Source organism: Lontra canadensis, unplaced genomic scaffold (assembly GCF_010015895.1).
Source record: "Lontra canadensis isolate GAN:19392208 unplaced genomic scaffold, GSC_riverotter_1.0 scaffold20, whole genome shotgun sequence".
NCBI lineage: Eukaryota > Metazoa > Chordata > Mammalia > Carnivora > Mustelidae > Lontra > Lontra canadensis.
The window spans coordinates 10,212,366-10,284,454 of NW_022631014.1; the positions used below are offsets into that span (position 1 = coordinate 10,212,366).

The window sequence follows — 72,089 nt, forward strand, 5'->3', positions numbered from 1 at the left end:
GTGGTTCATAAAAACAACTAAAACTCTGCTTTACCCCGGCCTCTCTCAGACTTCTGACCAGAGGAGGCGCTGTGGTCCGCTTTAGATGAGATGTGCATCTTCTCCCTTTTGTAAGCTCCTACAAAATAAAAACCACCAGATTCCCAGAAGATAAAAAAATCCATTCTCTCCCTTCCGTTCACATAAGTGCATCCTCACGTATTCACGGGCTTCTGCAGATTTTAATAAGGTCCCCTGTGTGGGTCTCTTCAAATATGGGCAAAATACTCAGAGTGAGAAAATGTCACATCTAATCAAGGGTGCTGTAAAGGCAGCGCCCGTGGCAGGCAGACGGCTCACAAGTGGCTGGAACCAAATCACAGTCTTGGCCTGTTAGTAACCAAAATTGAAAACTCTCATTTCAGGGCTTCATTTTGACAATTTCAATTAAATATTTATGATTTTTTTTTAATATAAGGGAAAACTATATTTGAATCGGGCAAACAGCATAGCCTACTAATGGTTATAGACCCTCAGAACTTTTATTTTCTGGAGAGAAAGTGCTAGAGAGACCAACATTCTCCCCACATCCCCCCCCCTTTTATTTATCCAATGTTTCTTTTAAGCATATACCCTAGACAACACAAAGAGGGCTGCCCCTATCTTCCCCTGCAGCTCAAACCCTGTCAGACTCTATGTCTCTGCCTACATGACTGTAACCTAGATCTGCAGCCTGGATTTCTGTAGTCCTATGGCTGACGTCAACATTCCATGCTTTGCGGGTGTCTGAGCCACTTCCGCTATACCTGGCGGGTAGGTATAGGAGGGTAGGATAACTCATCTTAGGGAGATTTTGCCCTTAGAGGATATCTGGAAATGTCCAGAACTTTTTTTTTTTTTTTTTTTTTTTTTTTTTTTTAATGTCACAACCGGAGAGAGAAGGGTCCTATTGGCATTTAGTTAGTAGTAGCCAGAGATGCTGCTCTACACCCGAAAATGCGCAATATGGCACTCCACACCCAAGAATGATCAGGCCCCAGACGTCATTAGTGCCAGGTCTGAGAAACCCCATGGCAGGGACTTGGGTTTCCCCGGTTGCCTCAGGCTGCTTGTTCTCTCAGTCGATCCCTCAGCAGGGCTCACCTTGGACCCTCACTTGTACGGGTTCACTGCAGCTCTGGGTTTTGCTCTTTCTCTGTGTGATGTTGCTGCCGCCATACTGGTATCCGCAGTGTTGGGAGGGAAATACTGCATTCCTCTTTACTGTCCCTTTGTCCCCTCTTACTGAAAGCCTTAAGATCAAGGATGAAGAGAACAGCAGAGCTTAGTAAAGGGAAGAGATTAATATGTTGATATTCAACTGTCCTTTCAATAAATCGTTCTTCAAAGACATTTCCCTGCTAGGACTTTGCCATGGTTTGTCTTCTCTCCTGAGGTTCTGACCTGCCATGTTACTCATCCTCATCTTGTCCTCAACCTGCAGCTGCCAGTCTGCACCCTCCTTCCCCCCAATCTTCTTTGCTTATTATGCTTTGCTCCCTCCACCCAAACTAAATTTTTTATCTATTTCTGCATTTTAAAAACCTGAGAAATGGGGCACCTGGGTGGCTCAGTGGGTTAAAGCCTCCTTCGGCTCAGGTCATGATCCCAGGGTCCTGGGATGGAGCCCTGCATAGGGCTCTCTGCTCAGCAGGGAGCCTGCTTCCCCTCTCTCTGACTGCTCCGCCTACTTGTGATCTCTGTCTGTCAAATAAATAAATAAAATCTAAAAAAAAAAAAAAAACAAACCTGAGAAAGGCTTTCACTAAGCCAAAAGCCTCTGAGTTTAGCATCAAAACAAACAAACAAACATTAAAAAAAAAAAAAAACCCCTCTCAGAAACTTGTAAACTATAGTTTTTTTCTTGAACATATTCTGGTTCAAAATTTTAGACATGGGCCCCCTCAAACAAGTCTTTGAGAGAGGAACAAAAGAAAAATATATTTCCTCCCTAGTCGAGCAAGGGGTGGAGCACATGTATATTTTCTTTTATGTTATATTCTCAGTTTTGTCAAGACAGAAGGGCTGAATAGAAAACTGATCAAGAGTATTAGAAAGTTCTAGATTTGAACCATGAAACTCCAATATATAAGCAATGTGATCATGGCCACATTGTTTGTTCTCCTTGAGGTTTGGTTTCCAAACAAGGAGATGACAGCAGTATCTACTGATTAGGGGTTATAGGAGTTAAATCAAGTAATTCATGTAAATACGTACAAGTGTATGGCAGGTAGCAAATTTTCAATGAATACTAACTGTTACTATTATACACCTCAAATTTCTGACATCATTACCATTAATGATGGTCCATTATGGACCCAATCCTTTGAGAAATGTGACCAACCGATGACTAAAAAACAAAGAGAAGACAGGCCCAGCTTTCCCACAGCTCTGAGGATAAGAGCAATTTCCTTAGTATATAATTTTCACCCTAAGTGTGACCCTCAGACTGTGGTGTGAGTCTCCTCTGGGAATTTGTTGGAAATGCTCTATCTCAGGACTCACCATAGAACTACTGAATCAGAATCTGCTCTTTACCAAGATCCCCAGGAGGAAGAGCAGGTTGTATTAAGATGTAAGAAACACCAGGGAACTTGGTATGAAAGATGTGGATGTGGCAGCAGAAGACTAGCTGTTTCTGTTGGTTGGTTCTGTTGGTTCTGTTCTAGTTGGTTCTGTTTCCATGGGTCTGTGGCTGATCCAGATGACCTACAGGTATCTGTATTCTATTGCTGTGTAACAAATTACCATAAGCTTAGGAGCTTAAAATAATACCCATTTATTATCTCACAGTTCTGAAGGTCAAAAGTCCCACAGAACATGGCTAGGTTCTCCACTCAGGGCACTGCAAAGCTGAAACCAAGATGCTGGCCAAGCTGAGTCTTCATCCGGACGTTCTGGGAAGAATCCAATTCCAATATCACTCAGGTTGTTGGTAGAGTTAATTCCTTGGATTAGGGCTGAGCTCCCTGTCATCTTGCCAACTGTCAGTCAGGGACTCCTTTCAGCTTCTACTTGTCACTCTGTAGCCCTTGCCATGTGACTCCCTCATCTCAGCCACAGAGAACCTCCTTGCATCAACTTTCCTTCATATAAAATCTCTTTGATTTTTCCCTTCTGCTACTTATCAAAACTCTCTGCTTTTTTTTCAAGGGCTTTAAGATTAAGTTAGGACAGTCTCATATCGAAAGGGCAAATCTGCACTACAACTTAGCCTAATCACAGGTGTAAAGTCCGCCATCTTCATAGTCCTGGGGCAATTGTACCAGGGGGAGGAAATCTAGGGGACATCTTAGAATCCAACCTACCATACCAGATGTTATTTTCTGTATGCGTACCTCCCCAAATCCATATGTTGAAGCTCTAAGCCCCAATATGACTATATTTGGAAATGGGGTGATTAAAGTTAAATGATGTTATAATGGTGGCCCCAATCCAATAGTCCTTATATGAAGAAGAGACCCTGGGAGTGTGTGTCCACAGAGGAAAGGGGATGTAAGAACATAAAGAGAAGGTGTCCATCTCCAGATCTCTGGAGAAACCAAACCTGTTGACACCTTGGTCTCAGACTTCCAGCCTCCAGACCTGTGAAAATAAATTTCTGTTGTTTAAGGCACCCAGTCTGTGGCTTTTTTTTTTTTTTAATGGCAACCCTGCCAGAGTAATACACCCCATTATAATACCAATGAAAAAAAATTTTTTTAAATCTGAAATTGGGATGGCAAGATCCTTTGATGAAGTTGGAAACACACACATCTATGAGCCAACTTAAACATTTGTGATTCAGCCAGGAGACCAGGATGTGAGGTGAGATGAGATAAAAATCTATTTATGTGATGGTCTATGCCAGAAAATCACATATGCACACAACTTAGTATAAATCAGTGTTCTAAGGTATATAGTAAGTGCGATGGAAACACAGAGAATGAAAGATTATCTGCCATGATACTTAGATATTTTGTAGATGGAGCACCACCCGTCTGATGGGCTAAGAAGATCTAATATGGCTTAGAAGGATGAGTAGCCTTTGTGTTCGTATAATTCCTGGTGGATATTTGTAATTGCTTGTTTGCTGACAGATAGTGAAAAATACCAGTCCAAAAGGAATCCTTTGTGGAAAAAAAAGAAAAAGTATCTGAAGGAGTATTACTAAGAGCCAGAGGGAGAGAAAACTGCATTTTTTCTCATCTGAAATTTTACAATAATTCCAAGTAGCTTAATAGTACAGTTTTACAAAAGACAGCAAATATGTATTTTAAAAGATGTGCATGGACGTGTTAGACTTAGTTTATTGCTGCTCTTCTCACATTGAACTAGTGATATTAAATTTTGATGACGATGTCCCACAGACATAGTTAACAACCATCTTTGTGTGGGTATGGCTGGACATATAGTCCAATAGATAGATGGGTTTTTGTATTTGTTGCCTGTTATCCAGGTGGACTCCGTGGAATCTAATCACAGATTTTAAAAAATAGGGGTGAGTTTTTTAGCTTGTTATTTTTCCAGTTCAAACATTAACGCTTTTAGAGAAAATAGGCACATCCACAGTCATCTTATTTCGGGAAGCCAAAGTATAATTAATTACAAACTAAATTCTCTTCTTTGCATTAGAGATGTAACCAAGAGTAAGCAAGGGTATACCAACAGATCACTTAATCAAACAAATTTCCAGCTATGAGCCTGAAGTGCATTTCAGAACTCTTGTGAAAGCTGATATAATCAATCACATACATAAATTGGTCAGAGGATTTTTTGTTGCTTTTTTCTTAAACATCTTGAAAAAGAAAAGGATTTGTTTTGAAATTAGCTATAATGAAGGTGGGCAGGGAATGGCAAAGGTTATCATGCATGAGGTGTGACTAATCTCCAAACCAACTTCTCTCACAAGATAATGACCTTACCCATGGCCATGGGGGTTGCCGTGTCTTTTATGTGTCTTTGAGTCACATGTTGTGGGTGAACCCATACTTCAAAGACAAAGATTGATGAGAGAGTGTGTTTCTGAGTATAAGATTTCCTCCAAATGGGACTCACATCCTTTCACCATGCAGAGCCCATGGAGAAAGCCTGCCTCCCCAGGGAGGTCTCGGAGTGGTCCCCTTGACAGGGACTCCTGGATTTTCCAGTAGATTTTAAAAGACATATGTGGTTCATTTCCAAGATAGCTTCCAGATTCTCATTGCCTTTCCCCTCTCTCAGTAGCAGCCCCAGTCTTGACCAACATTCATGGCTTGCAGGAGTTTGTAAGTCTCATAAGCAGAGCTTCATGCCTATAAACTGAGGACCCTGAATGCACAGTCTAAATGTTGCCTAGATTGCATTTTTCCCAGAAGACAGAATCTAGAGATCTCTAGATCTGTGAGTTTCTTCTTCCAGAGGAAGTTACAGTTGATATGTGAGCCATTGTCATAGTTCCCACTTCTTTTCTGGCCAACAGCTATGGCTGTAACTTGTAGGGGATACTATTAGCTAGAAGTATGAATGGGTAAGTGAATGAATGAATGAATGAATGCTGGCTGGCAGAAGCCCACTATAGACACAAATCACCATTCTCACACCTCCATTCAATAGCTTCACTTAATGTTACCCTGGTGAATTTATTAACACCGTTGTCACCATTCCCTTTCAGGCATCAGGCCTTGCAAAAATGAAAAAGAGCTTCTAGTCATGAAAGATTGGGGTTCATCACCTTAAATAGTGTAGAGGACCCCGATAAATTCACAATAGCTTCCAACTGCCAGTTGGTTGGTTGTTTTTTTATAACTTCCATGGCATTTACACAAAGCTTTGTGTTCTGTATGTGATAGAGCATTTTCCCTACTTTCTGTTTTTGTTTTTTGTTTTGTTTTGCTTTGTTTCATTTTACTTCTGATAAAATTTGCCCATTTTTAGGACTCCTGTGTTTATGCTATAAGAAGTTTGTGTGGTAAACCCTGTGCATGTTAGCTTTATCATTTGTTACATTAAATAGAAAAAGAAACAAGATATTTTTGTTCCTACTATTCTCTATCTGTACAAGACACATGGGTTTACTCCATGAGTATTTCTCTCCCCTTCTCAGCCACATAGAAAATTTGTGACACATCGCCCACAAAAGCAAGATCTAGGGTACTAAGAATCTCTTACTTGCCATCTTTGTGGACAATTTTTAACCTAGAAGAGGGAGCTTAAAGGTAGTAGGATTTAGTTTGACCTGATGGAAGCCAAGGAGGGCAGATCCTTCCCAACCAGGCAGGGGTCCCTTGCAGCCATGCATGTAACCACAGCTCTTGTACAAGGCAATGACACTAACCCTGCAACCAGAGTTTACTTAAAGTCAAAACTCAAAACTAAACTTCAACGAAACGAAAGCCCATCACAAGTGAGACAAAAAGAAAAAAAGAAACAGAGGGAGCTCATGTGGATAGAAACTGTCAAGTTTCCCATTGCTTATACTTGTCAGTATCATATCAGAAGTCCCCACCCACCTACCCTCCTTCCCTCCTTCCCAAAGTGATACTGAGAGCAGCCTGCGCAGAAACAATGGGAACTTGTACATAAGAGAGCACCGTGGAGCTCTGCCAGAATAGTCTCAAACACAGTAGACAATTTGCCTAGCTCTGCTCAGTACAACTACTTCCCTTAACTAACTCTTTTTAGAGTTAGGTTTCAGCACCTGGCAAGTGACATTTAACTTTACCTTCTTGAAAGGGCACACAGAGACTATTGCCATCCAATCCCCAAGCTTCTTTCAGGACTTGAACTCATATAAGAACAAAGGGCAAGCCACATAGTACTTTACCTACCCTCCTCCCACACATGGAAACCTAGCTCAATCTGGGCAGTCTTTTGAGAGTACCTTACTTAAAAGTCTCAGCGCCAAAGCTATCTATTCCCCAGAACTCCAAAAGAATGGAAGCACAATGAAAGCTCCTTGTGAGCATAATACTTCACATTTATAGAGCACTTACATTGTGCCAGGACCTGTGCTAAGGACTGGACAAGGGTGAGACCATTTAATCTTCATTTGAACACTGCAATGTAGAGGAAACCAAGGCACAGAGAGGTTAAGTGAGTTGCCCAAGATCACTCAGCTGTTAAATGGAGAAACCAGGCAACTTGAGCTTATGCTCTTAGGCATATTCCATAGGATCCATGTAAATACTGATATAAGGGTGTGTTTGTGTGTGTGTGTGTGTCCAATGTGTACATGAGAGGGTTTGGGTACTAGAGGTGACCCGAGAGCAGAATGAAGTAGAAAAAGAAGAGCAATATCCTAAGAGCCTTGGAACAACTCTTAGTGGATGCGCCTTCCATGGATAGTCTAAAGGGACCTTTGAAACCACACATCAACAGCAGACGGCTGGAGACACGTATAACAATTTCTCACTCCGTCCCAATAACAATTTGAGGAGACCAATTCAATAAACATCCGTTACCAATTATTGAGGTTTCTAAGGAATTTACTGGGAAAGTTGTGAATTATAGTAAAAAGTATGCCCTAACCCTTTTGGGTCCCCAAACTTGCTTTTTCCAGCTTTGTTCCGAGAGGGGACAGGAGTGGCAGGTGGGATAAAGAGAAACAGGGGAGTAAAGACGGTTAAGAAAAACTCCCAAACTTGCAAAGAATCTCTTCATCTTACACTATCTTATGAAAGAACTTTAACTATCCTGTTTTGACTTTCCTTTCCACCATGATCTCTGTTGTTACTGGGACTTCACAGACAACATGGGAAGGTTATTAAGACAAGAGTCCTTCTTCAGAAAGTACTTCATTTTGACACCTTATCAGGGAATTTAAGATACACCACCCAACAGCAGTCTTGTGGATTTTCAAGACTATTACTTTGTAGATTCAATGCCTTTTCTCTCCTTTTTCTCCATAGAACTTCCACTAACACCAAGGAACATCCTATGTGGGTGGAAATTTAAAAGATGAAAACAGAGTTTTTTGTATTATATTTTTATTAATATAAGCCCAGTAAACATTACTGCTAGAAGACCTTAGACATCTTTTTATTTTTTTTGAACAAGGAAAACAAGATTCTGAATATCTCCCAAACCACATGCTGTCTCAAAGTTTGATCCCACTCTGAATCTCACTTTATTTCCTACCTTGACTATATATTTTATATAACCCCATTTGCTCAAGATGGCAATACACCATTCAACATGAGAAAGGTCATTCAGAAGCTCTCACTGAACTAGCATTCTTTATTCCAGTGTCTTTATAAAGACACTCCCCTCACCTCTCATATCATTAAAAAAAAAAAATGTGCGACCCTTTTGGCCAAACTTAAATGTTGTTAGAATCCTACTTTGCTTTCAAAACATAGTACTAGAGATAGTTCAAATTGTATATAATGCAGTTGCTTAACTGCATGGATTAGTAGGTCCTCTTACTGAGGAGAACTGAGATAAAAAAAGCAAAAGTAGAAGCTAATGGCCAGTGTGATGCCACAGTGGTGGCTATAGGCTCTGCCTGGATAGAAAGCTTGCCTGTTGTATTTACTACAGTGAGCCCATGATTAATAGAGTATACAGTAAGTGGTGGGCACTCAACACATTTTGGTTAAATAAATTAACAAAAGGGTGATAGGAGAGTGTGTGTGGTTGGGGGGGGGCAGAGTTCCTCATACATTTCTACATGTTCCAACTACCATGTTTCCCCAAAGTGTTCTTGGCTCATGGCATATCTGACATTGCTGGATCACACCGGGTAAATAGGATCTTGTTAAAGCATGGAACTGAGAAGAGATCATTTAATGCTTAAAACGTATGAAAGTACTCATATGCACAGTGAAAGGAGAAGTAAAGCTGGCTGTTTTCCTATCTTATCAATACTGTGAACAGCCCTTCTCTCTCTCTAAAAAAGGGGATGCCTGGGTGGCTCAGTCAGTTAAGTGTCTGACCGCTGATTTTAGCTCAGGTCATGATCTCAGGGTCATGAGATCAAGCCCCACGTCAGGGTTCATGCTAGGTGTGGAGCCTGCTTAGGATTCTCTCTCTTCCTCTCCCTCTGCCCCTCCCTACCCCACTCCCCTGAATCCTGTGAGCCTCATATTATCCTTGAAGGGTACCTCCTACTTCTCAAGGTTGCCATCTCCAAGCCTTAGGTTCTTTATCTGTAATATGTCAGTCATTCTGGTTAAAGGTGGTAAATGAGGAAAGGTGCCATTTCTGGATCAGAAATTTGGGGGATAGTTGGAAGACAGAAACAGAAATGATTTGTTGGCAGAAAAATCACAGTATGGACTGGCAGTCCCAAATTGTGCCATGAGTATTAAGGCAGCTCAAATCCTTCTCAATGGAGAGGCAACAGGGCTGGGTCAAGTGATGATCTCTGAGATAATTAATCAAAGGACAGCTGAAGAGCTTTGCCAGTTGATCTCCATCCCCACTCATTTCTCCTTTTCAGCAGTTGGCCATGATTTGGTCCCCCATTAATCTAGAAGAATGATCTCTAAACAAAGTGAGGGCTCTGTCTTGAGGATGAACAGTGAACACTGGGATTTCAACTCTGAATTTGGATATAAAATAGAAAGGCAGCTCTTCTTTGAAGTACAGGGTTTTAAAGCACATGGCCTTATAAATTTGGTAACCATGAGTGGTGGTACCATGCCCTTGGCCCATCCTTAGAGAAGCCAAAATTCTGCCATTCTTTGTCCACTGACAAAGCTGTCCCTGTGACAGCTGAGTTCCCCTGCAGACATAATACCTCATATCATGTTGAGAAAAACCCATATCATCTGCCTATATTAATTACTCGAGCCTGCAATTTTATAAAATTAAATAGATAACCATGAATCACTAAAGATTTTAGAGGCAAAAAATCATAAATAAAAAAATTAAAATCTGGAGCTAAAACATTCTAGTTGGAAAGGAAGAAATAAAAATATGCCAAACACCTGTTTGAAGGATATGGGTTATAAACATTGATTTATTTTGGACAATAAAAATATACGTATAAATGCATTAAAAATATATGGCTAAACATGAGATAACTAGAAATAGGATGTGGAGCTTCCAAAACCACTGGTTTAAAGCAAAGCAAAGCACAACACAAAACCAGGAAAGGAACAAAGGAAATTCAGTCCATCTAGTGACAGGAATGAGAAGATCACAGCAGACAGAAAAGAAAAGATGACAGGAAGAAGATCAACTATACATGTAGTCACAATACAAGTAAAAGACTTGGATTCCCCCATCAAAAGACAAAAATTTTCAGGTCAGGGTTTTAAAAGAAAAAAAAAATATCCAGGTATATGGTTTGTAAGGAAAATACTTTTAATTTTTATTTGAAAGGATTGAGAGATAATGGAGCTTTACAAACATATATCAAGATGAAGAGGGAATTCAAAAGGAAGAAATATAAATGGTCTATAAATTTATGAAAAGATATCCAAACTCTAGTAAGAATAAGAAGATGATTTTAAGGGCGCCTGGGTGGCTCAGTGGGTTAATCCTCTGCCTTCCGGTCAGGTCATGATCTCGGGGTTCTGGGATGGAATCCCACATCGGGCTCTCTGCTCAGCAGGGAGCCTGCTTCCCCTCTGTCTCTGCCTGATGCTCTGCCTACTTGTGATCTCTCTCTCTCTGTCAAATAAATAAATAAAATCTTAAAAAAAAAAAGAAGATGAATTTAAATGATCATGAGATACCATTTGCCACCTGTAATGAGATAGACAAAATATTTAACAATTGATAGCCAGAGTTGGTGAGGAGGTAGAGAATTCTCCAAGCTATGGAGAGCTATAGGGAGAAATCACAAAAATGGTACAGTCCTACAGACTCACCTCCAAGATGAAGACTGAGGGATTGGACCACAGGTTGTGTCAACAAGTCATGTCACCATTAAGGGTGGAAATCCAGACCCACCTCTGATTCTTCCTTATTATTTTTTCTCTAGTACAACTCTCTTTGCTAGAGTGTGCTTCCATTTTTCCATCTACTTTATGACTTCATAACATGAAATGAAATAGTATATGTAAAAGATTTTGCAGAATAAAAAAATCTATACAATGTATGGCATTATCATTTTTATAATAACATTTATTGACATGTGCCCTAAAGAAGCACAGAAAACATGCAAATGTGTAAAATTCAACAAAATCTGGTTACCACCACCTGAATGTTTTTATTCTGCTTCAAAATTTACAAAAAAAACTTTAAAGGAAGTGCATTCAGCAACCTTGGATAGATCAAATATATGGTCAGCTTGTTTTCTTTATAGAAATGCAACAAGATGTTCCCCTGCTCCCTTACAGCTGTGCCTGTCTAAAGCATTCACAATCACTGGGCTTCTTAGAGATCCTACTTAGGAGAAACCAAAGAAAGTGCTTTTAGCAGCTTGGTCCCAAACACAGGCCACAGGTCTCAGCATAGCTTGTCAACCCTGAAGTGGGAGGCAGGGACTCAGGATTTTGGTTATACCTTCCATTGTAAGCCTTTTACTGTCACAGCCACTGTTGTTATGGGTGACATCTGAGCAGGCTTCTGACTCTGGGGAGAGAGAGAGAAGATTTCCACAATCTGGGAATGACAGGCTTTCTCAGAGGGAAGGAAAGTTTCTCTTTCTCTAAGACATTTGGTATCATCTACAAGAGTCAGCTCTTCCACAGAAAATTTCCATTGACCTAACACATTCTTTTTGAGAGTCCTCACTCTATAAATCAAACAACAATAAAACAGTATTAGACAGATATAAATATACTTCAGGAGTAAAGATACTAACTAGGTTGGGATTCTGGATCTACGTATCATTAGATCTGCAACATTTTGTAAGTTACTTCAAACTCTCTGTGTCTCAGATTCTTCTTTTTTTTCTTAGTAACTTTCAAACATTCAATGCAGTATTATTAACTACAGTCACATGTTACTTTACACACCCATGACTTGCCTCTGGCAACCACCAATCTGTCTTCTATATCTATGAGCTGGGTGTTCATTGTTCCTTTTGTTCTTGTTTTAGATAGAAATGAGGTCATATGGTATTTAGTTTTTTTTCTGTCTGACTTATTTCACTTAAATTATGCTCTCAAGTTCCATCCATGTTGTCACATTCTTTCTAATGACTGATTGGTATTCCACTGGGTAAGTGTGTATATATACACGTATATATACATATATGTGTGTGTGTATATATATACACACATACCCCATCTTCTTTATCCATTTGTTCATCGATGGATACTTGGGTTGCCTCTATATCTTAACTATTGTAAGCAATGTTGCAGTAAATACAAGGGTGGATATATCTTTTGGAATTAGTGTTATCTTTGGATAAATATCCAGAATTGAAATTGCTACATGTGGTAGTTGTATATTTCATTTTTTGAGGAACTTCAAAACCTGTTTTCCTGTGGTGGCTGCACCAATTTACATCCCACAAACAATACTTATGTGTTCCATTTTTGCCACATCCTCACCAACACTTGTTGTTTCTTGTCTTTTTAATAATAGTTATTCAATTCAGGGGTGAGGTGATACCTCATTGTGGTTTTGATTCGCATCTCCTTTATGATTAGTAATGATGTTGAGCATCTTTCATGTCCCTATTGACTCTTTGCATGTCTTCTTTGGAAAAATGTCCTCTGCCCATTTTTGATTGGATTAATTGCTATTGAATTATATGAATTCTTTATATATTTTGGATTTCAGATACAGTATTTGCAAGTATTTTCTCCCACTCAGTAGGTTGCTTTTTCTTTTTGTTGATGGTTTCCTTTACTGTGCAGAAACTTGTTAGTTTGGTGTAGTCCCAATTGTTTATTTTTTTCTTTTGTTGCCTTTGCTTTTAGAATCAGATCCAAAAATGCATTGCCAAGACCAATGTCAAGGAGCTTACTGCGTATGTTGTTGCCTATGAGTTTTACGGTTTCAGGTCAAGTTTTTAATCCATTTTGAGTTAATTTTTGTGTATAGTATGAGGGTATTCTCATTTCATTCTTTTGTATAGGGCCATGCATTTTTCCCAGCACTAGTTAATGAATTTATTTATTGTTTTTTTATATTTGCAATGAGATAGTAATAGTACTTACCCAAATGTTTGTTATGAGCATCAGATGAGACAGGGCTGTATTTCACAGGACTATATTTCACATAGTCCTGGTTTGTGACATTGTTTGACAAACAGCAGCACTGGTTTTTGTGATTGTCTCATTCATACTCTATTATCCTTTCACTTCCATTCAGGCAGAGGCATCATTTCAGTAGCACACAATGTTAACAAATGAAAGCAGTAGGCAAGATAACATTTGGCCACCCAGGAGGAAAGACCAGATGGCCTAGGTTGCATTTACAGACACGCACCAGGAAAGCTGGGCCACTGTGAGTAAAATAGTTTGAAAATTCACTATAGTAATCAGGAACTAGAGAACAAGCTTAGTGTACCTACCACCTGCTGTTGGGTCAGCTGAGGGGACATAGCTGGAAATCAGATTGAAATTGGAATCAATCTAGCTTCCCAAGACTTTTTCAAGCTAATCTAGAAGTAAGATAATAACCCTTCCTTTCTGATAGGCCAATTCAAGTTCAGATTCATGGCACAAAATTGTATGGCTTGCAGGTTCTGCTGGAAACAAGTCTGTGAATGAAGACTTCTCATCCTTTTCCTGACCCATTTCCTACCCTAAAAAAAAAAAAAAAATCATGGTTCAGAGTTCCACTATGGCCTACGATGTAGGAAACTAGAGATAATATCCCTGCTAACCTAACAGCAAGAAAAATCTGAATAAATTTCAAAACCATCACTTTTCTTGAACTCCTCAGATTGCTGAGGTTGTGGGGCAAACAAGGAGCCTGAAATCCAAGGAAGGAGAGGCTCCTCCAAGGAAAGATATGGTAATAGTTTGGCTCATTTGTGGCAGATGATGAAATGAAGATATTGAGTACCATACAAGCAGGTATAAAGAATTCAGCTTAAATTTTTAACAGATTGTCAAAGATTATGCTAGGGCAATCATGATAGCATACAGCACATGGGATACTCGGACATTTAAGATATTTTCCTTCACTCACGGGGTATGTCCATGACTACCCCATCTGCACCCTTCTATCCTACAGAATATAAATCTTAAGCTGCTAGAGGAGAAGCAACAAACCGTGTCACCCCAATGTATAGGTGAAAACCCATTGCTTTTAGAGAAGGGAAAGAGAAGAAGAAGCCTCTCTACCCTTGGAGAAGAGCAGGAAATAGTTTGGGACCCAAGATCTGATTCAATTAACATTAGAGGTTTTCTACAGTTGGGAGAAGGGTCTATAACTCTAGTCTTGGATGATGGGACCCCAGGAAAGAAACAGACAAAACCAACTGCATCAAAATTTTCCCTATGTGGCTCTTCTGAGCATATAGAATCATGAAATGGTATTGTAAGGGAAGTGGTTGACTTCATAGGGTATCCTCCAGAAATACAACTACAATTTATGTTAATGGAACACTGTTCTCATAGTTGGCTTCTTTATATCCATCTAGGCAGGAAATCCTTTGTGGCGAGAATTCTAATTTCATCTTAGGTAAGAAAGTTTGGTGACATATTCTCCGAAGAATTTTAGAATTGAGGCTTCCATATTATGTAATAAACCACAGCTTCTCAAATTTCTATAGAAAGTTTCTTTCAAAGTTCTAAGTTTCTTATATTTACTTTATTTTTTTTATTAGTGCTGAAAACATCTGCTTCAAATTAGAACAATGGACACATCACCATTTACCACGCGTGAAAGCTAAACCATAGTTGGAGGTGGGTCCTTAATAACTTCTCAAACTCAGTTAAAGAAAATGACCACATTTAGAAGAAAAGATGGTGGAGGCTTGGAATGTGCTGAAAAACTTCTAGAAAGAATCGGCATCATGTATGTAATAGACATCCATAGAATACAACCCTTTTCACCAGAAGCTATTTGTTTTTAAACACTCTCATTAATTTTATCTTCTGAAAAGAACTTGGCCATAAAATTTATATCAAATACCGGAAGGCTGTCTTTCGGTTTTGAAAGGTGTCTGAGTCACTTAAGAATCGCAGAGTTCTGTGCTTAAGGAAGACCTTCTTTGGTGTTGAAAGATGTCTGAGTCATTTAGGATATGTAGAAAGATGGCTCCCTGCCAGCTCCTGGGTTATCTAACATCTGAGCAGCCCAAAGTTCATGTTGGCTGTTTGCATTAATCACCATAATTTGACTAACAAGCCCGAAGTGACAACTCAGCATCAGCAGGGCACTAGGGCCACAAACTGAGCAAAGACAAGAAGAAAAAGGAAGAGTGGGGAGGCAGAAATCCCCTATTCCCCTCCATGGTAAGTTGAGAATTTCCAAAGTGCCAATAAAGGCATCAGCAATTCAAGCAGAAAGAGATCATGAAGGGAAGCCCAGTGGGAAGAGGACAGTTTGGACTTCCTTGCTCCCCTAATCATGTTTTCAGTTCTCTCTATCAATCCAGTTTCTCTCTGACTTTTGGCTGTGGCTCTGTGTATGGTAAAGCCATGGACTCAGGGTACCCTGGTTTCCTTTGCCATGCTGATCAAGAATTCAAGCTGGGCACTTTTGATTTCCAACTGTCAGATTTTGTAATTTTCTGTACAAAAATATAAGCTTCTACATCCAAGACCTGAGAAAGAATGGAATTTTTAGGGGCACCTTGGTGGCTCAGATGTTAAGCATCTGCCTTTGTCTCAGGTCATGATTCTGGGGGGTCCTGGGATCGATCGAGCCCTGTATTGGGCTCCCTGGTCAGCAGGAAACCTGCTTCTCCCTCTGCCCCTCCCCCCTGCCGTGTTCCCTCTTCTCTCGTCTCTCTCTGTGTCAAATAAATAAATAAAATCTTAAAAAAAAAAACCAGAATTTTTAGAATTTGGCAGAATATGGATTTTACGGTTTACATTCACAAGGAAACTGAAGGTAGAGTTAAGCACATCATCACTACTATCTTCCCACACATAACCAGACAAAGGCACAGAAGAAAATGACCTTATTTAACACAAATTACTTCATTCTTAAGTCAAGCAGTACATTTTAGTTTCTTAAAGTCAAGCAATCGGTTGGCTTCCTTCCTGGATAGGACTCTTAACTTGCCCCTGGTTTTTCAACTCGTTCTCTTTCAGTTTGCTTGAAGTACATTATTCTGCCAAGTATTAAGGCTGTACTTTTTAATGAAGTATGCTTCTTTCCTCCTTTTGTGTGGGCAACCCAACCTACCGGTCAAGTGAGCATATTTCTTTCCACAATCGAATACTTTTTTCAAAAATCTCTACCATTTCCTGAACCGAGTTCCACAGAATACTAGTTTGTGCAAATTCTTTTAAAGCAAACTTAAATAAGAAGAAGGACTCCTCAGAACCTCTTGTATGTTTGTGTGCCTTGCAAATTTCCAGGAACAAATACTGCATGCATGGTTTCCCAAACTTATCTGACAAAGGAGCCCTTTTAATTCTCCCACTTGCAATACTTATGGCTCCATATAAAACAGTTTGGATATTTCTGTCAACCTCATAAGTTAGTTTCCCCTCCAAATGACAAGAGAGACGACATCCTCCTGCTTGACAAACCCACCACCGTACTTCATTCCCTGATCAGAATTCTACCTCTGACTCTGAGCTCATTTGCTGGACAAGGATAATTGGCAGCCTGAGTCCAGCCCCTCCTGCCTGAATTTACCATCATCTGCATTTCCCCAGGTGCTAAAAAAGATGCCTCTTTTCACAGAAGAGTGGACTTTCAGAATTGGATTCATTACAGTTATACTTTATGATTATTTCACACATATGGTAACACCAAAAAGAGTGCACTCTCACACTTCCCACACGTTAATTCATAGCCCGGGGACGTATAATATGATCTCCCTACAGACAGTTTGCTTCTTTCTGCTCTACCTTAACAAACCATAATCTTTAAATCCATGCCCCAGAGAATAGCCATAGCACATACTTTATGAAAGATCCCAGCTATTTAATAATAAGATAGAAACAGATATGCCCATCATTTTCTTTCAAGGTATAGGCAGTCTTCTTGTTCATAAATTAAAGACTGATTTAGAAGAAAACAAGTTTCCTTCATAACTATAAGTCAGCCTGATCATATCCTCACTTTTGATTTCTGAAAACAAGAAAATACAGTGATGTACTCCTCTTTCAATTGCTAATTGAAACTTATTTCAGGGCTTTTTTTTTTTTTTAAGTAGAAATGGATCAGATTTAGAGAAGTATTTATTTTGAGTTAGTCAAAAGATTCTGTACCTATTTTGGAATAATATGATTTTTTTAAGTGTGGGTCCTTAGCATTTGGAGGAGAACAAAGATCGCTGGGGGTGGGAAGAGGTGACTCCTATTTTCACAGAGACGTCAAAGCTTGAGTCATCCTTGTCATTTTCAGACTCAACTGCTTAAAGCTGAGTCACAGGGGTGGGCTGGAGTGGGGGTTCAACAGTATTCAGCTTATTAAAAGATGGACCATTCTTTACTCCTATACCTCTTAGAGTCATGGTAGGGAATAAATGCGTTGGTGTGTGCGCAACTATTTGAATAGGGCCTGCTGCAAAGTGCTGTCGACTTCCTAAATGTAAGTAATAAATGTCAGCTATCACTCCTACTATTACTACTTCTACTACTATTATTTTAGCTATTAACCACAAATTTTCAACTTTACTGCAGACCTGAAACTGTGTTTCCCAGACGCAAGCCTGGAGAATAGACGCTGTTTGCTTTTACTAATATCATCCCAGAACAAGTGCAACATTTGTAACGAGTAATTAGCATCCGGTCTGTTCTTTCCAAATTATGAGTATCTCCCTCTCTCTAGTGCTTGTGCACGATATCTCTCTCATTCTCCCTCTCTCTCTCTCTTTTATCTTTCTCTCTCTCTCTCTCTCTCTCTGGTTTAATTAATGCTAATGCATACTGTTCTACAAGAATTTGCAAGCTGTACTGAGAAATAATGCAGTGTTAGCTTTGTAATTTAGTGCACAGAGCACATTTGTGCAAAAGCTTTGTAAACTGGGCCCATGGTCAAAAGGAGCAATTAGCACTTTGTTAATATGCAATGATGTACTAATCTGTGCAGTCCCCAAAAGCAATTGTCTGTTCTATTTTGCCCTCATGTGCAAATTTTTTCCAGTGTATACAGCAGTGCTCCAAAAATAACACATTGCATGCCTGGTGCTGTAAATTGGGTTTGCGACCATGAAGACATAGAAATTAGAAAATATTTGTTGGGGGAAATGTGCATAAGTTTGGCCCTATAATTTCCAGCAAAACAAGGAAGTTGTGCGCAGCCTTCAAGGGGAGGGGAGTTTTCTATTCCTCCCTCAGGTTTCTCAAGCGAAGTTGTCTTCCTCTTCGGAAAAAGACGATGGGGAGGGCATTTGGTGGAAAAATAAGACCTCACACCAGAATAGTTAACCCAAAATCACACTGATGTCGACTTCGTTAACACTGCAGACTGATTTGCATTTAAACAGACACCATCCATTTCTTTATTTAAATAGCACATAGGAACCATAATAACAATCGTGCATTCTTTGGACTTCTCGAGATCTTAGTGAAGCACATGACTGTGTCGGGTTAATAATAAAAATGACAATGTCTTACATTTTTACAGTGATTTGCAGCTCCCCCAAGATATTTCAGGTACACCGGCTCATTTGAGTGTCACCACACATCTGTGGGCAGGCATTACCATTATCACTTTGCTGATGTGGGAATGTGGGTTCAGAGAGGTTGGGTGACTTATACGGAGTCACACAGGAGACAGTACTTTGTAGTGGTTCAGAACATGGGCTCTGACACCAGGCTACCTGCAGGCAAATTTCTATTCTGCTTCTGTCTGACCGTGTAAACTTGACTTCACACTTCTGAGCTGCACCTTCCTCATCTATACAATGGGAATGATAATTCTAGGACCTGCCTCAGGGGATTGTTTATTGTCAGGATTAAATGTAAAGCACTTAGAACAGTTCCTGTAGGGGAACGCCTGGGTGGCTCAGCCAGTTAAGTGTCTGCCTTTGGCTCAGGTCATGATCCCAGGATCCTGGGGTGGAGCCCCACATAGCATTGGGTTCCCTGCTCAGTGGGGAGTCTGCTTCTCCCTCTGCCCCTCACCCTGCTCATGCTCTCTCTCAAATAAATAAAATCTTTTAAAAAAGAACATTGTCTGCTACTATTATGTGCTAGCTAAACATTAGCTCTTGTTATTGCTGTTATACTTATCACCATAATTATTTAGCATAAGTAAGTGACAAAGCTAAGATTTATTCTCAGATGTTGTGAGCATTCCAAGGATTGGAAGGTATCTAGTAAATGGAACTATCTTTCTTTGTCAAGTGTCTATTTCCCAACCAAAAAGTATCAAATATACTTTTAATGATAAAAGAGAGTTCAAGAGCAAATTAATGCTATTTACTTGAGGGAAAACTATTGTATGGAAGATAGTGACTATGGTTCTTTATAGAACAAAGACTAGCACCAACTGGTAATGAGCTGAAACATGATTTTGATCCAGTGTAGAGACACAGTCCTAATAATGGAGAAGAGGTGTTCTTGGGGACTGTTGCAGATTACAGAAATGACCAGAGCCCAGGACCTTTCCTTGTATCGGTGGACTTGTGAGATGGCTTTACAACTCCTGCCATCAAGAGGTAGCCTACCGTCCCAGCTAGTGGTTCTAGGGTGGCCCTGTGGCTTGCTTTGGCAAATAGAATGTAGTGGAAGTGATGGTTTGGAAAGAGGTCCAGTTCACCTAGGCTAGCCTGTTGGAGGATGAGAGTGCTTCTCCTGCCCCAGGGGACAGCCAGCCAATTCAGGAGGCAACCATCTAGCTCACCAGTACTCGTACTTTGTACTGCAGGTACGTAAGTCCAGAAGAATCACCCAGCTGAGCCCTGGCCAGATGGCTAACTCGCTGAAGTATAAACTAATCAATACTGTGGTTTCAAGCTGCCAGGTTTGCCATGGTTTGCTACATAGGGAAAGCTCACTGACACTGGGAGACTGTGGCATCATTAAACCTAAAAATTATTCAAGACAGTATCGGTAGCTCCCTTTGGGAACAATTTAGAAAAAAAAATGATATGGGATAAGAGAATGAAACAGGAACTTTAGAGGTTTTGTTCCCACACACATGCTTCTCTGAGTTTGTTAAATGGAAGTTTAAGCTCCAGCTAAAGGATTATTTTCTGTTCATAAGCAAACAACATAATTTTTAAATATGCATTCAATAAACATTATTGAGTACCTACTATGTGCTAAATGTTAAGAAAATGAACTGATTTCTTTACTAAAAATATAAAAGACAAAAATTGTGTCAAATATAACTTTGACTATATTTGGTTCACTAGATGACATTCAAGACTATGGTTTGTTAAAAGAAATAGATTACATTTCCATAGCAGTCACATAAGCTTAATGACAATGAGTTAACAAATGAGTTAAAACAAATGAGTTAAAAGATGTTTTTAGAGCTTATACTAATAACTTACATATCAAAACTATAAAAATATGTATTTGTCAAAAGTTGAAAATCTAGAATCAGACATTCACGAAGATGACAGGCCTTGTCATCATTTGATTTTCCCTAGTACAGTTTGGTCTAGTGTGGCCAGAGCTCTACACTTGACTGGCCAAAAATGTATGTATCAATCAATATCACCTGTGATACAAATTTGATGCATAAAGTTTGGGCTACCTCATTCTCTTTCTTCTCTTTGGCATTTGGTAACCTTCATTTTATTATTATTCTCATTCTCAAGAAATTCTTCCTCCTTTACTCGTGTTCTCCTCTGTATTTGCCTACTATGGTTGGGGTCATTGCCCAGCCCCTTTCACTGACATTGGCAATGGTGCTTTTATCAACTCTGGCACCATTCTAGTTTGGGGACCAACCTCCTTATATTCAAGGTGCAGCAGGATGGCATGAAGTCCTCTCAGATGTCTCACTGTTAGCTTCCTATGGAAAGGTTAGTGTCTATCATAGTTGCAGAACACTTACTCAATTTTTCAGATTGCCTGGAGCATAACACATAAGCCACAGTTTTCTCTCATTCATTCATCCAATGTTCATTCACTCAATAAATGACTGTTGACCCAGGAAAAATGCTGCGCATTGGGAGATACACATGGGAGCCAAGTATTAACTTGAGCTTTGTCCTCAAGAAGCTTGCAGTCTCGTGGGAGAGACAGACCTTTGTCAAATAATCACAAAATAACTCCCCCAAAACCCAAGTGTAAAATTGACCCCAGGACTAGTGCCACATTTATAGTTGCCAAGGTCAGAAAGAGCTTTCATGAGGAAATGTCACTTGGGTGTGGTGTATGAACAATGAATTCTGGAACACTGAAAAGAAATTAAAAAAAAAAAAAGTTAATAAATATGTAAAAAAAATAATAATAAAGTGAAATAAAGCCCATGTAGACATCAACCAAGAGCAGGAGAAGGCACAGTGGAACAGGCAAAGTACAAAGGCCCTGCAGTAGGAAGAGGCATGAAGAGGATATGGGAGGAAAAGGGAGCCAGCACAACTGGGATGGAGGTTAGGATGAAAATGTAGAGGGCTTGAGGAACCAAACTAAGCAGGCCTTGTTGAAGAGTTTACCTTGATTCCAAATGCAAAGGAAAAGCAAAGGAGGATTTAGCAAGGTATCAACATGGGCCAGTATGGAATTCTGAAAAGATTACTTTGGCTGCAGTGGAGGATAAGGACACATTGAGCTTCTGTTCCATAAGCTGTCCCCCCCAGAGAGGCCAGACCCAGGCCACAGCTGAGTGTTTAAGACTAGGAAATGAGGAGGAACTGCAGATGAAAAATGGTCTAAGAAAAGACAAAAGCCAGACTTGGACTAGAAAAGAGAGTAATCAGTATTTTGCCCACCAGCTGTAAGACCCCTATCAAAACATTCTGGATGATTTGTTTAAAATGCGGATTTCATAGGCTCCCATCCCACCAGAGTCAGAATCCGTGGAGGTGAGACCTGGTAATCTATTTATGTGTTTTGAGTCACCCGTGACTAAAAATTATACTGCCAAAGTGGACAGGGAAGTTGGAAAATGATGAGGCTGAAAGTATTCAAAATCCCATCTACTCCTCAGCATGAGCTCAGAGCAAATTTAAAAAAGACAAGACAGAGGTGCATTGAAAGAGCTTTAACTCGAGTTCTCTTGCAGGCCAAGTCAGCCCAGCCTCCATGCACCCTGGAGCTGGTGAGAAACACCGCTTTCTGCCTGTTTCCTCACCCAGTACCACACCACCAAAGCCCCTTGCAACACTTAATGCTCAATTCTGGTTTTGTTTTTTGGTTTTTTTGTTTTGTTTTGTTTTGTATTTTAAAGATTTTATTTATTTATTTTACAGAGATCACAAGTAGTCAGAGAGGCAGGTTTGTTTTTTTTTTTTTAAGTAAAGATTTTATTTATTTATTTAACAGGGAAAGGGAGAGAGAGAGCACAGATGAGGAAGCCACGGAGGGAGAGAGAGAAGCAGGTTCCCTGCTGATCAAGGAACCAGAAACAGGGCTCGATGCCAGGACCCTGGGATCATGACCTGAGATGAAGGCAGATGCTTAACCAACTGAGCCATCCAGGTGCCCCTGAATGTTCAATTCCAAACTAAGTGTGTACGTCGATTCCTATTTTTCCTTACACACTGTGATATCAAGCATCTTATCTTCATCTCATCCTGCTTTCATTCTGTCAATGGAGACTTGCTCACAATACTTTCAATCAGGGGTGGCAAATTATAATCCACGTGCCAAATCCAGCCATCCCCTGATTTTGTATGGCCCAGAAGCTAAAACAAAAACAAAACAACAACAACAGAAACCATAAAAAGACTATTTTATGACATAATAAAACTATATGAAATTCAAATTAACATCCACAAATGAAGTTTTATTGGGGTCCACAACCATACTTGTTCATTTATTTATTATCTATGGCTGATTTTGCTCCATACATACACTACAGAAACAGAATTGAATAGTTGTGATAGAAACCCTATGGTCTACAGAGCCTAAAATATTTATTACTTTTTTTTTTTTTTAACAGAAGGTTTCTGACTCATGCTTTAAGCTTGCCTTTTAACCAGTTTGGTCAAATAACTAACAAATTGGCAAGGCCTATGAAGCAAATAACTAATTTGTAATGTAAACAATTGCCCCATCATCAAAATCCTTCATAAGCTTGACTTTTCATATTGAATTTTCTCAGTGCTAGATGTGCCTTTATCCCTGTGTACTAGGACTAGCTTACTGTTACTCAGGTGAGTCAGAATATGTATAACTTTGTAAAGGAGCTAACATAATTTTCAGCCCATAATTATGTATATTGCCTATGCTTCTCCAGAAGTAATATGACAAAACCACCATATAGTCCCTACTCTAATTCTAATTGATTTATCTGAAACAGAAATAATTACTTTTGGCTTGAAACCCACTCTGGGTTAATAGTGTACATTTGAATGATAACATTTTGTGAATATGCAAAATACTTTTGGAAACAGTAAAAATCAGATAATTGACACCAACGACAAGAAAGCTCAGTACAGAATAGCACATTTCTTGGGAGGGAGGATTAATTGAAAAAAAAAAAAATGATGTAAGTTTACTGACTCACCCTGCAAAATGTGCCCAGAGAGACACACACTGTTGACAAGACTCTTAGTAAAGATACTATAACATATTTGGTAAACATAATGGGGGTTGCCCTTGCAGGAGACCTCATTACAGCTCTTGGCTATGAAATCTTGGTGGAGAAGTAAGGTGACACTGCTGGGTTTTCTGTGAGAAGTATTCAGTTTGTGGATTATTAAGGAGGTGAGAACCAGTAAATAAGTAGGGTTAGTCTGTACAGCACTTTGCAAAATTCATTCTGTCTTTGATGTTTAGACTGCTAAAGATATTCCTTCCCAGATTCAGCTAAACCCCAGGAAATATTTTTAACCTAATTATTATTTTGCTTAGTTTTGGGTTTGATTTCTTCTTTACTTTTTTTTTTTTTTTTTTTGGTACCAGATGCCACTCTTTATAGCAATAAAATCTTCTAAAGGAGAGGAGAGGAATTGGACTTGAAGAGAGAAATAACAGACTGCTAATAAATAACCTTTGGATGTCACCTTCTCCAGCTTTCTCAGCTCTTAATAGGCCCATGAGAGAGCAGAAAATTTTAAAACCCAGTGGGAAAGGAAATTAAAATTACTTCTACCATGGGCCAGGCCTGACCAATCTAATAAAGAAAGCAACACACGTTTTCTTTATATGTCCACTCTTCAATGCATACTGTTTTTTCTAATCAATTACTTGTTTATTCCTTGATGACCAATTCAACAAGTATTTACTGATCACCCAAGAGGCACCAGTTTAAATCTCTGGCAGGTCTGCAGAAAGGTATAAGTAGTGCCTGCTGTATTAGTGAGGGTAGGAGGGATGCTGGAATGAACAATGACAAGGTGTCATTGAATTAACTAATAAAAGTTTCTTTCTTGCTCATGTAAATTTGAGTATAGAACTTGGGTCTTGGGCTACTTCCCTCTTGACCCTCTGTCATATAGTGGAGTGTCAGGGGCCTCCACTGTGTTCTCTTCAACAGACCAGCTGATGAGGGGAAAGAAAGTCAAGAATTATATCAGCAGTAGTTCTCCATGAACTAAGCATGGAAGTGGCATGACAATATGTGCTCCCATTCCACTGGTCAGAGCTTAGTCACTTGGCCACAGGTAATTGTAATGAGAAATGTGAGAAATGTGGTCTAACTCTGGCCAGGAGGAAAAGCAAACGGGTTTAGGAAGGAGTTAGCCAGTCTTGGCCACACCTGCCTTCAGAAAACTTGCTGTCTCCCACATGCCAGCCCTGAAGCACTCAATGCCATCATCAAACTTGCACTTCACACTTTACACTTCACACTTCACACTGCCCAAGGGTCTGCAATCTTCTAGCCTCCTGGGACCATTGCACATAGGGATAGGAAATGTTAACTTGATTGGGATCAAGTTAATAGGAGATCAATGGCACTCTAAGCCATTATTTTAATCTTATTAAAATAAGTAATCGACCTCAAGTCCCCTGGATCCTTTGTCTAGTGCACTTGCACTATGCTGCTAGGTTCCAGTCTTGAGTCTTTTGTGCCCCACTGGCATCCTCTTTACCATACAACCAGACTAATGTTCCTATTTAGAACATCCACGCATGAAAATTTAGCCTTAGCCAAAGTGATGCTCTCTGTTGATATGATAGGAAGGTACTATATTTTCTGGTGCATATTTCGTCAATGGTCAACCCCTCCCACCTTGGCAATCACCTGGTTGCCTTTATTCTCATTATTTGTCATTTATATGACATTGGGTACATTCAGGGTAGTATGGCCATAGAGTCATTATTTGTCATTTAGGATAATAACCTGATAAATCATTCTCAGCAAGGAGAACAGACCAGAGTTGATCCTTCTGTAACACTTTCCCTGGGATCTTTGCATTTTTAAAAAGCTATGTCATATTTTACCCAGACAAAGGGTCTCTAAAATGATATCCCTCAAATTAAAACCACCATAAGTTATCATTTCAGAGCCACTGGAATGACTAAAATTAAAAAGACAAATTTAAAAAGCGAACTTGACAAGGATGTGGACGAACTGGAACTCTCATAAATAGCTGGAGGGAGTGTAAAACCAAATAACCACTTTGAAAAACAATGGGACAATTTATTTAAAGATTAACATACATCTATCCCTGACCCGAAAATTCCACTTGTATGTATTTACCCAAGAGAAATGAAGACATATGTACACCAACCCCTCCCCACATACAAAAACATTTTGCTGTTGGAACTCCTTTAAGTTCTTCTTCTTTTTTTATTTTTTAATGTCAGCATACTTTATTTTTATTAATTTAATTTTATTTTTTTGTTATGTTCAGTTAACCAGCATATAGTACATCATAAGTTTTTGTTGCAGTGTTCAATAATTCACTATTCTTTATAGTTATTGAGAACCAAATTCCTTTCATTTTTGTCTGTTACATTTACTAAATTAGAAATTAAAACCAAGAAATTTTAAAATATTTATTCATTCACTTAAAAGCAACAACTCATTACTTAACCTAAATACCATATTTTACAAAAAAAACCCTCTATTCATCAGAATTTAAAAAAATCAGTATGAAAGTGACACTATTTTGTATTTTTCAAATTATTCTAATATCTGGCTTCATAGGAGACAGCTGGATTCTCTTATCTGCTTCCACATTCAATCTGTTTTGATAATACATACCAGGCAGTCTCTGAAACACTCTGCTGTATGTTTAAGAGAGAATGAGAAGGCAAAAGTCAAATAATGTCATTGTTATGAAAATAATTTTAGACTAGGAGCTCTCCTAAACTGGTCTCAGAAACCTCTAGGCCACTCTGAGCCACTCTTTGAAAACTACTACTAGAAGACTTTCCCACCTAGCCACAGGTTTAAGAATGGTGTATTGCATTATTTCTTATAATAGGAAAAAGTTGGAAACAATAGAAATGTGCATTTAATAGAGGATGGATACATTTCATGTGCACAATACTGAATAGCTTTTCAACTAGATAAAGTTACAGGTATCAACCTGATAAATTTCAGAAATAGTACTTTCTAAAGAGACAGGTAGAAGAAAAACATGTAGTATGAGATTATTTTTATAAAGTAAAAAAACATGAAGGAGTATTGTAAATATTATTTACTATATATAAATGTACTAAAAATTCACATAAGTTGCATGGAAATTATAAACTCTGATTTCTGAGTAATGATTCCCTTTGGATAAGAGAGGGAAGGAGGGAGAGAAATGAGAGTAGAAAGCAGTACCCAGGGGGTACTTATTTAAAATGTTTGACTTTACAATTCTAAAGCAAATATGGCATACAGCTAAGATTTGACAAAGCTGGGTAGTCAATACATGGGTAATAGTTCTTTTATTTATTATTCTTTTATGTAAGATTGAAATATCTCAGAATAATATTTAAAAATATTATGTACAAGAATACAAGAGCTTTGGGAGTGAGCTAAACAAATGTGTTGATAGTCTATGTTTTAAAGGCTATTCACAATTTTCCTGTTTTGAAGAACTTTCTAAAAATCTCCAAACATGAGAAGAGTTTAGACTCAATTCTCTCAATTCTTAAAACCTTCCTGAATCTGGAATCTTTCTAAATTTTAAAGGATTGTTCCTTTATCCAATGTGGATACCTATTTATGTTCATCTTATGAAAATTCATTGAATACTCTTCACAAAGGAAGAAAGAAAGAAAGAAAGAAAGAAAGAAAGAAAGAAAGAAAGAAAGAAAGAAAGAAAGAAAGAAAAACTGTGCAAGAAATGGAAGAGGTACAATGTTGGCATCAGCCAATGGTGCAAGAATAAAGCCTTTACTTATCCCAGCTAAGTTCACAGAAGAATGGCAATCGGCAAACACTGATCCTAAGTTTCTGTCCCATAGGAATATAGGTACCAGTATGTGGGACACATGTACAAGGATGTTTACTGATTTTAGCTATGATTAGCCATCATCAGGGGAATGGCTAAATGAATTATGGTTAGTCCATAGTGGTATATTAACCAGCCTAGATTATAGCTGGTATTGACATCTGAGAAGACAATACCTTCTCTTTGCATAATTATCTTGGTTATTCTTGAGGAGTCTTTCTTTCTCAATACTTTTAACATAATTTAATCTAAATTTAAGGAAGAAATTTGATTTTTAATTAGAATTGTCTTAAATGTAAATAATATTTATGAGAAGCTAGCTTAAATTTTTTTTTCATTTTTGTAGTTATTATGAGTGAAATGTTTTCCTTTCTTAACTTCAGGTATTCAAGCCAAGAATCTATGAGCATGAGAGAGGGAGCCAAGATAGCCATATAGTAGGAGGACCCTAGACTTGTCTCATCCCTCGAATGCCGCTAGAATCTTTGAGACCTGCAGCTTACTGAAAATATTTTTTCATGTATATAGTGACCTTACCAAATCTTCTTATTAATTCTATTGATTTTTTTTTTTTAATAGAGGTTTGTTACTTTTCTTTGTAGGTTCCTTGGGGCTCAGGTGTGTTTGACCAAGGGAAAGTGAAGTGGTCCTGCCTCATGGCCTTCAGTTTAACAGCTAGCCCCTGCTGAGATACCTAGACAGAGGAATATTCCTGCTTTCCACTCTCCTTGTTTCCTTTTCAATACCCGGTCCTTCTGTTCAGTTCCTTCTTGACCTCTTGGGGACTAGGAATACCTAACACTCTCATGGAAGGTATGACCAAGAAGTAATGATCTTCTTCCTGGAGTTTGCCAAACTCCAGAAGGAAAATTCTTGCCTGGGGATCCACAAAGGAGATAACCCAGACAACAAGGAAGAGAGTGCCCACATCAATTTTCCCATAGGGTCTCACCACCCATCCAGCTATCTGGGTCAAGCAGGGGTAAACAGTGGAATTGGTAGGAATGTTGAAGGGTTGCACTTGGTTACATGGTCACTGAATCCCTTTCTTCAGATTTCTAGATTATAAGGCCTAATACATTCAATACTACTTTTTAAGGATGCTGTTGAGAGATATATTTATGGCTTCATCCTGGCTCAGGTACATAGTGACCTGGCTTCCACATTCCCCTACTCTCATTCTCTATCCAACCACGCATGCACACATACACACACACACACACACTTTGGTTAAGTGGAGTCCCACAATGGGAATGCCATTTCAGGGATACCTAAACCACGGGGTTAAAAACCTACATTCAATGGAAAGAATTACAGAATAACTGATTAAATTATCCATGCAAGAAGGTACATCACACATTACTATTGGAGGCTGAAGAGCAAAGTACATAACATGATATGTTAGCTGGTGTCCAAAGGTAGCTCTAAATGAGCCACAACTCCCGGTTTTCCTGCCCTTGTGTTATCCACTTGGAGATTGAATCTGGGCTAAGCCTGTGACTGCATTCAGCTGACAGAATGCAGGGCAAGTGACATCAGGATGGTTCTAAGGCCTAAACATATAAGAAGGCCTAACAGCTTTGAGCCACAGAGTAAGATGTCCAGCTACTTTGCTGGAGAGACCATGTGGAGACATCAGATGTAAAGACCAACTGAAGGGGAGAAAGAGAAAGCCAACAACACCCTGTCTGCCCCCCACCAGCCAAGGGCCCAGCTTAGATGTCCTTGACAAGATGACAGATTCGTGAGTGACAAATCCTGAACACTCAAGCCCTGTCCACTGGACTACAGTTCCAGGGAGACCCTAGTGAGAACAGCAGAAGAACCATCTAACAGAGTCTATGGGAAAGAGTGGGGGAAATAACATGCAAGTGATCTTGGAGGTCAGTCCTTGCTGAGGCTTCGGCTGGCTTCATTCATTCAAATATCCACTCTTCAGAAGGCCAACCCACAGAACGTACAGAACCACACAATGGTTGTCATTTTAAGCCACGAAGCATTTGGAGTGGTTTGAGTCGCTGCAATACACAACCAAAACACGTTAAGGCAGAAATTTGGGGTGAGGATGGGGACTCTCAAACCCACATGATGACTTATTTCTAGGGCTGGATTTTCTGTTTTGTTCATTAGTTTCATATCTCTCACCAGACCCTCTGCTGCCTTGTTACACAAACATACCAATCTTAAATTATTACAGGGACATTCCTGACTCCCAGGGATTTAAAAATGCTTTTTTAAAAAATATTTAAATATTTAAATACGAGCTGCCTTGGAACCTGGAGTGAAGAACTCTGATAAAAGCCGCCTTCCGTCTACAGCTCCCCAACACACGTACGCACCCGCTGCTGAAAGCACGGAGACTAATTTCATTTCTCAGAAGCACGAGGTTTTCTGAATCCAGCCTTCGATCCAGTGAAGTGTTTGTGAAAGAGTAAAATAACACACACTCACACAGGCTCGTGAAATCATCATCATAATACAAACCCCTCGGACTTCTTTTTCTTTTTCTTTCTCTCTCTCTCTCTCTCTTTTTTTTTTTTTTTTTTTTTCAGCTGTGAGGCAGCACCTGCCATTAGCTGTGGTGGTTCCTATTTTCATATTGTCTGACAGTAGCAGTTGGATCAGGCTTGAGCCAGTGTGACTGAGAGGCAGGCTCCCTGCTTCCACAAAGCTGAATTTAATAAGATGAGAACAGCATGCCAAGATGGGGAGCTCCCTCCCTAACACTTATCCTGACACCAGCCCCTCAGCGGGGCCGTATTGCCTCCGTAATCTGGGTGAGCAGGACAGAGGGTCCTGCTTACAAGTTCAATATAATGGAACAGCAGGGGGCGAAGGGCTGGCAGAAAAGCTTAGCAAAGTTAAAGCCTATTACTCTATGCTTGAGGAAAAATGAGTCACAAAATATTACACCCAGAGCAAGACTTGAACCTGCCAAATGCAGCAGCAACACACGCTAAGCTTGTCCATAATGGTGCATTCATTATGCCATGGTCCAGGGTAATGTGGATTTAAATGTCTTTAACCCAAATGGAAATGTATATGCAAATTTCCCCATAAGCCCATCCCTCCCTCGCTATTCTTTGGCCCTATTTGAATCTAATGGGCAAGGTGACTGCATACTACAGATGTCAAAGAAAATGATGCCTTTTTAATCTGCCTTTAGTGGCAGGAAGAAGGCAAGAAACTGCACCAAAACCGTTCAGCTGCACATTACGGCCTTTGTTGTTTTATGGCTCTTGTGGTGTTCAATTTAAAACTAATGGGAGAAAGAGCAAACAAATGGTCTCTGAGATCAGTCTTCGCTGAGGCTTGGGCTGGCTTAGTGAATTTGAACACCAACTCCTCATAGAAAGGAGCTCTAACACAAACTAATCAATACTAGCTAATCAAATCAAACTCTTAAGACTTGGAACAGACTTGCCTCACACTTTCAATCAACGGGTGCCCCAGAACCAATCCAGCGCTCCATCCGACTAAAAGGCCATTATGTAGAATCCTGGATATGAAGCTGCTCTAGGACTGGGGTCTTTTGAAAGATCAACAATAGAACCAAGACTTGTCATTCCCACTGCTCCCGCTAGATCAGCTACGACAGGTTCTTATTCCAGCAAATTCACTCAGATCGTCAGATGTGGTGTCAATGATGGAGCCACCAATTCCTAAGCTCTTACCATGGGCCACGAGCTTGGCTGGGTGCCTCCTATCCCTCATCTCTGATCTTTATGTATTGGGTTGTACAGTTTCTTGCGGTACTTCATGGCATTTCTGTACCAAGAAATCTCAGCTTCTTTATTTATGGCCAGTCTAGTTCTCCAGGGGAGAAGCAACATTAAAGTTCAGACTGGACTAATTACATTTTTTATTATCTTCTGATTTCAATAGCCTCTTTGGTGTGTGGTGTCTGTCCAATATATGTTATCTTTTAGATCTCCTCTCTGTCCCCTTGTGCCTTTTGAAGGTGGTTTCTGGAGCTCTATGCCACGTGCCAATAGAGAATTGGGACCCTGGATTTGTGTGGTAACTCTCAGACCTCTGGAACCCTCCGCCTTGGCATAGCTGGTTGGTCAGCTGCATGGACGGAAGAACAATCATATCTTCACCACCATGTGGAACTTCCTATTGGCTTACTTCTAGAAACTGGACCTGGCCTATTGATTGTTTATAATGTGCTTGCAGATGCATCCCAAGGTATATTCCAATCCACTGCCTGTCTCTGAAGCTTTGTGTCTACACATCAGTACTGGAAGAAAGATCAATTGCTGGCCAGGGAGAGAAGCCCACTTTCTTAGGCTAACCTCTCCAATTTTTCCATCAGCCAATGGTGTATTTGTATTCCCACTCTATGAGGACATGGTATAGACATGACTGTGGGGATCTTCCTAGGATCTTAGCTATGTCTAGGGAAGCAGACCATGAAAGTGGTGTTGTGGTGTCTCCTACATCTATCAGAACATTTCTATTGTCTTCTTACTTCATGTGCAGGACCAAGAGTGAGGGAAATGGGAATCTTGGCATTGATGTCCTCTCTTTATCTTTCTCATCTTTCTTTTGTTCAACACTACCCTGGGCCCAGAAGTGGGGCTTACCCCTTTCTCTTCCTGTCTAGACAGACTCCCTTACTTTCTATGCTAAGTTCTTCTTACACTCTGACTGTCCTAATTTAGGTTCCTCAAAAGGAGGCAAAGATTGAAATGGATCTAGATCACTTGGGAGAGGCAGAGAATACCAAAAGAGGACTGGGAAATGAGAGAGGGAAGGGAAGTCCGTGAGAAACAACATTCTACATCAGTCACCGCTGTGGGCAACTGAACCTTAATCCCATGGGAAAACTCTGGGTACTGGTCAGAGAACACATTCAGACTTATCCAAGGTAAGGAAGCTGCAGCATTTATACACCCATTCCTGTCACTCACTGACTGAGGACCACTTCATTTGGGATAATGGGACTAGTTTTGTACATGTGTTAAAACTCATAGAATAAAGATATACAGACGAAAATAAGCCCGGGAAAAAATGCCCATCATCATATGCTGTCAGGGAAATGCAAATTAAAACAATGAGATACTGCTACACACTTCTCAGAATAGCAAAAATCCAAAACACCGACACTACCAAATGCTGGCAAGGACGTGGCACAATACATTCCCACTGCTGGTGGAGACACAAAACGATATAGCTACCTTGGAAGATAGTCTGGTAGTTTCTCACTATACCAAGCACACACTTACCATACAATCCAGCAATAGCACTCCTTGGTATTTACCTAAATGATTTGAACACTTATGTCCATTGGTATATAAAAACCTGCACAGTGATGTTTGTAGCTTATAATTGCCAAAACCTGAAAGCAACCATGATGTCCTTCAAGAGATGAATGGATAAATAAAATGTGGTACATTCTGACAATAAATATTACTCAGCAATAAAAAGAAATGAGCTGTCAAGCCATGAAACACATGAAGGAAACTTAAATGCATATTAGTAAGTGAAAGAAGCCAATCAGAAAAGGTTAAAAAGAAAAGGATTCCAACTCTTTGGCTCAGGTCATGATCTCAGGGTCCTGGGATCAAGCCCTGCATCAGGCTCTCTGCTCATCGAGGAGCCTGCTTATTCCTCTCTCTCTCTCTGCCTGCATCTCTGCCTACTTGTGATCTCTCTCTGTCAAATAAATAAATAAAATCTTAAAAAAAAAGAATTCAGCTTTAAGATCAGAAGATAATAAATTATTTACCTGTTTCACTTGTTTACTTATTTTATAGGCATTACTCATTTTCTCTTCTGAAGTGATAGGCCTCCCAATACATCCTTGAACATCCAAGATTACAAAAGAGCATGATTTAAAGAGGTGATAATCATTCCTTGATTTAATAGTTTCAAATTATTACCTCTGCTACCTTTTCAACCCTGCCAGGAAGACATTACTACCCTCATTTTCTAGACAAGGAGGCCCTGGCGTAGAGAGTTTAAATGACTAACCTCTGTTGGTAGCTGTGGTAATCTGTGAACTGAATGCAGGTCTGCATGGTCCCAAAGTTTAGGTTCTACTCACAAAACACAAATACAAATGTTCAAGATCAGTTATTGATAACTCACACAAATGGGTAATATTGTATCTGGAAAGAAACCTCCAAGGTGGAAAAGATAGGAGGGGAAAGGAAAAGAAAGAGGTGGGAGCCAGGGACAGCAGTCAAAACCCCAGCTTCACCTACGTACCACACTTTAGTGAGAAGGAGCTGGAGTGGCATAAGATGGTGTTTTGGGTTTTTTCCCTTAAGTTGTTTGTTGTTGTTGTTGTTGTTTTCTTTTCTTAACTTAAGGGAGTGATTACCTTAATTCCAAACACTAAAGAAAACATGGTTATTACATTTCTACCTCCACTGGTCCTGCCACGATGTTAAATAATTCAGACATTTGTTCTGCATTGTTCTTATTCCAAATAAAAGCATTTCTTCACCCAACCAGTTCCAGTCATGGAGCATCACTGATTTGCCATTGCTTCAACAAGACCAAAAGATCCTAGCCGTGGATTATTTAATTCCAAATGACATTAACAGTTAAATCCTGGCATTTCGCAGACCTGTCATAATTTTCCTAAAAATTATTTCATTGACTCGGTGAACTTTCTTCTTCCATATCTTGATCTGAAAAACAAACACCCAAACAAAACCCATTACACCTTGGAACACTGAAAAAAATAAAATTTAATAAAAAAAAAAACTATTACAATGTTCATTCTAGTTCAGTGAAAGCTATGCATGAAAATGGAGAATAACTTGATCAGGTATCAATATGACAAGAAATTCATTACTTGATAGAACAGGACTAGCTTTTGAATAAAAATCCAGTGGATATTTTTAATCAAACTGAAGCAGTTACAAAAGGAATTTAAACATAATTTGATTTGTTCTAAATCGAAATACTATCCCAACCATGAGGGGGTGCCACACTTTCTTTTTTTCTCTGAACTTCTTCCTGAAACACCCCACCATCCCACTTTCCAATTCCCAAGAAGGTACTTTTACCCATAGCACAGAGCTACTTAATCTATTATGGAATGCATCTGTCTGTGTGTTTTGGCCAGTTTTCTTCTCTGAAACCCAGTAGCTCATGAGCTCGTGAAGACAAGGACAACTTCTAGACAGCTGTAGCTTGATACCTAACATGTCTTACATGCTCCCAATGGTTACAAAATGAGTGAATTACACTTCTGTTCATTCGGCCTGAAGCCTAGCCTAGGTTAGGAGACAACACGTGGAATCAGAAGGAGCTGGTATAAAATACTAGTTACCCCTCTGTGTGACTGTTGGCAAATTGCCTAACCTCTGTAATCTTCTGTTTCTTCATTTGTGTTATGTTAACATTAATATTCACCTGTCCAGGATGTTAAGCCAATAAGTGAGATATTGTGAGTCAGTTGCTTGTCATTTTATGTAGCAAATAGTAAGCGCTCAATAGTGGGTAAGCAGGTTCTCAACAGACACTGCCTGAAGCCATGTTAACATTTAGAATGTATTTGTTCCCACAGTCAAACTAGTCTGAGAGGCTAAATATACAAAGCAATGGTTCTCAAATCTCAGTGTGTGCTAGGATCATCTGAAAAACTTAACAGAACAGATTGCTAGGTCCCAGCTCAACTTTCCAATAAAGTGGGCCTAGCGGAGGGTCTAATAATTTGCATTTCTAACAATTTCCTGGGTGATGCTGATGCTGCTGGGCCTGGGACCACACTTTGAGAAATGATTCTGTTTCCTCCCCTTCCTCTACATCCCCAGCAACTGCACTCTAGAATCACTCAAGAGGCTTTCAAAATTATTGATGTTTGGATCTCACAGTTTCTGATTTAATAATAGGTCTCTGGTGAGGCCTGAGTATTGGGATTTTTTTTTTTTTTTAAAGCTTTCTAGATGCTTCTAATGAGAAACTAAGGTTGAGAATCATGGCCCTCCACGTATGCCAGTAGAACCTTGCATCTCAATGTGTGGTTCCCTGATCAGCAACATAAGCATCACCAGGGAGCTTGTTAGAGATGCATAAATTCTGACCCCACCCTGACTTAACTAATGAAAGTCTGCATTTTTAGTAAGATCTCCAGAGAATTCCCATGCATGTTAAAGTTTGAAAAGCCCTGAACCAGAGAATCCTCCCTCCCAACTTACATTAGAGAAACAATCACCAGATCTCACCTTTGCCCTACTTGAGTTTTCCCTTCCTGAGATACTGGGATTTAGGACGGAATACAGAACTCACGATCTCACCCCCAAGGCAGTGGTTTTTACTTTCTACTTTGCAGGTGTGAACCTGAGGAGCCTTCTGTCTTTGTCCCCGTCCTTTTCTCCTCCCTGTCTTCCCAGACTCAGTTTCCATCTCCAGACACAGCCTGCATCACACCTATTTATTAATGCTGAGGTTTCACCGGATTCGAGTAAAGACAGGAGGCAGGATCAATGTCTTAGTGGGATTCAGAAAAACGAAACTTTGCTTTAAAAAATAAGGTAGCACCTGGTTGCTCCCTACATTACCCTAACACAGAGATGTGTTGTGAGATGGTATTAAAATAGAATCCTTACCCACTGTAGGCTGGAAAGTGAAAAGTAACATGGAAGAGATGCCTAATGATTTGGAAAAAGGAAAAGATCCCTAAGTAAAGAAATGATGAGGTGTCCGTGACCAGAGAAACCTGAAATGTGCTAATTGAATGCCCTCAGATGCCATTATCAGTGAAGCCCCTCTGGAGCTAACGGCACAAGCACATCTGAGCAGAAACCTGAGCTAACAGCACAGAGACCTGTCTTGACAGCTTAAGCAGAGTTCAGTGTGCGTGAGTCAGCAGGGGAGGATCCTCATGCGCACAGTTCATTAGAAATCCTTCACAAACAAGAGGGAAAATCTCTTCCAGTTGAGTGTGCCAGGCATACTCAAAGAGAAGACAAGTTTGGTCTTTAGAAAGAATAATGGCCATATTAGGGACATGTGTGTGTACCTACACACTCACGTGCACATGCACACATTACAGATCACAATTTTTGTTACTCAAAATGTGTTCCATGGACAAGTATCAGCATCATCTGTCCCTTCCCCCTCACTGCCCCACCTACTCTTAAGAGTCTACATTTTCATTCTTTTTTCTTTCTTTCTTTCTTTTTCTTTCTTTCTTTCTTTCTTTCTTTCTTTCTTTCTTTCTTTCTTTCTTTCTTTTCTTCCTTCCTTCCTTCCTTCCTTCCTTCCTTTCTTTCTTTCTTTCATTCTTTCTTTTTTTTTGTTTTTTGAGAAATCTCCATACTGTTTTTCAGAATGGCAGAACTAGCCTATGATCTAAACACTGCTCCACTAAGTATTTACCCAAGGAATACAAAAATATTAATTCAAAGGAATACATGCACCCCAACGTTTACAGCAGCATTATCTACAATAGCCAAATTATGGAAACCACCCAAATGTCCATCAACTGATGAATGGATAAAGAAAGTAGATATAGATGATATAGATATACCAAATTTTTATGCAACTGGGAGATATGGTTTTGCATGAGGAACATTTGAATCTATATAATCATGAAGTATGCTTTACTGGAATTTGTTGTGCATAAGAAATCTTGATTAATGGGAACTCAAAGCAAGGAAAAATAAAAGCTGATGTCAAGAATAAACTTTCTTGGGCTGCCTGGGTGGCTCAGTGTGTTAAGCCTCTGCCTTCAGCTCCAGTCATGATCTCAGGGTCCTGGGATCGAGTCCCACATCAGGCTCTCTGCTAGGCAGGGAGCCTGCTTCCTCCTCTCTCTCTCTCTCTCTCTCTCTCTCTGCTTGTGATCTCTCTCTGTCAAATAAATAAAAAAATCTTTAAAAAAAAAAGAATAAACTTTCTTAGACATAACTATCTCTAAGATACATCCTACATTCAGAATATATTCAACAGAGTACATCATACTTTAGTTTCTATAGATTTGTGCAATGACTATCAGTACTTAGAATGATTATGCTAGACAGAGTGTCAGCAAATGTTTTCTGTAAAGGACCAAATAGTAAAATTTTTTGGTTTTATAAGCCATATTTAGTCTCTGCAGAAACTACTCAGCCATAGACAATAAGTAAACAAATGATTGTACTTGAGTTCTAATAAAATGTTATTTATAAAAATGAGTAGATTTGACCTACAGGCTGTAGTTTTCCAACCTCAGTAATAGAAGATTATAAGAACTTCATTATTTAAAAGTAAAATGGAATAAACTTTACTTAAAATGTCAACATAAGTTAGTGTGGGGAGAAAGCAGGATATAAACATCTCCATACACTCGTACTTATACTGTTTTCACACAAGAAAATGAACTATAATTCCTTACCAAAATTTTCAGGTGCAATGTTGGCAAGGAGAGGCAGTGGCAAGATGCTCTGTTAACCTGTAAGTTAACAGAATATGTATTTAACTAGGCCATGATATTTCTCAAATAGTCAGGTTATACAATATTACCTTGCAAAGCCCATAGGACCTAGGATGATTTTATTCTTCATCATAAGAAGAATCGTGTAATGGCTTGAGTAGGTGAACTGGAGCCAAAACCCACCTCAGTTTTCCAGAGGAAGCAGGGAAATGGGAAAGCCAGCCAGGAGTTGGTGGAAACATAGGCAGTCAAAATGACATCCATTCCACTGCAAGGACCCTTAGCCATTTGGTCTGTGCAGTGTAATGGAAGATTATTTCAATGCTAAGACTGTTGAGTCCTAACTGGGTAGGTAAAGAGCTTCAGGTTCCTAGTAATTTCAGTTCCTTCCCTCAGAAGAATGGAAGTCACAACAATTAACCCAAAAGGAAATTCAGCCAAGCCTGAGATGTTATTGTGGGCCCCTTGACAACATATAATTCATTAGGCTTCATCGCTGGTAAGACCAAGTGTGCCCACATGAGAATCCATTTCTCTAGCAAATAAAACACATTTAATTATTAGCTTGGTCTAAGGCAGATGGTCCTCTGATTTGAATTTGCTTGATAATTTTAGAAGACATACATTTAGGCTTAGTTGGAAATAATTATAAAAGTATGCTCTCGGTAAAATATTCTGGATTTGAAAAAAAAGAAATTAGTTTGACTCAGGGATTCAGCAAGCGAGTGTCATGTTTTCCTTTTCATGGTGATGGTGGTGGCAGTGACTTTCTTTGGAGGTTTGGTTTCAGACTCATTTACTAAGTTCTTCATCAGCTTCTCCCTTTCCTCCCATCCTAGAAGTATTCCTCCTCCAAGGCAATAGGTGTTTAACACAACAAACTTGCTGATTAACTAGAAAGAATTATCTCTTAATTCAGTATTGGGCAAACTGGAAATATTTTACATATTTTGGCAAAAATTGGACTTTTTTCAGAGATAAATTATTTGTAAGCAAGTCTCTTCGATATAAACCTCCCTTTGAATTTAGGGCTTGTGGAAAGTGTGTAACAGTTTCCTTTTCTGTGGCATTCTGTGCAAATTGGCCATCAGAGTACCACTGTAGAGAGTCATTCACAAAACAGAAGGTGGGGTTCTGATTTGACTGGGATAATCTCATTTTTCCCCAGCTATCCCAACAAATTATTAGTAGAGTCCGCTCTCAATCTCCAAAGTGTCCCAATTGAAAAAATAAGTGTCCAGATTGGACAATGAATTCTATGGTCACTGTAATGAGAGCTGATGTCTACCGACCACTTTCTTGAAGCACTCTGCTAAGCACTGCTATGCAGATTATTTCATCAAACACTCACAACATCTCTCAGAGAGTACATCACCATTGCTTTCAATTTATAATGAAGAAACTGAGTATAAGAGAACTGCAGTTACATGAATAGTGACTAACAAAACTTAGATCTTAATCCATGAAAAAGATTCTTAAAGTCAGAATGTCAAACCACAACATTCCATCTAATTAAAACCTGCAGTTAGAACAAGATGCTAGGAAATCATCCTCTTGTTTTTGGAAACTATGTTTGGAAGAAGGTGAGAGTCAAAGAGGGATGGAAAGAAAGGTAGAAGCTGCACAAAGTCAATACTTTTATGTGCAGTGTAGTTTCCACATCCTCTCTTTCTTAGTTGGCATAGTCTAGCTTAGGATATGAGGTCAAATGTATATTTTCAGGGGGATTTGTACTTACCTGTCCATGTCTAAAGCTGTGGGTGGAGATGAAATCATGAAGAAACAAACAAGAGATGAGGTGGGCAATACATTGTATGGCAGCCCTATCTATAATAAAATATTCATATAAATTCATTTCTGTTTAGGCACTTCTAATGCTTAATTCTCAGCTTAGTGCATATCTTTTAATATTTCTTGTGATATTTCATTTAGAAGACAACAAATGTGATAATTTATTTAAACCCTTATGGAAATCACTAAACCAAGCCCCGGAGGGTGGGAATGAATCCACAGACGAAGATGGGAGCCTCCAAACCAGAGATAATTATGAGATATCATACCAAAGTCTTTTATAAGAGAAGTAGGTAAAGCTATTTCTGGAAAAAGGAGGCCTTATTAAGGATGTAGCTTTATCCTAGATGTGAAATACACAGTCAAAAGTTTATCTGGTAGTCTATGTAGAGGAGGAATATTCCAGAAAAAAATGTGATCAAACTCATGCAAGCCCTTTGCAAAATAGGGCTAAAAGAAGAAGAGGCCAAGTTTTTCTGCTTCAGGGCAAAATGGCAAGAAGATAGAGGAGAAAAAAGAGAAATCATAGTTTCTCTGGTCAGAGATAAGGGCTCTCCCATTTGGTGTCTGATGAGCTCCCACCGACAGGACAGGATTGCCTTGAAGCCAGAGGAGTAGGGAATGTAAAGGAAGAATAAAAACAGAGCATTTTCTCCTCTTTCTGACCACCAGGAGCCCCCATTGTTTTTCTTCAAGCCAAAATTCAAGGGCTTCTTTGGAGTGCTGTCTGTATCTGGAGCATGGTTCCAGGTATCTAGCTGTCTCCAGATCTAGAACATAAGATACCAGTGGGGGAAAAGTTTGCCTCACCCCTGATTTGGTAGTCTGAGTTCTGGTTTCCCTCCCTCAAACTGCCTGCTGTGATTAACTTTCCAGATTCCTCAGAATTTTCAATGCATTCACTGAGAGACACAGAATGGAGTATTTTACCATCTTGACTAGAACTGGACAAAAAAAGAACATCTTAATTACTGTAAGGAGACCAGCTCTATTACTGAAAGTGTCCAGAAAACTTACTACCTATATTTTGAGAAGGATATGGGACCTGTCTTAGATTTCACCCAAGAACTAGTGGAAAAAAGAATAAAGTTGCTTTATGAATGGTCATTCAACCTACTAGCCACATATGGCTAAATCTTCATAAAGAATATTTACAGGTATTTCACCTTCAGTAATCAATTCTATAGAGCTGGCAGGGGGAAAAAAAGTCAATCTGAAAGCACTTGAGATGCTTAATTATTTTTCAGAGTAGAGAGTATGGGAGAAAAAGCTCAGTATCCTAACTTTGGCTTTCTGCTTCACTGAATCAACAAAATAAAGGGAAGTCTTCAGCCGGTGGCTTCAGATTGAGGCAAGATGAGAAATTCATCATGCCTGCATTATTGTTGGAGGATTGATTCAAAAATAAAGACCTAAGTTTCAGCTGGTCCCAAACTATGGAGAATTTTACCCACACAAAGCCCCCATTTGCCAATGCAAATCTGATAATTGGACACTTAATTACCCTATTTGCACACATAAATGAAGGGTGTGCCGGCGAGAAATCAGAACCCTCTCTTAAAACTTTGGCCCCAAGCAATGAAACCACATGCTTTTGTCAACAGCTAAATTGATTAGAATTGTGTTTATTTCTGCTCGTGTTAGTCCACATGTATTTTCACTGGAGCCTGATGTCTATTGAGTTAAAGCTTAGTTAAAAAACCTACGTTATGCAGAAAACCTAGATAGTAATTGCCAACTATGTGCCAAGAATCCTTTCATTTTATAGAGAATACAAGGTCTGAATAAAAAGAAATATTCTTTGCAACTTCATATGCTTGGGCAGACTCAGCAGCCTTAGAGTCATAATAAAGACAGAAGGGCCTTTTAAAAAGAATACTTTAAGCAAAATTTCCAGCATGGATTACTCTCTTGGGTAAATGGCTCAGGCATTGAATTCTCCTATTTCCCTGGGGCAGGTAAAGGGGTGAATTTTCTCTGAATATCTTCTAGCTAGACAGTGTCCTAACTATGTCCTGGGGGAGTGGAATCTTTGATTTGGAAGCATCTATTGTGAGTAGGTCCATCTGGGTTTCCTCCCCATGAATAGAAACATCAAGAATTGGCTGTTTCTTGATTGTTGATTATATATAGACCTGAGTTCTAGTCCTGGCTCTAATTCAAACAAGCCATGTACTACTGGAGACAGATTCAATTCCTTACAATTGCTGAATAATAGTAAAGGAAAAAGGGAAAGCTTGTCAGGGAGGGCCAGGCAGTGGGTCTGAGAAGTGGAGACGGGCCAGGGGAGGCCCTATAGTGTCGAAAAGAAGCAATAAGGAGTGGTCAATGGATTTGGTGATTTAAAAGTCACTGGTAGCTTAATCTTTGTTTTGGTCACCAGATACTAAATAAATTCTTGTTGAGTGAGTGACTTACTTATCAGCACAATTTATTGAGCACACTGCACAGGGAGCACTGTGTGAGGAGTCAAGAGTACCCAGAAAGAGAAAAGGGACTCTTGTCTATAAAACTACTACAAGAGTGCTACTTGAAGAGTAAAAATTCACTAAGGTGGAACAATATTAAGACAAAGTTGAAAGACTCAATGTGAAGATAAGGAACAAGATGACTCTGACTTCTTACATAGTGCTGGGATGCCTGCTATGATTCCATGGAGGGGTTCTGACTTCACGGGCTCAAACTATAGAATGATCAGAGCTGGATTGCCTCCACCACTACTGTGATGTCCTGGGGTTCAGCAGGTGCCAAACAGAGCAGAGGAGCTATGCATCAAAGGTTGCCCCACCTTAACACAGTGAAAACTAGAGAACTTTGGGCACAGGCCTGGATTTTGCCAGCCTGAAAGGAGAATGCTTACCTTTATCATTGCATTGGTCTTCTGGATTATGGGACTTCAGAGCACTCCTGCTTGGGCTCTGTCTTCTGTTATTGCTCACAGTATATATCTCAGATATACGACCCAATACTCATTTTTATTCTTCTTTCACATTTAAAACAGAAAACAAATACATCACCCCTTGTAAAATTATGCTTCTGTCCCTTGTTTTATTCTCAAGGTTAATTTTCCAACACATCCCTCTGCTAATGGAGTTATGTGTGAAAACTGTCAATTTCTGGGGTGCCTGGGTGGCTCAGTGGGTTAAGCCACTGCCTTCGGCTCAGGTCAGGATCTCAGGGTCCTGGGATCGAGTCCCGCATCGGGCTCTCTGCTCAGCAGGGAGCCTGCTTCCCTCTCTCTCTCTCTCTGCCTTCTTCTCTGTCTACTTGTGATCTCTCTCTCTGTCAAATAAATAAATAAAAATCTTAAAAAAAAGAAAGAAATTTGTCAATTTCTGTCAAGCAGAAATGCAAGCCATTTATGTTGTATTCATTATTATGATCAATGTCTTCACCGTCCCCTACCCCTCAATTAAAAGTATTATTTAATATTCATCACAATTTCTTTTTCTTCTTTTGTGTCTTCTTTTTTTGAGAAGCTGCTGGTGCAATTCCAATGGGTTGACCAGAAGTAGCTCAAAAAGTAACTGACTATTTATTGAACACAGAAGAAACAGTGTTATTATCAACGGTTAAACAAAAACTCTGACCAAACTTTAGAGGTCAAAGGGCTAAGAGAAATGTTTTTTCACTGCTAAAAACCTGTGAATTTTAGCTAGGTCTTGTTGGTTTAGAAGCTTAAGAAAGAAAAAGTAACTAACATTTATTGTCTACTAGATTCCAGGCTCATTGACCACATCATCTCAGTTAACTCTTTCTACTACCTTGAGATAGTTATTACATTCACTTTACAGACCATGAAAGTGTTGTTTGGAGAAGTTTGGCACCTTGCATAACACCATCAAGTGAAGGAGAATCATCAGAAGGAATGTTCTACAACCTCAAGATACATCTAGGATATTGGTGTTGTTTAAGCCATGGATAGCGAATCAATTCAAGTGCCATGACTGGAGTTTTTAAAATTAAGAGACTAGATTAGATTTGGAAATATCCTAGTATTATTTCCCTTAAGCTTTTGCTTTATGGGGTGTGTGCCTGTGTGCATGCATGTATGCATGTGTGTGTGTGTGTGTGTGTGTGTTAATTAGTGTACTATGTGATGATGAAAAATTTATTTCTCCCTATGAGTTATGGTCAAAAATTTTGAAAGCCACTACAATTGCTCATGCTGTCACTATGCAATAGGAATAATTTGTCTAGTTAATTATCATTGGGACATCTATATAATTTTTAATCCAAAGCACTTCAGAGAATGAGAGGAAGTTCTATTATTAATTACATAAAGTTAGCAAACATAACCAGAATTATTCTGGGGAAAGTGGAATAGGTGTTCATCTGATTATAACCCACTCTTCATTTCCAATTATCTCTTCCATTGTAGTGACAAAGATGACTGATAAAAAGTAGGAAACTCACTTAGGAGAGTACATAACACATGTCATACTTGGGGAAGTAAAACAACCACTATTTCAGGCTATAATTATATGTTCTTCTCTAGCACACCATTGAGATCTAAATCATTGTAGACTTGCCCAAATGATGTCCCTTATTTGGCAATTGCAATGCTTGTCAGCATAATCTAGAGTTATTAATTTTGTTAGCAATTAAATTGTTAAAGTATAAAATAAATAATTCAAATATAAAAAGGTCTCTTGTGTCAAGGGTAAAGGGGGTATGATAGTTTTGTGTCCATAACTCATTTATTCAATATCCACTGAATTCCTATAGATAATAGCAGGAGCATTTGCAAAGTTAACTTCATCCTTTTACCTTCACTACACTTACAAAATGTGTAGGGTATTAGTTTTAGAAGGCTGAAATTCTAAAGTAAATAACTGGATGGAAATACATGGAGGAAGCAAGAATCAAAATACCTTATGTCATGTTCAATCTGAAAATATGGATGCTATGTCTATGGACAGGTACTTAGTGACTTTGGAAGCATATGTAGTCCTTCAGCACACCTTGCTCTTCTGTTCACCTTTGACACCTTCTAGAAAAGAATGGAAAATGTCAGGTTATTAGGAGCAGTTGACTTTTTTGCTACTGTAGCTCTTCCAGTTTTTTTCCTTGTATTTATTCATTTTGTAGATCTATTTGTAATTTATATGCTGGGCACTATGCTTAAATGCTAGGGATAGGAAGATGAATAAGAAATATTCTTTGTCCTCAAAATATGTGTAGTCAGAGAGAGATACAGAGAAAAAGAGACACATAAAAATGGATAAAAGGCAATATAATGTGACAAAAGCTATAGTAAATGAGCATCATTCTCTAGAAATTCAGAGTTCTGGGAAGACCACATTGGCCTAGGGAAGCCAAGAAGGTAAGCGATAGGGGATGAGCACTCCAGGCAGATTAAAGAACTGTGTGCATGGCCTGGAGTCCTGAAAGGACATGGTATGCTTTGAGAACGATAGAGGTTCTTGCAGACAAGTGCAGTGGAAAATGATATTTGAAATACCGATAGGCACCAGCTTATAAAAAGTGTTCTGTGTTATGATACAAAGCCTGAGTATAATTACATCAGCAGCAGCCAGACAATAAATAATGCTGCATGTGGAAGAAAAATAATTAAGGCTTTATATTTTTCTTTAATAGAAAGATAACTTCTTAGATGTATGATTCATTGACTGTGATTAGAAGAGCCTATGGTATGACGTCAGGCAAGAGAAGAAGACTTAGCAGGTTAAAGATAGCTGGATAGGCAGGAGGATCCATTCCTCTCTAAAATCTCTGACTCCTTTGACTAATGGATTATGACCAAAGTGACATGACACCTCGTCCAAACCTAGTCATTAAGAGGACTGGCAACTTCTGCCTTGGTCTCAAGTCCTCAGTTGCCATGTAAGAAGTACAACTACATTGCATGGAGAGGCCACAAATCTACACGGCAAGTGGGCGAGGCCATCTTGTATCCTCCAGACTAGGTAGGCTGAGTACCACTGAATGACCAAGTGGAGTGGAAGAACCATCCAGCTAAGTCTTCTGTGAATTCCTGATCCACAGAATAATGAGATAAAATAAAATGATTGTTGCTTACGCCACCAGGTTGGGATGGCTATCCAGTAATACACTGCCAGGAAAAGGACTTAGATTAAAATATTTTAATTGACAAAATGATATACTCAAGATATTTCCAAGTTAGAATCAATAAGACTTGAAACCAAATGGAATTTGGAGAGGAGAGGGAAGATTTGAAAATAATATCTAATACTTACTGGGTCCTGAGTACGTCGAACACAGTACCAGGAAGGGAGCCACAACCATAAATATTTCTTACACTTTATAATTTAAAATCCAGCAGTAGATCCTATAATTTTCCAAAGCCTATCGCCATTCAGCCATATTTGAGATTAACAATGTAATTCCTAATAAGACATGCCTCCTCTTCAAGTAGTTTTCCAAACATAGCTGTTTTTTTTTTTTTTTCTTCACCTAGACAGTAAACAATTTGAGTGCAGATCAACATAAACTTAGTGAGTTTAGATCTCACTCACAGGCTTGAAATTGTGCCCATCTAAAAACTGTGAACCTCCATGATAGGAGAAGGCTGAAGCTTTCTGTGAAGCCCTGCTGTGCCTCCTGGGAGAAATAACAAAGATTTTGAGACAGATGGCTCTTTCTCACTATGCCAGAATTATGATCCTTGAATCATGGCACTTCAAGGGATTGCATCAAAGAATAAAATTTAGTCCAACCTCTGGAAGAAGTGTACTTGTCAGGGAACTCACTTTAAAGGGAGATACAAGGAGTATGGGGTCCTTTACATATTATACAACATATTATACAACAATATTATACATATTGTATTACTCTCTGAGAACCCAATAGACACCAAGGAACACCAGTGGAGGTAGGATAGGGGTTGCCTTCAACCCTGTGAGAGCAGAAGTGTCAGAGTGAATGCCAAAAGCATTCAGAAAGTCAGCCATGGAGTCAAAACACACAGTGGTTATGACTTTTATTTGTCTCATTTGTTTCTCAGTAAGTATGTATTACTTCTACAATTAGAGAAGTCCATATCATTACAAACTTTAAATTAAAGACAGTGAATCAGTCTATTGGTGATCAAGGTGATCCTTTAGGACTAAGGGAATTGGGCTGAATGGGTTGGGGGAGAGACAGGAGCAGGAGGTGTTGGGGTCTGTCTTGGATTGTTTTCCAGAAGCAGATCCTGAGACAATGATTGATATGTAAGTGATTTGTTGCAGAAGCAACCCTGGGAGGAACTGGGAAGAGGAATGGGAAGTAAGAGGGAAGAAACTGGGAAGTAAGAGGGAAATTTGATGATGTTCTCTTTATCTATTTTTAATTTTATTATTTGTGCTTTTGGTATCTTATCTTTTTTAAAAATTGCCTAATCCAATTATGAAGATTTCTGTTTATATTTTCTTCTAAGAATTTTGTAGTTTTAGCTCTTAAATTTAGTTTTTTACCCATTTTTTTCATTAATAAGCATTATGTTTGGAAAAGTTTTAGATTCACAGAAAAATTGTAAATAGTATAGACATAGTATATATTGCAAATAATACGACAGTTCTCATAGACCTCACACAGAGTTTTCCCTATTATTAATAGTTTATATTAGTATGGTACAGTTGTTAACAATTGATGAACCAGTATTAATACATTATTAACAAAAATCCATGACTTATTTGGATTTCCAGTTTTTGTTTGTTTATTTTTAAAGATTATTTTAGAGAGAGAGAGAGTGGGGGGTGGTCGAGGGTGGGGGGGGCAGGGAGGGGCAGAGGGAAAGGGAAAGAGAATCTCAAGCACACTTCTCCCTGAGCACAGAGCCTGACATGGGGTTCAATCTCAGGATCCTGAGATCATGCCCTGAGCCAAAATCACGAGTCAGACTTAACCAACTGAACCACCCAGGCGCCTCTAGATTTCCTTAGTTTTTATCTAGAGTTTTTTTTCCTATTCCAGGTTCCCATCTAGGACACCATGTTACGTTTACTTGTTATGACTCCTTAGGCTCCTCTTCATCATGGCACTTTCTCAAACTTTTGATTTTGATGACCTTTTCAGTTTTGAGGAATACTGGTCAGTGATATTGTAGGATGCATGTCTCTTAGACTTTGTCTGATGTTTCTCTCTTAATTTCACAGGGTATGGGATTTTGAGGAGGAAAGTCAGAGAGGTAGTCTTTGGCTCATTTTGAGTTAATCTCTGTGTGTAAGGTGAGGTGAAGTCCAACTTCATTCTATTACAAATGGATAGGCAGTTGTTTCAGCACCATTTGTTTAAAAGATAATTTTCCCCCATTAAATTTTCCTGTTCTCATTTTCAAAAATCAATTGACCATAAATGTGAGGTTTTATTTTTGAACTCTCAATTCCATTGATCTATATGTCTATCCTTATACCAGTACCACACAATCTTGATTACTGTAGCTTTGAAGTAAGTTTTGATATGGGGAATTATGAGCCCTCCAATTTTGTTCTAATTTCAAAAATTTGGGGGGATAGGGAGAAACATTCTAGATCCATTTCCACATGAACTTTAGGATCACCTTGTCAGTTTCTGCAAAGAAATCAGTTACGATTCCCATAGAAATTGTGTTGAATCTGTAGATAATTTTAGAAGTATTACAATCTTGATAATATTCAGTCTTCCAGTCCTTGATCATGGAATGTCTTTCCATTTACTTAGCCCTTCTTGAGTGGCTTCCAAGAAATATTTTCTAGTTTTTAAAATATACGCTTTGGATTTCTTTTGTTAAATTCATTCTAGAGTATTTTATTCTTTTTGATGTAATTTTAAATGAAATTGTTCCCTGATTGCTCATTGCAAGTATACAGAATTATAATTGAGTTTGTATATTGATTTTGTACTCTGCAACTTTGCTGAACTTGTTCATTAGTTCTAATGTTTTTTGTTGTTTATTTTTGTTTTTTAAAGATTTTATTTATTTATTTATTTATTTGAGAGAAAGAACGCAAGCAAGAGGGGTGGAAAGAGGGAGAAGCAGACTTCCTGCTGAGCAGGGAGCTCAACGGGAGGTTTGATCCCAGGATCCCAAGATCATGACCTGAGCTGAAGGCAGACATTTAACCTACTGAGCCACCCAGGCACCCAAGTTCTAATGGTTTTAATGAATTCCTTGGGATTTTCTATGTAGAAGATTATATCATTTACACATATCGCTTTACTACTTTCTTTCCAATCTAATGCCTTTTATTTCATTTTCTTGCCAACTGCTCTGACTGAAAAACCAGTATAGAAATGGTGAGAGCACAAATCCTTGTTTTATTCCTGATCTTGGCAAGAAAGTTATTCATTATTTTTTTTAACTAGCATATAATGTATTATTTGTTTCAGGGGCACAGGTCTGTGATTCATCAGTCTTACACAATTCACAGCACTCACCATAGCACATACCCTCCCCAATGTCCGTCGGCCAACCAACCCAACTCTCCCACCACCCCTACCCTCCAGCAACCCTCAGTTTGTTTCCCGAGATTAAGAGGCTTTTATGGTTTTTCTCCCTTTCTGGTTTTGTCTTGTTTCATTTTCTCCTCCCTTCCCCTATGATCTTCTGTCTTGTTTCTCAAATTCTTCACATCAGTGAGATTATATGATAATTGTCTTTCTCTGATTGACTCATTTCACCTAGCATAATACCCTTTATTTCCATCCACATCACTGCAAATGGCAATATTTCACTTTTTTGATGGCTGCATAATATTCCATTGAGTATGTGTACACCATATCTTCTTTATCCATTCATCTGTTGATGGACTACTAGGCTTTTTCCATAGTTTGGCTATTGTGGACATTGCTGCTATAAACATTCAGGTACACGTGCCACTTTGGATCACTACATTTGTATCTTTAGGGTAAATACCTAGTAGTGCAATTACTGGGTCATAGGGTAGCTCTATTTTCAACTTTTTGAGGAAGCTCCATATTGTTTTCGAGAATGGCTGCACCAGCTTGCATTCTCACCAACAGTGTAGGAGGGTTCCCCTTTCTCCACATCCTCACCAACAACTGTCATTTCCTGACTGGTTAATTTAAGCCATTCTGACTTGTGTGAGGTAGTATCTCACTGTGGTATTGATTTGTGTTTCCCTGATGCCAAGTGATGTGGAGCACTTTTTCATGCGTCTGTTGGCCATCTGGATGTCTTCTTTGCAGAAATGTCTATTCATGTCTTCTGCCCATTTCTTGATTGGATTATTTGTTCTTTGGGTGTTTAGTTTGATAAGTTATTTATAGATTCTGGATACTAGCCCTTTATCTAATATGTTGTTTGCAAATATCTTTTCCCATTCTGTCAATTGTCTTTAGGTTTTGTTGACTGTTTCCTTTGCAGTGCAAAAGCCTTTGATATTAATGAAATCCCAGTAGTTCATTGGCGATGTTTCTAGAAAGAAGTTGCTGTGGCTAAGGTCGAAGAGGTTGCTGCCTGTGTTTTCCTCAAGGATTTTGATGGATTCCTGTCTCACATTGAGGCCTTTCATCCATTTTGACTCTATTTTCATGTGTGGTGTAAGGAAATGGTCCAGTTTCATTCTTCTTCTTGTGGCTGTCCAATTTTCCCAACACCATTTGTTGAAGAGACTGCCTTTTTTCCATTGGACATTCTTTCCTGCTTTGTCAAGGATTAGTTGACCATAGAGTTGAGGGTCCATTTCTGGGCTCTCTATTCTGTTCCATTGATCTGTGTGTCTGTTTTTGTGCCAGTACCATACTGTCTTGATGATTACAGCTTTGTAATAAACCTTGAAGTCTGGAATTGTGATGCCACCAACTTTGGCTTTCTTTTTCAACATTCATCTGGCTATTTGGGGTCTTTTCTGGTTCCATATAAATTTTAGGATTATTTGTTCTATTTGTTTGAAAAATGTTGATGATATTTTGATAGGGATTTCATTAAATGTGTAGATTGCTCTAGGCAGCACAGACATTTTCAAAATATTTGTTCTTCCAATACATGAGCATGGAAAGTTTTTCCATTTCTTTGTGTCTTCCTCAATTTCTTTCATGAGTATGCTATAGTTTTCTGAGTACAGATACTTTGCCTCTTTGGTTAGATTTATCCCTAAGTATCTTGATTGTGTTTTGGGGTGCAATTGTACATGGGATTGACTCCTTAATTTCTCTTTCTTCTGTCTTGTTGTTGGTGTATAGAAATGCAACTGATTTCTGTGTGTTTATTTTATATCCTTACACTTTACTGAATTTCTGTATGAGTTCTAGCAGTTTTGGAGAGGAGCCTTTTGGGTTTTCCACATAAAGTATCATATCATCTGCAAAGAGTGAGAATTTTACTTCTTCTTTGCTGTTTCAAATACCTCTTATCTCTTTTTGTTGTCTGATTGCTGAGGTTAGGACTTCTAGTACTATGTTGAGTAGGTGTGGTGGTAGTGGACAGCACTGCTGTGTTCCTGACCTCAGTGGAAAAGCTCTCATTTTTTCCCCATTGAGAATGATATTTACTGAGGGTTTATCATAGATGGCTTTTATGATATTGAGGTTTATACCCTCTATCACTACAGTGTGAAGAGTTTTGATCAAGAATGGATGCTGTACTTTTGTCAAATGCTTTTTCTGCATCTATTGAGAGTATCATACGGTTCTTGTTCTTTCTTTTATCAATGCATAGTATCACATTGATTGACTTGCAGATATCAAACCAACCTTGCAGCCCAGAAATAAATCCCACTTGGTCATGGTGAATAATCCTTTTAATGTACTGTTAGATCCTATTGGCTAGTATTTTGGTGAGTTTTTGCACCCATGTTCATCAGTGATAGTGGTCTGTAATTCTGCTTTTTGATGGGGTCTTTGTCTGGTTTTGGGATCAAGGTAATGCTGGCCTCATAAAAGGAATTTGGAAGTTTTCCTTCCATTTCTGTTTTTTGGAACAGTTTTGGGAGAATAGGTATTAATCCTTCTTTAAATGTTTGGTAGAATTCCCCTGGAAAACCATCTGGCCCTTTGCTTTTGTTTATTGGGAGATTTTTAATGACTGTTTCAATCTCCTTACTGGATATGGATCTGTTCAGGTTTTCTTTTCTTTCTGGCTCAGTTTTGGTAGTTTATACGTCTCTAGGAATGAATCCGTTTCTTCCAGATTGTCAAATTTGCTGGCACAGTGTTGCTAATAATATGTTCTTATAATTGTTTGTATTTCTTTCATGTTGGTTGTGATCACTCCTCTCTCATTCATGATTTTATTAATTTGGGTCCTTTTTCTTTTCTTTTGATAAGTCTGGCCAGAGGTTTATCAATCTTATCAATTCTTTCAAAGAACCAGCTCCTAGTTTCATTGATCTGTTCTACTGTTGGTTTCTATTTCACTGATTTCTGCTCTGATCTTTATGATTTCTCTTCTCCTACTGGGTTTAGGCTTTTTTGCTGTTCTTTCTCCAGCTCCTTTAGGTGTAGGGTTAGGTTGTATATTTGAGACCTTTCTTGTTTCTTGAGAAAGGTTTGTAACGCTATATACTTTCCTGTTGGGACCACCTTTGCTGTGTCCCACAGATTTTGAACAGTTGTGTTTTCATTTTCATTTGTTTCCATGAATTTTTTTAATTTTTCTTTAATTTCCTGTTTGACCCATTCATTCTTTAGTAGGATGCTCTTTAGTCTCCATGTATTTGAGTTCTTTCCAACTTTCCTCTTGTGATTGAGTCCTAACTTCAGAGCATTGTGGTCTGAAAATATGCACGGAATGATCCCAGTCTTTTGGTACTAGTTGAGACCTAATTTGTGACCCAGGATGTGATCTATTCTGGAGAATGTTCCATGTGCACTAAAGAAGAATATGTAGTCAGTTGTTTTGGGATGAGTGTTCTGAATATATCTGTGATGTCCATCTGGTCCAGTGTGTCATTTAAAGCTTTTATTTCCTCGTTGTTGTTTTTTTCCTCATTTTTTTTTTTTATTTCCTCCAATGCTTAGATGATCTGTCCATTTTAGTGAGGGGGGTGTTAAAGTCCCCTATATTATTGTATTATTGTCGATGCGTTTCTTTGATTTTGTTAATTGGTTTATATAATTGGCTGCTCCCATGTTAGGGGCATAGATATTTAAAATTGTTAGATCTTCTTGTTGGACAGACCCTTGAAGTATGGTAGAGTCCTTCCTCATCTCTTATTATAGTCTTTGGCTTAAAGTCTAATTAATCTGATATAAAGATTGCCACCCAGCTTTCTTGTGATGTCCATTAGCATGGTAAGTTGTTTTCCACCCCCTCACTTTAAATCTGGAGGTGTCTTTGAGTCTAAAATTAGTCTCTTGCAGACAGCATATCAGTGGGTCTTGTTTTTTGTTTTTTGTTTTTTTTTTTAATCCATTCTGATACTTTGTGTTTTGATTGGGGGCATTTAGCCCATTTACATTCAGGGTAACTATTGAAAGATATTTAGTGCCATTGTATTGCCTGTATGCCTTTAGGGTGACAGTTACTGTTCCTTTCTGGCCTATGTTACTTTAAGGCCCTCTCTTTGCTTAGAGGACCCCTTTCAATATTTCCTATAAGACTTTTTGGTGTTTGCAAATTCTTACAGTTTTTTTTGTCCTAGAAGTTTTTATTTCTCCTTCTATTTTCAATGACAACCTAGCTGGATACAATATTCTTGGATGCATATTTTTCTTGTTTAGTGCTCTGAGTATATCATGCGTCTTGGCCTGTCAGGTCTCTGTGGATAGGTCTGCTGACAGTCTAATATTTCTTCTATTGTAGGTTAAAGACCTCTTGTTCCAAGCTGCTTTCAGGACTTTCTCCTTGTCACTGAGACTTGTAAGTTTTACTATTTGATGATGGGGTGTTGACCTATTTTTTAGTGATTTTGAGGGGGATTCTCTGTGCCTCCTGAATTTTGATGCTTGTTTCCTTCCCCAAATTAGGAAAGTTCTCTGGTAATTTGCTCCAATATACCTTCTGCCCCCTCTCTCTTCCTTCTTCTTCTGGGATCCCAATTATTCTAATACTGTTTCATCTTATGGTATTACTTATCTCTTAAATTCTCGCCTTGTGATTCAGTAGTTGTTTGTCTCTCTTTTGCTCAACTTCTTTATTCCCCAACATTTGGTCTTCTATATCACTAAGTCTCTCTTTTGCCTCATTTATCCTAGCAGCAAGAGCCTCCATTTTTTATTGCATCTCATTAATAGCTTTTTTTATTTCAACTTGGTTAGATTTTAGTTCTTTTATTTCTCCAGAAAGGGATTATCTAATATCTTCTATGCTTTTTTCAAGTCCACCTAACATCTTTATAATTATCATTCTGAACTCTAGTTCTGACATCTTACTAATGATGTATTGATTAGGTCCCTAGCAGTCAGTAATGCCTCTTGTTCTTTTTTTTTTTTTTTTAAGGTGAGTTTTCCCACCTTGTCATTTTGTCCAGAAAAGAATAGATGAATGAGAAAACAAAATGTTAAAAGGGTAACAACAACCCCAGAAAAATATACACTAACCAAACAGAAGAGACCTGAAACCAGTGGAAGAAGAAAGGAAAAAAAAAAAAAGATGATTAAGCTGGCAAATAAAACAGAGCCACACACTTGACTTTTGGTGTATTTTTGGTCTGTTAGAAGATAGTGCCTCCCAAAATTTTAAAGAAAGAAAGAAAAATATATATGTAAAGACAATGAAGGATGGAATATGACTGTAAAGATGAAAATTTAAAAAGACTTAAAAAAATTGATAAAATAAGAAGTTGGTTGAAAAATTAAAAAAAAAAAAAAGGAGAGAAATGTGATCAGGCTGGAGACTAGAACAAAGCCATATGCTAGATTTAGGGTATATTTTGGTCTGTTAAAAGAAACAGTATCCCAAAATTTTAAGGAAGGATAAATTTATATGGATACAAAAAAAAATTTTAAATACAATGAAGGGATAGAATAGGACCATAAAAATGTAAATTTAAAAAGATTTTTAAAAAGGTATTGATATGATAAAATAGTTAAAAAGGAAAGAGGAAAAATTCAAAAAAATAGAAAAATAAAAAACGAAAATTTAAAAAATTTAATTTTGAAAGACTAAAGAATCATGGGGGAAAAGCCATGAATTCTATATTCTATATTCCCCCTAGCACTGGTGTTTTGGAGTTCTCATTGATCTGTAAACTTTGTCTTGGATGCATATTCTTGCTGATCCTCTGGGGGAGGGACCTGTTGCTGGGATTATCAAATGTCTTTGCCCAAGGCGGAATTGCACCACCCTTGCCAGGGGCCAGGCTAAGTAATCTGTTAGGGTTCACTCTCGGGAGCTTTCCATACAGCTTTGGAGGAGGAGAATGAAGATGGCGGCCTCCCAATCTCTGGCCTGAAGCAGTCAGGAGCTCAGGGCCCCACTCCTCAGTGCACCCTCAGAGTAAAGCAGTCAATCCTTCCCGTCTCCCTCATCTCTGGCCACACTTCAAGCTCACCCAGCCTGTGACCAAGCATTTCTATCTCTGGCACATGGTCCCATTTGGAGTCTCCAAACCCAGCTGATTCCTGCTGTGAACTCCCATGCTTCTCCTCCCAGAGGAGGAAGGTGAGTCTCCCCAGATCTGCCACTTGTGGGGTCTCTGCTCGAAGAACAGTGGCCTGGATGTGCTTCACATCATGGTTTAAGGTAAACTCAAGCAGAGAGCCTGTCCTTGGCTTCATCTCTGCAGCTGGCTGCTCTGGGAGCTCTACTGCACTCAAACACCCTCAGTCTTTCTGTGGCCCCGTGGGTCCTGAGACCTCACTGTTCCTGTGAGGGCTTCACCCCCCACTTAGTCTCTAGAGCAATGTCCCTCAGTGGAGCAGACTTCTGAAAGTTCCAATTTTGTGCTCCACTGCTCTACTGCTTGCCGGGAGCTGGCCCCTCTCCCGCAGACCATCTTCCTGAATGTTGTTTCAGTTTCACTTCTCCCCACCTCCTACCTTCCAGAAAGTGGTCACTTTTCTGTTTCTAGTATTGCTGCTCTTCTTCTCTTCAATCTCCTGTTGAGTTTGTAGGTGTTCAGAATGGTTTGATAACTATCTAGAGGAACTCCTGGGATCTGATGATATTTAGGTCTCCTACTCCTCTGCCATCTTGCCCCTCCCTCCAAAAGTCTTTCATTATTGAGTATGATGATAGTTGTAAGTTGTTGTAGATGCTGTTATCAGGTTGAGAAATTTCCCTCCTTTTCCTAGTTTATTGAATATTTTTATTATGAAGTTGTGTTGGACATTGTCAAATGCTTTTTCTGCATTTATCAAGATGATCATATTTTTTGGTACTCTATTAATGTGATGCATTACATGAATTGATTTTGGGGTGTTAAACTTGTATTCTTGGGAAACACTCCATTTAAGTCATAATGCATGGTCCATTTGATATGTTGCTGGATCAGGCTTGCTAGTATTCTGTTGAGGAATTTTGTATCTGTATTCATAAGTGATATTATCTGTAATTTTCTGCTCCTGTGATGTCTTTGTCTGTTTTAAGTATCAGGGTAATACTGGTCTCATAGACTTGATTATGAAGTGTTACCTCTGGTCTCTTTTTTGAGAGTTTTTGAAAAGATTGTTCATTTATCTGTCAGCATTTGATACATTTCACCAGTGAAGCCAGTGGAGACTAAGCTTTTCTTTACTTAGTGTTTTGATTACTAATTCTATCTCTCTACTTTTATATGTATTTTCATAACTTCTATTTATTCTTGAGCAAGTTTTAAAAATACATTGTTACAGTCATTACTTTATATAATTTTATATCTACCAAAGAAGCTAAGAAAAGAATGCAGAACTAGTATATATTTATAAAGTTTGTTAAACTTTCTTTTAAAATATTTCATGTTCTTTTCTTTTGTTCCTGTGGATTTAAATTTACTGCTGTGTCATTTTTGTTGTTGTTGTTGTTCATGTTTCCAGTGCAGCTTTGCTACCACCCACCTCCTTTGTAATATTACAAATGTCATTAAGTTACAAAAATTACAAAAAAAATTATAAAAATTACAAAATGTCAAATATAGTACATTTCTATATGTTATAGTTCTAATAGTTCAATTACATACATAGTTTTATAAAGTACTTTAAATATGCATTTATATTGTCTTTTAAAATTATGTTTACTGTTGCTTGTTTGTTGCCTACATACAAATTTGCTGTCTGGATCACTTACTTTCAGGTAGAAACATTTCCCTTAGTATTTCTTGTAAGGAAAATCAACAAGCAAATAAATTCTATTAGTTTTTTGTTAATCTGGTAATGTCTTTACTTTATCTTCATTTTTCCAAAAATAGTTTTGCTGGGTATAGGATTTCTGGTTGACATTTTTTCCCCAGAACTTTGGATATACCATACTACTGCATTTTGAACCCCATTGGTTCCATTGGTTTTGTTTTTGATGAGAAATCAGCTGTTTATCTTATTGAGATTCTGTTGTACATGTCATTTTTCTCTTGCTACTTCCAGGATTTTCTCTTTGTCTTCATCTTTCAGCATTTTTACTATGATGTGTCTGTATTAAATCTCTTCATGCTTGCTTTACCTTATATTGTTCATGGAGCTCTTAGGATTTGTATATTACCCATTTTCAGCAAAAGATCCAGCAATTATTTTTTCAAATATTTTTTCTGCTCCTTCTCTTCTCTTGTTTCTTCTGGTACTCTTATCATAGTATGTTGATGCTCGTAATGGTATCCCACATTTCTCTGGCTCTGTTCATTTTTCTTCATTCTTTTTTCTCTGTTCTCTTCAGATTTCATTATTCCTATCAATTTATCTTCAAATCCACTGATTCTTTTTTTCTACAGCTTCCAAACTACTTTGAACACTTCTAGTGAATTTTTCATTTTGGTTATAATGCTTTTTGACTCCAGAATTTCCATTTGGATCTCTTTTATAATTTCTACATCTTTATTGGTATTCTGTATTGGATCAGACATTGTTATCATATCTTCTTTTACCTTCTTTAGGCATTGTTTCCTTTAGTTCTTTGACCATATTTATAATGGTTTCTTTGAAGCCTGTGTTAAATCTGATATCTGGGTCTTCTCATAGTCAGTTTTTGTTGCCAGCTAACTTTTTTTTTTTTTTTTTTTTACCTGCTAACTTTTTTGTATATGGGTCACACATTCATTTTTCTTTGCATGTCTTGTGATTTTTTTTGTTGTTGTTGTTGAACACTGGAAATTTATTATAGAAAATCTGGATATTTATTTACCTTTTCTCTCTCCAGGTCTTGTTTTTGTTATTGCTTGCTTGTTGGCTGTCTTACTGACTGACATTATTTCAGTGATGTCTATGTCCCTTACAATGTGTAGTTTCTGTTGTCGTTTCTCAGAGGTTGCAGTCTTGAGCATGTGCACGGTCAATGTGGGACAAATAGTTTTGGGAAGGAGGTTCACTTTGAATGCCTCTTTCCCTGATTTCTTTGTTAAGTTGTCTGCTTTGGGTATCACCCCCAGTTATTAGACTATGTTAATTGCTGGCTGGATGCTCTATTATATTCTACAGTGCCTTAGAGAATAAATTGATCCATAATCTGGCACAATTAAATTTAAGCAGGGATAGTTTTTAAGGTTAGAGTTTGAGGTTTATTCTTACTCCATCAGGGCTACTCTTAGCTGTCTCTTTCTCTGGTTCTTAGTAAATTGGTTGGCCTATGATTTAGTTTGTTGTTCTCATAGAATTATCTGCCTCCTCTTAATTTTCATCACCAAAATCTCCAGTGAGAAAATTTCTATCTATAAATTTCCTACAAACTCTGTCTCAAATAAAATCAGTTCCTTTGGCGATTTTAAGAGCTCTCTATTCTTAAGGAATGCTTTTCCACCTGGGGGAAAAAAAAAATTCTAAGCCATTGCTCTGGACACTGAGAGGGAGCCACAGCCTCTGATCTTCTTAGGTTTGCCTTCCTGGCTTGGAACCACTATCCTACTATCAAGCTGGGGCAAGGATTACTAGGACCCCAGAATTCTTGGCTTGCCACACCTGGGGTAGAATCTCCATCCCATAAACAGGAGCTGGGTGGAAGAAAAGAGACACTGACCTCTTTGTGACACTCATTGAGAATGTAGTCTTTGAAAATTAGAGTTGAAAGAGATGAGAAATGATAGTGGCCTTCCCCTCCTGGTGAGATACTGTATCCCTTAACAGAGAGCTGAGGGAGAGGGTACTCTATCATCTTTGTCATGTCCAAAGTGGAGCTTCCCTAAAACTGAGCTGGGTAGTAAGAGAAGTAGTAAAAGAGTGAGTCATTACTCAGGGACTATAGACTCTCTTTTTTTACTTGGTTTTAGTAGGTTTTCTTGATTAAATGTTTCTTCACTTGCTGTATGACCTCAGTTCAATTTCCACAGTCATATATATATATATATATATATATATATATATATATATATAAAATTTTCACCAGTTGCATTTGTTTCTCTGAGGATGGACCCATAGAGGTCCTCATAATGCAATTCCAGAAGCAGAACTCACAATGGGAATTTTTATCTACAGTTTGGCAGCAAAAAGAAGATGCCAAATTTCATATGACACAACAGAATTTTCTTAAAAACCTCTTCAAATATCTTTCTTATTCTCATAATTTCTCTGTTCCTAAAGTCACCTGCATAATTCCCCTTTCTCTTCTTTCTCTGGCTCCTGTCTTTCACTACACCTTGCTTTTCCATTTCCTTTTCATCTCCAAGGCCTTATCCTGTCACCATTGCCCTCAAATCCCATCCCATGCAATCATCTTTGGGTTCTCCCATCATCCTTCTCTTACATAAGTGTATGAAACTTTCTCTGTGCTTCTCTTTCCATGACAGATCCAACATCCTACTTAGTGAAACAAAAACTTCCATTTGCAATATAATCTCTTTGGTAGTCCTAAGAATGGGAAGAGGTAAAAGGCAATGTAATATTCCTTCCTATCATGATATTTTATTTTTTAACAGGAGATCTTTAAATTTCATAAATGCCATTTTCACTAGCTATAGTTGATAGGATGTTATAACCAAGGACAATGTTAATACCTTCAAGGAACTGCTAAATGTTTGAGGCTTACACTCTCCCAATCTGTATAGTAAACTCATATCAACTTAATTGAATAAATATTTACTGATATTTTTGGTTTAGACCAAAATGCCTCTCCTAGGCCAGCAGTAGATGCATGACTTGAAAACTTGTTAGAAATTCAATTTGTTGGCCTCATCCCAGACCTAATGAAGCAGAAATCTTCATTATTAAAACCTGAATTTTTTTAAAGATTTATTTTAGAAAGAGAGAGAGAGAGGGAGTGGGGGTGGGGGACAGAGGAAGAGAGAATCTAAGTAGACTCCACACTGAGAGCAGAGTCTGTCACAGAGCTTGATCCCAGGACCTGAGATCATGACCTGAATCAAAAACAAAAGTTAGATGCTTAACAGACTGCGCTACCCACGAGCTCCTTAAAATCTGAATTTTAATATGCCTTTCTGGCGATTCTAATGCACACTAAGACTTGAGACCATTGTTTCAACATATGAGAAAAGAACCTTGCTAGAAGTTATGGAACACAATGCTGAGTGTGACTCAATTTATTCTCTAGAAAGAGACATGGTCGATTGGGGAAGATAAGCATGTACATAAATAATTAAAATTCAGTATAATATATGCAATATTAAAAGTATATAAAAGGTACAGAATTGTAGAGAGAAAAGAAAGTTAAATTCGTCAGTGAGGGAATTGCTGAGCATATTTTACTATTGACTGGATTATACTTAGCACATAGGCTAGGTAGTTGCCTCTCTGAGCATTATTTCCCCATCTTTATGATGGAAATAGTAATACCTGTTTCGACAAGTTGTGCTGATTAAATTAAATCAAGGAAGTCAAAGTGTCCAGCATAGACTACTGGCTCAAAGGAGTCTTAGCCCTTAGCCCTTCCTGTCCAGACCTCTTCAGAACATAGAAGGTTAATGGATATGTAATCAGATTGCAGAATGATGAATCCCCAGACTTTACAGAAAAAAAATAATCATTTTCTTCCCAAATTGGGTTTCTGTCCATCTGCTTTATTGGCTGATGAGAAATATCAATTAGAATTAAACTCATCATTTCTGCTTTCCAGACTCATTGGGTATCAGGGAAGTTCTAGGATGAATTTTGTTCAACATTTGCACATATCATATTGGCAGTCAAATTTATCTGGGAAAACAAAACTTTACTCTTAGTAGTCACTACCACGATCTACCTCAAGTACTTCACAAAATCAGATCTCCCCCTAAAAGGAGAAAAATACAATTCTAATCATTCACTGAAGAATTACTGAGTACCTACTCTGTTCTAGGGAAGAAAGTAAGGGGATAGAAAAGACAAACATCGCTCTATCCTCATGAGTCTTATAATTCAACAGAGAGTTAGGATCAGCCTATCCTGGAAATACAGAATTGAACTGCTTATGGAACTAAAATTTTTTTCAAGAATAGAGATGAAGCTCGTGTTTCTGTGGCGGTATCTTCAAGCTCTGAACAAAATTTATAAGCTATATGGGAAATGGACTACAGCATTTGAAACGCAGACTACATTTGCTTCAATTGAGGTCCCCAAGTTTTCTAAGATTCAGAGATGAATAACGTATACTATCTCCCTCCAGAATATTTTCAGCTGATGGTCAGACAGACAAATAAGAGAGGCAACATACCTAGCAGGGCCTGGCACAAAGTAGGATATTCAATAATGGAAACAATTGTTATTATGATGGCTTACTTAGCGCAAAAAGGGGCCTGTGGAATCCAATGTAAGCCCTGCTGCGTGCTCACGCCATATAGAATATCATCAAACATTAGCCAGAGGGATAATTCATTAGTTCTAATAATATTTGTTGAGTTCAGACTACGTAAGTGTCATAAGTGTTGGAGACACAAGAGTGAGAAATGACATACTTGTCTTTGCTCCCATAGAGTTTAAGGTCTATTTGTTGATCATTGTAAATGAGGACGCTGGAAATTCTGAATGAAGACCAAAACATCAGGAGCAGGCCTGGCATTCAGGGGAACACATTGGTCCAGCTGCACATGTGGCCAGAATCCATCCCAGTCAGTGCTCAGGTCATAACTTTTAGGAATTCTTTTTATTACCACTTAGACCATGTCTAGGACTCTTTAACTCAAAATATCTATGGCAAAATAGATAAAACAACACCACTGATGTGGCACCCTGCAAATGGAGTGTTTGGGGTGTTCCAATTAATATTATTAGGTATGAGATGGCCCCTCGACTGAATGGCCAGTGTGAGCCCATTGCTGAACCCAGGATGCAATGTAAATGCAGACCCATTCCCTCGCAACTGCGCTCACACCGATAACCCTCTTGGCAAGAACAAGGTCCCACGTACCTCTGCCCCATTCAAAAGAGTAGACCTCTTCTTGGACATGCGTACCTTAGCCCCAAGAAATGTTTCTCAGAAAGGGCCCCCTCACCAAAATTTTTAAAATGCTTTATACATAAGACAGCATACGAAGCCCCCTGAGGAGTCTTGCAATTAAAAAGAGATCCATGTGATGTGCGATCCAGGCCTCCCCACAGTAATTTCACCACGGAACCACTTTCTCAAAACATACACATAAGTATCTGGAAAAAATAATATTCTAGGAAAGACACTTTGGAATATTCTGGTTTAACTTATTCAGATCCTACTCTGCTAGGTGTTTCTTTTTGAACTATCAACAGAGAAAATTTACAAATGTACTGAGTTGTTCTAAATCCATTTTGATCAGTTAGGTCACCTGCTCAACCGACAACAATTCTATTTTGTCTTTGGATAGAAAAGCAATTGAGAGGGGAATAAAAAGGGGCTTTTGACACAGTCAGAAATAGCCAGATAATGGCTCTACCTGGGTCCACGCCGGGGTCTGTAGAGGATTCATCCTGCAAGGTTACACATAATTCATTTTTATTTATTTCATATCTATTTCATATCTATTTTCCTTGTGTTTTTCTCTGCTTTGGCAATCCTAGATACATTTCTAATTTTCCAAGATTGCCTGCAGTGAAGTCCTATCCCCAGAGATTGTTTTTTATTAGTCTCTTAAGCAAGTTATACAATTCAAATCACCTCTCCCTGTCCACCCATCTGCTTGTTTTTGCTTTTCTTCCTCTCTGCTGGATTTGGTGTAGAAATCCTCTGTGCCTCCTTTCTCCCCTCCCTGTCCACTGCCCTAAACTCTCCCCCACCGTTCTGTCTATCCTCTCTGTCAGGGTCCAGGGGCCCCTTCTGTTCAAATGGCTCTGGGCCCACCTGTACCGGCCCCATCTGTCAGCAAAGCAGCCCCAGCATCCCACAAACCTGGTGGAGGAAATTCTCCTCTGAAGAATTGACGTCACTAGGTGTTCTCCTGAGAGTTGTGCCCTGAAAAATTAGCTACATTGAGGAAGAATAAAGGGCATTTCGGCATGGAATAGCGACGTCCATTCCATTGGCATCAATAAAACACTTCTCCCACACAGAACCACATTTGTCTTCCGTTTCAAACATTATTTTACATCAACCAGAAAATTAAAGGAAAAGAGGAACCGAAAAAGATATCTTCAGGCCAGCTAGAAAGTTCAAAATATTTGTATTTTCATGCCTAAGAAGATAAAGAGGACAAAATCTGTTTCCTGACTCTAGCATGACCAAATATATTTGCAAGATCATTTCCTCTTTCTTGCAATTCAAGTAATGCAGCAATTTTTTTTTTTTTTAAAGAAGATGTTCAGTTTAGTTCCTTGGCACTATTTGTAAAGAAGTCAAGGAATAATATCTCAGAGGAAGCATTTCCTTGAAAGAAGACTCTATTTCTAATATTAAAAATCCTCAGGCTCCTATAAAATATATACAGTGAAAAAGAGAGTTCTCTCCAATTGAAGAATACTAAGCCTTGGCTATCATTTCCTGTCTGAAATTTGATTCATATTTAACCCAGATTTGTGTGTTGATTTAGAGCCCAAAGTGCCAAGAGGAGAACAGAATGGTCACAGCCAGCCATTGTAGGGAGTATTTTGTGCCAGGACGGAACAAGCTCTAAAAAATATTGACGGCCCCTGAAATTCATACATTAGAAGCCCTCGCCGTACAAGCCGGCCTCTTGGTTCTGATGTTCCCGTGCCTGTTTCCTGTGTGTGAGCGAAGCGCCGCGGCGACCCTGTTTATCTGGCCCCCGCACAACATTGTCAAGACACATTTCCATTTTCCAAGTGACTGCTGCCACTGGGCCGCAGTCTGTGCTCATTTCTCGAGTAGCTAAACCCTTTGACACTGTGGTTTTTAATTAAAATTACATTAAAGTTAATCAACCAGAAAGAGGCTGCTGTAGAAGGCAGGTTTGATTGCAACCTGCAAAGGGCATGGAGGCTGCCAACTTGCTAAAGATGTGCCTGCAGATGCCAATCTGCCTGCATAAGCCCCACGGTTACAGAGCTGCTGATGAGAGGTCAGCTCTGCTTGCATTTTCCCTGGGACTGTCAAAAAAAAAAAAAAAATCGCGATGGCAGTAGCATGCTGTAAAGTTAACAAGCAGACCAGCCTCTCCAAAGTGCACCATCCCCGCATGTCTGCTGCTGCCCCAAACCACGGGTGCGAAATAGTCAGAGCCCAACTCTTTCATCTTCTGACGCAGTTAGGCTCAACAGGGAGCCATTAGGTTCGTTGTTGCGGGACGTGGCGGATGCTCTTAGTCCTGTCTTGTACAGGTTCCGGCAGATGGTGCTGAGTTGGGTTTTGCTTTGTTTTAAAAGGGGCAGAAGTAATACTGGGACGCTTCAGGGTTTTGGTTTTTTTTTGTTTGTTTGTTTGTTTGTTTGTTTTGTTTTGTTTTCTTCTCCAGGCTCTTTGCGAAGGAGCTTCGTTGGAAAATGCCTGCACGTGGGAGAGCCTATCTCCACACAGGCGGAATGAAGAGACTGATGGAACTTCCCGTCTGAGACTTCTTAGTTACTTTACACTTACTAAGTGTGGCGGCGGTGTTGAGTCTAAAATTTGCCTTTTATTTCTGTTCTTGTATGATTACATTATTTAAGATACTTAGGCCTGAACAAAGTACCTGACATTGGCAAGGGATTGGCTAATTTTGAGATGAATGAGTGAAGAAAAGAGTGCATTGTTTATCACAACCTGTCCTATGTGTTTTGTTTTGTTTTGTTTTTCTCAAAAGCTATAAAATCACCATGAGTACAAAAAGCCAGGTGTCCTTTTATCCTGAGTGCTGACTCTGATCTATTGGTCATTGTTGCCTAAATCTCTGTGTTGAGAAAGTTTCTGAAGCTGGAGCCAAGTAATGTAGCAGAGAAGGTGATCTTGGTCAAAGGCTCCAAATGCTATCCCTGCTTTGAAGATTACAGAGTAATACCAAGATTTGTGTCAGAATTCTATAGTCTTGTTTCTGTACTAATGAAAGGAGAATGACGCCTGCAAGGAGTTCTTTTTTGCCTCTCTGATCAGCTTACTATTTCTTGACTTTGAATGCAGCCATGATTGGAGCAACAGCAGCTATCTTGTGACGATGTGACCACAAACACCAAGAGGCCACCCCCCCTCAAAAAGTTCTGAGGATGGTAAAACAGAAAGATGGAAAAGAAGTTGAGAAACTAAAGGTATTTTTGAACTGCTGCCCTCAAACTGGAACTTCTAGAGTCTTTCTTATGTGGAACAACTAAATGCCACAGTACTTTTTGTAAATTTAATTTTATTTTTTCAGTGTTCCAAAATTCATTGTTTATGTACCACACCCAGTGCTCCATGCGATACATGCCCTCCTTAATACCCACTACCAGGCTCACCCATCCTGCCTACCCTCCTCCCTTCTAAAACCTTCAGTTTGTTTCTCAAGAGTCCACAGACTCTCACAGTTCGTCTTCCACTCTGATTTCCCCACCTCATTTTCCTGTCTTTCTCTGAATGTCCTCCATGTTATTCCTTATGTTCCACAAGTAAGTGAAACCATATAATAATTTACTTTCTCTGCTTGACTTATTTCACTCAGCATAATCTCCTCCAGTCCCATCCATGTTGATGTAAAAGTTGGGTATTCATCCTTTCTGATGGCTGACTAATTGTCCATTGTGTATATGGACCATATCTTCTTTATCCATTCATCTGCTGAAGGGCATCTTGGCTCTTTCCACAGCTTGGCAACTGTGGCTATAGCTGTTATGAACATTAGGGTACAGATGGCCCACAGCTATATCCTTGGGGTAAATACCCAGTGGTGCAATTGCAGGGTCATAGAGTAGCTCTATTTTTAATTTTTTTAATTTTTTGAGGAATCTCCACTGTTTTCCAAAATGGCTGCACCAAGTTGCATTTCCACAAACACTATAAGAGGGTTCCCCTTTCTCCACATCCTCTCCAACATTTGTTGTTTCCGGTCTTGTTAATCTCTGCCATTCTAACTGGTGTAAGGTGGTATCTCAATTTGTTTTTGATTTGAATTTCTCTAATGGCTAATTATGATGAACATTTTTTTCATGTGTCTGCTAGCCATTTGTATGTCTTCTTTGGAGAAGTGTCTGTTCATGTCTTCTGCCCATTTTTTGAGTGTCATAGTACTTAAGCCACTCTTAGTTTGGAAATATTTTGCTCATAGCTAATAGCATTCTAATTAATACAGTTGTCTAGTTTTCCAACATAGAAAATGAAGCCTTCCAATTCCATCGTGTTCTCCATTCATTCTTCGTTTCCTTCCACTTTAACATTTTATTGATGTTACATCTTTGTGCTCACAGTACATTAAAAAAAAAAAAATCTGTGTATTCCTTGTAGAAGTCCCCAATGGGAAAACATATCAAAGGTTAGATTTTCTTGCCTGAGCAGGTTTTTTGGACTAACATCTCTCCAGAGGTCTCTGGCAGGTCTCCACAAAACTTTCCCTAGTCAGTACTTAGGTGTGTTTTTTTTTTTTTTCCCTAGCTTTAAAACAAACAAACTTTCTTGTTCACTGGAATCCAGTTTTCCCATGAGAAGGTGAACACTCATATATGCCTCCAGGTAAATGAACTAACCAGACCATTCCCTGGATTTATTTTATTTTATTATTTTATTTTATTTGCCAGAGAGAGAGAGAGAGCACAGGCAGGCAGAGGCAGAAGCACGCTCCCTGTCGAGAAAGGAGCCCTATGTGGGACTCGATCCCAGGACACTAGGATCATGACCTGAGCTGAAGGCAGCCACTTAACTGACTGAGCCACCCAGGCATCCCCCATTCCCTGGATTTTGAGAAAACACAATAAAGGCTAAGGATATGGGCTCATTACTTGGGCTGGTTAATATTCATGAAGAGAAAAGAAAGATAAGGTTGATGCTGTCCCCTAGCAACCTCTGCCCACCCTATGACTGTTCCAGAAAAGTCTTGCATCCTGCTCCTACTCACATATGCTAGCCATAAGAATCATCTGGAAAGCTGGAAAATTTTGCTACCTAACTTGACAGACTGTATTTTAAAATATCCAGTCACATGCTGTCACAAGAGATATCCCTATGGGATAAAGACAGAAAAATTGAAAATAAAAGAATGTAAAAAGATAGACTGGACAAACACTAAACATAAGAGCTGAAATAGCTATATGAGACAGGATGTTAAATTAGAAATTCAACTGGAGATATGTTAAATGAACATTTAGGAGGTGACTGTACTCCCTCAAATGGTTGGAACAAAGGTATTTGCTCCAAAAAATGATGGGCCCAAAATGTTTGCTTTGAAAGAAATGGTGTTTTCCATGCTTTGGTCCTGGAAGAGGTGTGAAGTTAGCTAGCTGAGAAGGGAAGAAAGGAAACAGAGAAGCAACATTCTTTCTTCCCTAAAGGCAGTTGATTTATCTGCAACAGGTCAGCTCTTGGTGGAGAGGTTGAGGGAACAGGAAAACTTGTTTTTGGTGAAAATTGAAAAGAACATTAAGTACCGGTTAATACTGTAAAATAAAATACAGCACAACATTAAAAAACAAGCAAACAACCCACCCCATCATGATGTTATGTAGTCCAAAAACATTCAATGGCATAAAATATAAGGCTGCATTACTGGAATGTTATTGATATGAGCCTGAACAGCTAACGTGTTAAAATTCTGGGGGGTTGGGAACCACTTTTCAATGGCATCACATCTGAATTTGTTTTATTGCATGGTATTTGTAATGTGTCACAGTTTGGATTCTCTGGAACAGTAGATGCTAAGACAGAGTGTGGGGAATAGGATATTTAGTAGTCATGACCAATACGTGACTGACAAGGCACTTTGGCTGTCAATGTCATCTTGTGTCAGGCTGCAGTGACTGGGCCTGTATAGCTCTGCCTTTATCAGTCACAGAATGCAGAATGCCCCCAAAATGGTATAAGCTCATTCAGGACAACTCTCTACAGCTGAAACTCACCCTAAACGAGCTGCCAGCTGGAGACAAAATTGTAACTATATAATGTCAACTGTTCTATATGGCTGGGACTATTTCTGATCTCCTTTCTTTATTGGGATAGACAAGACAGCCAAATATCATGTTTCTGAGACCCTAGTAAATCAACTGTAGCAAATATACTACCACCTCCACCATGATGGCTGCAATTAGAGCTAACACTTGATCGTGCTAAAAAGCATATATAGAATCCTAAACCCAAAAAGTACACATCACAGACAGAAAATTGCTAGAACCGAAATCTGTTAGAACTAATAAATGAATTTCACTAAAGTTGCAGGATGCAAAAGTTGCAATGTGTTACATTTCTATACACTAATAACAAACTGTCAGAAAGAGAAATTAAGAAAACAACCCCATTTACAATTGCATCGAAAAGAATAAAATATGTAGGAATAAATTTAACCAAGGATGTGAAAGACCTGTACAATGAAATCTATGAGACATTGATGAAAGAAATTGAAGATGACAAATAGAAAGATATTCCATGATCATGGATTGAAAGAATTAATATTGTTAAAATATTAACAGTGTACAGATTCCATACAATCCTTATCGAAATTCCAATGGCTTTTTCCCACAGAAATAAAACAGTCCTAAAAATCATATGGAACCATAAAAGAGCCCAAAATGGTGAAAGCAATCTTGATAAAGAACAACACTGGAAGCAGCTTGCTTTCTGATTTCAAACTATATCTTAAAGCTTTGGAAATCAAAACAGTATGATATTGGCTTAAAAATAGATACATAGATCAATAGAATAGGGAGCCCAGAAATAAACCCACAAATATATGGTCAATTATTTTACAATGGAGGAGCCAAAAATATACAGTGAGGGAAGGAACAGTCTCTTCAATTAATGGTGCTGGGAAAATTGGACAACTGTCTTACACCATACACAAAAATTAACTCAAAATGAATTAAAGACTTGAATATAAGACCTGAAACTATAAAACTCCTAGAAGAAAACATAGGAAGTAAGCTTCTTGACATCAGTTTTGGCAATGATTTTTTGTATTTGACATCAAAAGCTAAGGCAACAAAAGCAACATTAAGCAAATGGGACTACATCAAACTAAAACGCTTCCACACAGCAAAGGAAATCATCAACAAAATGAGAAGGCAACCAACTAAGTAGGAGAAAATATTTGCAAACCCTGTTTTTGATAAGCAGTAGATATCCAAAAAATATATATATAAAGAACACATATAACTCAATTGCAAAAAAACCTCCCAAACAATCCAATTTATAAATGGGTAGAGGATCTGAATAGACATTTTCCCAAAGAAGATATACAGATGGCCAACAGACATGAAAAGATGTTCAATATCACAAACTCAGTATTTTCTGATACCAGGTCCCATACAGGTCATGTTCTCCAACCACAATCCTAGAGAAGTAAAAAGTGAGAAGTCATTTTTTAAATCTAAAAAGCCAACCTATTTGCAAAATGAACACTACATTTCTAAGTAAGTTATAAGTCAAAGAAGAAACCATAGTGGAAAGTAGACAGGCCATTATGGACCCCCCCTAAACCAACGCTTTCATTATTAAAAATGAGGAAACCAAGAGCCAGAGCAGTTAAATAGTTGCTCATGGTTGCGCTTCACGGTGGTTAACAAATAGGAGAGTGTAGTTGAGAGTGTAGTTGAGAGTTACTCATAGGATGAGGAGTCCAAGAGAGAGCAGAAATCTGCAAGGCTCAGGCTCAGAACTGGCACATTGTCACTTTTTCTGTGTTCTATTGGCCCAAACAAGATCATCCCAGCTTCAGGGGGCGGGGAAATAGAATCTACCTCCTTATGAGAGAAGGTGCAAAGACACAGAGCAGAGCAAAGAGCAAGTTCAGAGGGAGGGGTGGAGAATTTGGAAACATTTTTGTCATCAACCCACCACAAGGCTACATTGACTCCTTGGCAGAAGCTAAGACTGGATTAAAAACTAAAAAGGGGGGTGTGTCTTGTTACACGAGAAATACAAGTATTCCCTTTAAAATCCACATGTGATTTTCTCTTTAAAGGAATCCATACTTTCCAATAAGGGTTGGATACAAAAGACCAAGTTGATACATGAAATGATAATCAATGGAGGATGTATAAAAACCACTACTGAAGTTACACGAACTAGAATAAATCTGACTTTAGAGTTGAAGATTTGAATCAAATCATTCAGCATGGAACACAGCATTTCTAACACCCAACCTGTTTTGGTTTGGTACAGAACAGAATATTTACAGACAAATTAATGAATATGAATGGCAACATATCCTAGGGAAATATTGTTATTTGGACTACATAACTCCAACATGTAAGTTGTAGGAATCTTTTAAGTACTATACCTTCTGATGTAGAAAATGAAGGTTCTGCTTTTTGATGGGGTACCCGAATTCTGCAGTAAGGCTGGAATATTATATCTTGTCCAGTTCTTACAAATGTAAGCCCTCTTTTGTATTATATGCTTGGCACAAAGATGGAGAACATTTATAACATCATGAGAGAATAGAGGTTGAAGACTTTACAGGTATAAAAAAGCATAAACAATGTAATTTTCACTTCCAGCATCCTGAAATCTGTATTACAAACAAATCTTGAAGCTGCCATCAACCATCTATCCAGGAACCAGGATACCAGAGAATCCATCTCTATTTTATTTTATTTTATTTTATTTTAGATTTTATTTATTTATTTGACAGAGAAAGATCACAAGTAGGCAAAGAGGCAGGCAGAGAGAGAGAGGAGGAAGCAGGTTCCCTGCCGAGCAGAGAGCCTAATGCGGGAGTCGATCCCAAGACACTGAGATCATGACCTGAGTCGAAGGCAGAGGCTTTAACCCACTGGGCCACCCAGGCACCCCATCTCTCTATCTTTTAAACAAAAAAGCAAATTTCACTGATTCAATAGGACATTTAAGCAATAGTAAATTAAGCATATGTCTAATAAGCAAGACTCATGTTTTAAAGACATGAGTCTTTTAGGGGAGCCTGGGTGGCTCAGTGGGTCAAAGCCTCTGCCTTAGGCTCAGGTCATGATCCCAGGGTCCTAGAATTGAGCCCCGCATCTGGCTCTCTGCTCAGCAGGGAGCCTGCTTCTTCCTCTCTCTCTGCCTACTTGTGATCTTTGTCTGTCAAATAAATAAATAAAATCTTTAAAAAAAAAAAAAGGGCCAAATTAAAACAGATTTTTATTTTTATAGAAATAAAACAACACATCATGAAATTTTGCTTAGTTTCTTGCACATTTGTTGAAACTTTGCTCCATTCCACACCTGTATGGAATAAAAGTTATGTGAAAAAGTTATATGAAAAAGAAATGCTTATACAACTCTTTTCAGAAACAACAGTAAACTATATTATTGACAGAATCAGCAACTTAATTAAAAACTCTGTTAATGCTGGTGTTAATAAACCTGGCATATTTTCAATTTCGATTGACACTCTTCAAACTGATACTTCTCAGTAATAAAATATGTCACAAAATCTGGATAGGAACACGGGCTATCTAAATTGAGCTTTTATTACTTGAAAATATTGGAGGCTATTACAAATGTTCTGTCATCAAATTAAAACTTTTCATTAAGATTAAGATTTTCATTAAGATGGGCTGTGTCCTATTTACCTTCTGACTAGAGAAAAATCACCAACACATAGTTAAACATGTTATTAACATTCTAAACAAACACATTTACTTCTTTAAGGATACATATGTGCACTGTTTGAATTCCAAAATTGACTGCTTGATTTATTGTTTCTTTCACTCCTTTAGCAAAGATTTATTGAGTTCCTATTACATGCCAGGCACTTGCATAGACATCAAAAAGTAAAGAACGAGATAAACCAAGATGCCATGCTCATGTACTTTACTTCTAGTGATCTTATTATCAAAATTTAGTGAGTCTTGTTAAAGAATGAATGGATCACTACAGTGACACAACAGCTGCTTGACAAGTTGTGAGGACCTAAAATGAAAATTCTGATGAAAGTTCAAGTATTTCTAAAAGTTGTATCAGAGGAAACTATATGTCAGTGACTCCTTGCCCCATCAAAATGAGATGATGTCTTCTACTTTCTACCAACTCCTTTGTTTTCAGGAGTCCAAAGTAGTACCTAAATTTTCTGGGATGGGGTAAGGAGACAATGGCTTATATTCTCAGAACCAGCAAAA

The 72,089-nt window shown here is 38.6% G+C and overlaps 1 long non-coding RNA gene across 2 annotated transcripts; it reads right to left on the reverse strand.

Moving 5' to 3' along the window:
* Positions 1–22,507: 22,507 nt before the first annotated feature.
* LOC116869674 lies at positions 22,508–44,575 on the reverse strand. 2 transcript variants are annotated; one of them, XR_004383086.1, is made up of 3 exons: positions 44,462–44,575; positions 42,448–42,567; positions 22,508–22,765 (listed from the first exon to the last, which is right to left on the reverse strand). It is a non-coding gene; the product is annotated as an uncharacterized LOC116869674 (long non-coding RNA). The 2 variants fall into 2 exon arrangements; XR_004383085.1 differs by having other exon boundaries at positions 42,448–42,570.
* Between the last annotated feature and the right edge of the window lie 27,514 nt (positions 44,576–72,089).